The 72,089-nt window shown below is 44.1% G+C and overlaps 2 long non-coding RNA genes across 3 annotated transcripts; one reads left to right on the top strand and one right to left on the bottom strand.

Moving 5' to 3' along the window:
- The first annotated feature begins 23,351 nt into the window (after positions 1-23,351).
- On the top strand, positions 23,352-57,283 carry LOC103161905. Its single transcript, XR_003481234.2, has 5 exons — positions 23,352-23,560; positions 24,638-24,846; positions 25,936-27,083; positions 50,850-51,067; positions 55,934-57,283. It is a non-coding gene; the product is annotated as an uncharacterized LOC103161905 (long non-coding RNA).
- LOC103161904 lies at positions 47,912-58,741 on the bottom strand. Of its 2 annotated transcripts, XR_003481238.2 has the most exons (4): positions 58,523-58,741; positions 54,299-54,518; positions 48,148-48,336; positions 47,912-48,038 (listed from the first exon to the last, which is right to left on the bottom strand). It is a non-coding gene; the product is annotated as an uncharacterized LOC103161904 (long non-coding RNA). The 2 variants fall into 2 exon arrangements; XR_003481237.2 differs by lacking the exon at positions 58,523-58,741 and having other exon boundaries at positions 54,299-55,000.
- Between the last annotated feature and the right edge of the window lie 13,348 nt (positions 58,742-72,089).

The raw sequence follows: 72,089 nt of genomic DNA, 5'->3' as shown, positions 1-72,089 counted from the left end.
GTTCTATTAAGCACGGAGAATGTAACGACTGGAATGAATGCTTATTGGCACTATTTAGTGGCAGCGTGGACTAAGGGGCAGATGAGGCATAGATGAAGATGAGTGAGTGATTGGAGGAGCCTCAGTATTTTCATAATCGCATTTCTTGGCTCATACATCTGAATGTATGAATGACCTGATGAAATTTCCTACTTTTATTCACCAAGTTTTTACACTTGCCTCTTAGATGTCTCCTACTCAAGTTTTTGATGGTACACACTAATCTTGAGAAACAGTTTTCTTTTTCCTAAGTGTATACTGAGAGTTCTAATGGAAGCTTGAGGAAGTCTTGAGAGCAATTCTTTGTGGTTCCTGGGACCTGGTCCTGAGGGGCGTTAGACCTGGAGATGCTGCTGGGGAAAACACCCCGTGGGAGACATGTTTTGGCATATTTAATACAGTAAATTATCAACACTGCAAAGTGCTACTGCAGGACATGTTCAGTGTACTTTTTTTTTTTTTTTTTGAGACAGGGTTTCTCTGTAGCTTTGGAGCCTGGCCTGGAATTTGATCTGTAGACCAGGCTAATCTCGAACTCACAGAGATCTGCCTTCCTCTGCCTTAAAGGTGTGCACCACCACCGCCCGGCTTCAGCATACTTTTTCTTAGGAAATATGCCAAGTGTTGGAGTGGCAGAAATAAATTCCAAGGCACTTGAAACCCCTGCTTCCCTGTAGCTTCCCCATTGATGAACCTTATCTATAACCTCCTAAATAGACAAAACAATAAACCTTTGGGGCCATATTGAAGGAAAACTTAAAATACAAATGACCCTGAAAAAGGACTCAAGACTAATAATGCCATCATGTTTACTACCGGATTCTGTTCGAATCAAAGGCCTTGGTGGAGAGGAAGAGCCCAGGCAGGGTGTGTGAAGATGGAGAAGTGGTAGAGAGGGCAGGACTGAACCCTACCAGTCAAATGTCAGCGTCTTGTCCACCTCAGGCCAGAACTTTCACTGTCCAGTTGGATAAATGTCCTGGCTGGCAGAGTCCATTTGTTTACTCTGAAAGTGAGACTTCATTTACACTTGATGTTCATTATTGAAAATCACGGATACCATCTGCTTTTGCTTCTTACCAAATATCTCATATAAATCTCAGTAATCCCAATTAATATACGAAGATCTAGAAAAACAGCTTACTTTTTAAAAAAAGGTTTTTTGAGACAGGGTTTCTCTGTGGCTTTGGAGACTGTCCTGGAACTAGCTCTTGTAAACCAGGCTGGTCTCGAACTCACAGAGATCCGCCTGCCTCTGCCTCCCGAATGCTGGGATTAAAGACGTGTCCTGCCACTGCCTGGTTTAACAGCTTACATTTTAGTTCCTAAAGTTTTGTTGCATTTTGTTATTTTTCAGTGAGCTTTTCATGCTGTGATAAATACCCACACAAACATCAACTTAATGTAGGACAGATTTATTTTGGCTTATGGTTTTAGAGGTGTCAATCCCTCAAGGCTGGAGGGTTTATTAGCAGAAGAGTCCTCTATGATGGCCAGAAAACAAAGAGGAAGAACCAGGGCTCTGTCTTCTCCCTGCTTTGTTCCATCTGAGCCCCCAGGCTTTGGTTGGGACGTCCACATTCAAAGTGGGTTCTCTCCTCATTAATCCTTTTCGGAAGCACCCTCCAAGACACACCCAGAGGTGTGCTTTCCACACTACACCATGAAGAGGTTAACTGTCACAGGTTACCTGTGCCCCCATTCTCCTCTTCTGCCCAGCAGCTAGCCTGTCCATTTGGAGGGAATGTGTGGAGTTGCTGAGTCAGGAAAAACACTAACCACCCCCCGCAACTTGGCTCTGATTTAAAAATTCTTATACAGAGATTTTCTCAAGAGACATTTGTTGAATTATCTTGAAGTTTGCAATCCAGCAACATTTTTCTGTTCTTTGTGAAGTGAAGCCAAAAAGAAAGCCAAGAGGAAGGCAGAGGATTTGTTGGTGTGCTCAGAGAAAGTAGCCAGTTGTCATGGATATGAAAACCTAGGTGCCAGTTGGAGGGCATGAGGCTGGGTTCCCTTCTCTCTGGGCCTCTTGTGAAATGATCCAGGCTCTTCATTTTCCCCATCTCTGAAAACCTAAAATTTAAAAACATATGGTATTTGTGTGAAAACTAAATGCTCAAAGTAAACGAACAAGAAACAAGTAGGGGAGACATGATCAATTAAAACTAATGTTTGTTCTTTGAAGGAAAAAACAATAAATAAATAAAAGAGACAGGACTCTGGTAAGGTCAACAGGACAGGGATAAACCATGCACAATGTCTTATGGTCGCTAAGATTTAGGCAGATTCTAACCACTGCCACAGCAGTAGCATTTTTTACTCAGTTTTGTCTTCTATGATGCTATCTTCTTCTAGTTCTATAATGCTCACCCTTCTTAGTCCATATCTATGTTTTTCATGAGCCATATTATATTGTGAGTCAGATTTTTTTTTTCATAGAATGGCACCCACCATTCTCCAAGAGCCTTGAAAAACCCTCAGTGAGGGCTAATGTAATTACCACTTGCTAACAGCAGATGGCACTGTAAGTCAGTGTCTGTGTTGTTAAAAAAGTAAAAAAGAGATCATGTCAATTTTTTTCATGGACTCTGAGCTAGGTATCTTTTCTTATCTATATTTCTGTTATTTACATATAAAATATTAATATTTCAAAAATGAGGCTGCTTTTATACTTCAATGTTGTATGCTCTCCCAAAAGCTGTTAACCATATATAACTTCTTATACATTCTTTAAGTCGTCTAGTGTATTTACTATATTATGAAGCTCAACACTATTTGGGATTAGGTAAGTTATGCCTTACCTCATTGTAAAGAGGATATGAATTTAGACAAATCAGCCTTGAGGCTAGATTCCCACACATGCCAGTAGTGTGAGTTGGGCCAAATTTAACATATCCTTTAACAACTGAAGCTTCAGTTTCCCTGTCCCTGAAATGGCCGAGTTAGATGAGTCTTGTTCTACACCCACTATATAAATGGGCCACAAGCAAGAAGCAACTTCCAGCGGGTATTAAATACTTTTTGAAAGATTTGGTTAACTAAGATATAAAGCAGACACCTTTAGTAAATGGGACAGTTTGTCTATGCTACTTAGTGAATTAGCTTGTTGACTCATGGGAGCTATGTTCATATGAGTCTTTTGAGGGGCACACAGACCCCAAGGGGCTTGCACGTCATCCTTCATGCTGTGGCTTCAGAGCAGACCTTTCTGAGATGACATTAAATAGGCGTATTCCAGGGCTACCCAGACCTATCAATGTGAAAACGCTGGTCTAAGATGTAGTTTCCTATAAACTGCTGTTGCGGTTGCATTAAGTGGCTCAATCCTGCAGTGCTTGCAATATGGTGATTTTACCTGTTGGGTAGTGGAAAAATAAATGTAGAGAGGCATTCCTCTGTCCTTTGCTTCCCAGCCTCTTATATATCTTCCATTTGTAGTAGCTTGCACCTTCATTGCCAGGGAGGAAGTGCTGTCTGCACTGTGTGAAACGGTGAGAGTTCCAGGCAGAAGCTAGAAGTGCAGGTCACGCTCCCACTGCCTGATCAGACAGACAGAATATCCCATCAGTTGACATCGCTGGCTTTAGGGAAGCTGTAGGAACATTTTGCATGGCGTTTTGATACCGAACTGCTTGCTCTAGCTTGCAGATTGCCTGCAAATGCAAAGGCAACGCAGAGAAGCAAGGAGAGAGCAGGTCTGTGAGGCCAAGCTGAGTGCTCCAGGTTCTGAGATGGAAGTCTTGCGGGAGGAGTCCCTTCCCTGGCTTCACACTCAGCACTAGGAGGCCCAGATTAGTCAGGAAAGACAGCTGGCAAGCCTGGAACCCTGACCCCAGGCACCTGATTTCACTCACTGAAGTTCCAGCCCCTGCTCTTCGGGCTTTTACCCAGGCCATCCTCCAAATACTTAACAATTTAACCCAGGAGATGGAGCCAGATAACTTTAAGCAGAACTGGGGGTGGGCCTCCCTGGTATTCTCAGTAGTTATTTACCAGATGAAGTGATCGGTTAGTGAACTCTACCCTGCAAGCCAGAGCCCTGGCCTCCTGGGGAAAGCTGCTGCTGATTGTTGGATTAATGAGAGCTGAGCCACGATTTCTCGGAAACACTAAATAAAAGTCATCTTGTGTTATGTTTGAGTGTGTTTTCTCTAGGAAAACGGGACCCAAAGTGAAACCACAGTGGAAGCAAAAGAAGAGAGAACCGATGTGTTAGAAATGAAATTCCAGGTTGTAACGAGCTATGGGAAAAGAAGCCACCACTGGGCCTGGAAAGATGAGCCTTGTCAAGGTGTGACTTCTTTCAAATTTAATTTACCGGCTTCACACTAAATCTGATGATGCATTCTTAGGGTAGAAGCCTTGGCCAAAGCATCTTAAGTTGCTTCTAAGTGTGTGTTTAGGCAAAACCTGATTGTTTTTCTTCTTTTGGTCTTGAGGATTGAGCCCACGGCTTCATGCACCCTAAGTATTTGTTCAGCCCCTGCGCTCAACCTGTTGCATAAATAATCAAACTCAAAAGGGAATATTATGTTAGTAAATCAGGGGCCTCAAGATACTCTATACAGCACACACAAGAATTCAGAATGTGTTGTAAAGTGAAAAAATAAGTAAATAATAAATAAAATTAGTTGTTGCTACCGCAAGTTTTCACATAAAGACATAAGTAGATTAAATTAATAGCAAACTGTAAATGAAATAAATTGTAAACAATAACTATAATCAAATAGAGTCACTACATATTTCTAGTTTAAATCATACTCCCCGTAGTATTACTTATTCATAGAAAAACTTCAGGGATATAAATAGTAATGTCTGTCAAGTTCCTAGAAGATGATGGCTGAACTTCCCAAAGATACAAAGACTGACAGGAAACATGTGACTACATAAATTCACAGGGACGTAAGTACATCTGACTTCAAACTTAAGTAAGATATCTTTGTATTTTCTGTAAATATTTCCAATATTCTTTATTCAAAAAGCAGTGGGGGGAAAAGACAGAAAAATGGGCAATTGATGTTAACTGTCTACTTCACAAAAGACAGGTGAATGTGTAGAGGCTGTAAGCATTGAAGTGCCCAGCCCCAGGTTTGTTTGTTTAATTTTGGAGATGGGATCTTGCTGAGTTGCTCAGGCTGGCCCCAATGTGAGATCTCCCAGCCTCTGAGGGCAAGAAGCTGGGACCACAACCGTTCTCCACGGCACCCTGGCTTCAACTCCAGACTTTAAATGAAGTTAACAGGGATATCACATTCACTGACACAAACATTTTAACCTTGATATTTCAAACTAAGGTGATCTGAATGTTGGCGACAGTGTGAGGAATAGGTGTGCTGAAATCAGGAGGGGCCTGGATTGTGTTTCTCTTATGAACAATGAGCATCTCCGCACCTTCCTCTCTCTCTTCATCAACCAGTATGAAGAAGTTTACCTCTAGGGAATGGGATATCTGCTCTCTTCTTTACTGCTTTCATGAAATCAGACCATTGACTATCTCTCCAGGCCTCAGTTTTCTTATCTATACATTGGTATAATAGTACCTAACACTTGGCTGAGGGAATTAAATGAAATTATCTGTGGTGGGCTTGCTGTTGATACACACCAAGTGTCCAGTAGCTACTAGCTGCTGTTTTTCTTACTTTCCCATTCTAACCTAATTTTTCTAATTATGATTGTTTAAGGTGTAATTAATTTATAATTTAACATACTTTTATATGTAAAATTATAAGATACAAATATAAATATGAAAACATGTATTATTTATGTTATATATAGGGTTATAAATAGATATAAAATATAATTTAGCTTATAATTTTTATAGACTGCTTTCCATCACTTTGGAATGTGACTCTAGATAAACGAGTACATTCTGTGAGTTGGCATGAAGTCCACCCCTGGCTGAGGAGCTATTGGCATTGGATAGCTTAGGGGAGAGGAAGGCAGGGTCAGTCCTCTTTAAGGGTGTGACCCTTGATAAGGTGACTGTACCACAGGACAGCCAAAGAGTATTTGGGTAACACAGACTGGACCCGTTGGGTTTAGAGAGAGACAGAGTGAGAGACAGAATATGAAGTCAAGTGGTTGGGGAGGCAGGCGTGGATCTGGGAGGGACTGGGGGAGGGAGGAAAATGCCATCAAAATTCTCAAAGAATTAATAAAAATATTATTTTTAAAATATCACATTAATTTATGATGCCCCTGTGGAGATAAGTAACTAGAAAATGGAGTCAGAATTACATACATATCCACAACCATCTCATCACTAAAGGGACTTGTCAGGTTGTATTACACACACACACACACACACACACACACACACACACCCCAATAATAATTAAAGAGGAAGAGGTCATAAACTTGAGAGAGAGGGAATTGGTTGGGTTCGCAAGGGGAAATGGTTGAGTGGAAATGATCTAAATTTATTACTCATGTATAAAAACCTAAAAATAGAACAAAATAAATGTAAAAACACCCGCATTCATTTCATGATTTTGAACACATTTCACTGTTGTTTTAATTCTACACATGAAAAAGCTGAAGTAACTTTATATGCACAAACATTTTGGGCTGAGGAGATTGCTCAATCAGTAAAGTTGCCTTTCGAGCATCAAGACCCGAGTTTGGTTTACAGACCATGTGGGAAAGCAGGCCCAGAGCATGGGCTTGTAATCACAGCATTGGGAAGGGGAGGCAGGGGGTCTCTGGGTGTGTTAGCCAGTCCGCCCGGCCCCCTTAGACAGCCAGAGGCTCACCCCGTCCTCAACAGGCATGCACACACTTATCCGCTTGTGTGCACAGCAACCCCTCCACACACACTGTTAACTTTTTGCTTAAATTAGAAATAAAAGAGGTGGGTGAGACATAAGACTAAGAGATATATTAGACATATTAACTAGTTTATTATAAGCCCAGAAGAATAGGGAGACTAAGAGAGAAGAGGAACATAGTTAATGGCTGACCGCCATGGCCGGTGGCCATAGAGAGGCAGAGAGTGTAGGTGGGAGAAAAGAAGAGCAGAGCAGGGGGCAGAGAGACGAGTAGAGAGAGTAGAGAGAAAGAGACACACAGAGAGAGACAGAGACAGAGAGAGAGAGGGAGAGAGAGAGAGAGAGAGAGAGAGAGAGAGAGAGAGAGAGAGAGAGAGAGAGAGAGAGAGGAGAGAGAGAGAGAGAGAGAGAGAGAGAGAGAGAGAGAGAGAGAGAGAGAGAGAGAGAGAGAGAGAGTAAATGGGCAGGGATCTGTCTTTTAAAGGGGTCCTCTGCACCTGAGTGCAGACTTAGTTCCCATGGAACCCTGGGCTGACCAGGGTACTGCCTGTTCCGCCAGGTAACAGGGGCAGGCCAGCATAATGCCTGAACCTTTCACACACCTAACAAAAATTTATGCATAAAATGTTTAGAATTATGAATGTCCATTCTTGATAGTTAAACCTTGAAAACACCATGGAATTACTCACAAAGACATTACTTAGTTACTTACATATTTTTGAAAATATGATAGTGTGATGCACGTTTATGATCCGGTAACCAGTGAAAAAGTGATTTGCTCACTTGTGTCTATAACATGACTACCACCACCTAAAATAACACTGTAAGAAAAAACCTGGAAGGAAACTTACTAACATGTTAATAATGGATTCTGAATGGAGAAACAATAGATCTAAAAATCCTTTTCCATTCATTTCTGTAATTCCCCACTGTCTTTAGTAATGACTGTCCCCACCCACACACAATGCCATCTAAGGTCCCTGCTTATAAGGCATGGATAAATAGAACAGCTCAGTCTGAATTGTGGGTTTTTTTTTTTTTTTTTTTTTGGATAGAATGTCATTATCAGTTCAGCAGACCCACGGTTGTGAAGTCTCATACAAGGATGCGGAGTGCTCTAAGCCTACCCAAGAGCACAGTGTGAGGCAGATGGGCCTCGGTGCTCGGGTGCTGGCGTAGATGAGCAAGTGAGAAGAAGGGGAAGCTGGGTCTTGGTAGGAGTTGCAAATATTACAGAAATTCCAAAATCATAGCAATGGAATCCAGAGCAGAGGTCACTATTTATGTGGGCAGAAATCCCATAAACCTTATCTCTTTAAAGAAGTGAATGAAATCTGGCTAGAATAGGGTGTCACTGTTATTCTTGATTTTGTATTACTTGTCTTAATGATTTAATGGTTGAATTAAACCAATGTTAGAACCCTAGAATAGAATAATATACTTTGAAATTTTATGCTGATTTTATTGTTGTTGTTATCATACTGTAAAAAGAGGACATGAAATTTATGGGGTACCCCATCCTGCCCTTTGTGATAGGAGTCCTCCCAACTCTTTCTGGTGTTGCCGGAGCTGGGATTTCCTGAGATGAAGATTTTACACATGCTAAGTTGGCTTGTTTCAGGAAAGTCATTTTCTGGTGAACTTAAGTTTCTTGACCAAGCTGGAAAGTGGCAAAGTCAGGGCATGAGAGCCCAGGGCGCAGGGTTTAACCTCCTTTTTCCACAATGTCAAACTATTCACAACTATTGTTCCACGGAGGTGAAATTACCTTGCACTGCTGTCTACTCCTGGCTTCTTCTCTTCAACTGAGCCAAATGTCATTCCAAGGCAATAGCTACAAACCTGGCTCACTTTTTAAATGGCTGCATTGCATTTTGTTACATGGGGGTTTCACTTACTTTGTTCTTTCCATTTTTTTTTATGGCATGTCTGTTTTGCCTGTGTGCAGTATGTAGGTGCACCTCATGTGTGCTGAGTGCACGAAGAGGCCAGGAGAGGGTATCAGATCCCTGGGGTTATATTTTCAGGCAGTTGAGAGCAGCCGTGTGGGTGCTGAGAACTGAATCCAGATCCTCTGCTAGATGAACAAGTGCTCTTAACTGATGAACCACTTCTCCAGCCCCCTTCCCACTTTTATATTTTATGTTTTTTGAAAGTTTCATTCTTTCTCTCCTCCATGCCCTTTCTTTCGAGACAGGATCTCACTGTGTGTAGCTCCAGCTGCCCAGGTACTCACTATGTAGACTAGACTCATCTTGAACTCAAAGATCAGTCTGCCTCTTCCTCCTGAGTGCTTGGGATCAAAGGTGTATGCATCATTACTCCTGGATTACACCCCACTTTTTAAAGACAACATCTTACAACAAAGCTCAGGTTGGCTTTGAACTCACTATGTAGCTCAGGTTAAATCCATGCTATCTCTTGCCTCATTATCTGAAAGTTCTTGGGTTACAATCATGAGTCACATGCATGGACAAAGTTGAGAAAAAACATTCTAGATGGTTATTATGAATTAGAGAGTCATGTAATGCTTACATTACAAGAGACATTTGGTTAATATGTTTTTCAAATTTGATGTTTATTTATTTTATTTGTTTTTGTATTTTTAAGACAGGGTTTCTCTGTAGTTTTGGAGCCTGTCCTGGAGACCACTCTGGTAGACCAGGCTGGTAGACCAGGCTGGCCTTGAACTCACAGATATCCCCCTGTCTCTGCCTCCCAAGTGCTAGGATTAAAGGCATGAGCCATCCCTGCCCAGCTTGATGTTTATTTTTAAATTTACTTGAAAAGCATATAAATAAACAAAGGAAGTGAATGTTCTGTACATTTTTGTACAATTGTCAGAGTTATGACTATTAAGCTTGTTGTAATTTAAAAAGCAGCCGAGAAAGAAAGATGCCATGCAACAAAACTCATGTGGAGGGTTTTCTTATTAGGGGAAAGTGAATGGGAAAAAGAGGGAGGGGAGGGGGAAAGACAGGCCTCTAGGGACAGGAGCAGTGGAAGAGAAAAGAGAGGTGCATGGGGGACAGAGAGACAGGAAAGAAGCAGAAAGAGAGAGAAAAAGCAACAGAGAGAAAGAGAGATGGGAGGTGGGCAGGGCTCATCTCAGAAGATGCAGCAGATAAGCTATGAGGGCATTGGCCTGTCATCGCTGCCACCTTATACACTGTAAAGTGCTCACTCGGCAGAGGACAGATCTGCTGTTAGGCTCCACCAATCAAAGGGAAGGGCACCACCACTCACTTAAGGAAGAATGGAAGTCTAGCCATCACAGAGGCTTCTGGGCTCAGGTCACTGAATTTTTCCTCTTGTCATCTGTGTTCACCAGACAGACATCAATGATCAAGTCATCACTCTCAGACATCAGTCTGTCAGAGCAGAAAACAAGGGAGTTTTATATCCTGTTGGGTCACATCCTGTTCATAGTGGCAGGAAGTGGGGGCCATAGCCCAGGACAGTTGGAAAAACATGACATCTGGAAGAGTTTGCACAATATGTATAATGAGTTTTAGTGTACAGTTCTGAACAATGTTGTGAATAAAAGCCCATAAGGGAAGCCCTAAACCAAGCTCATTTGTTGACAAGTGAGCCGGGCATTGGTGGCGCATGCCTTTAATCCCAGCACTGGGGAGGCAGAGGCAGGTGGATCTCTGTGAGTTTGAGACCTGCCTGGTCTACAAGAGCTAGTTCCAGGACAGCCTCCAAAGCCACAGAGAAACCCTGTCTCAGAAAAACAAAACAAAAAAATTGTTGACAAATGAAACTCGAAAAAAGTTATTTGCCAGTGTTAGACGTAACATTATGCAAATCTTGGAAAAAGCCTTATTGGTCATTAAAAAAATACATCACATAAGCCATGAGTGTTGTCTCTAAGAATAGATGCAATGTTGGGAATTTCTTAGGAACAGTCCATGGAACCGTGGGATCATAGACCTCGTTCAGAGCTGGTGTGTTGTCATTCTTCTTGATGGGAAGGGATGTGTGTCAGGAGTCATGACACAGACCAAAGAATACTGCCTGGGAGGCAGCAGGCTTGTGCAGAGTTGGGGGCACACCACACTCCCCACTCGTGGCACAGCTTATCTTTCCTTTGTTTGGTGGTTGTCTCATCTGACAGAAGAGCTGCTTCAAAAACAGCAGACATCTCTCTGGTCCTTTGCTTCACCTTCATCACTTTTACCTGCCTCCTCTCCTCTCCTCTCGTCTCTTCTCCTCTCCCCTCCTCTCCTCTCCCCTCCCCTCCCCTCCCCTCCCTTCCTCTCCTCTCCTCCCCTCTCCTCCCCTCTCCTCTTTTGTTCTTCATTCTCCTGTGTCTGGGGGAAGATGATGGCTCTGGGAGGCTCCTATGCTGCTTCTCAAGGTGGGACTAAAGGGGAAATTGACCCCTATCTCTTGGGATTAGGTGGATAAATAGCATTCATGGGGAGTTGCCCAAGTGGCCCCTCTAGTTCCGGGCCTTCTAGTAACTCAGAACTGCTGTGCTTCTGAGTCTGGCTAGTGGGACTCAGAGTTTTGGTTGCTGGTCCCAAGAATCACGCTTTAAAGTTGAAGAACTATGAGCTCAGAAAATTTCACTTAATGGTCCTTTTGACTTTTTCCTCCAGCTTCTTTACATCTATGTGACGTTTCTGTGCTGGAAGTGGACCACACTTGGTGGGGTGTCTCTCTTCGGCTCATCCACATGTTCTGAGTGTGAAGGAAGCTCCTAAGTAGATAGGCTAAAGGCTTCATCTGTCACCCGGGGATTTCAGCTGGCAACCATGAGAAAAAGAGATAGCAAGAAAAGATCGAGGATTGACACAGAAACAGGTTTTAAATTATAAGAGCTTTACTATTACAACACCGTGGCATTTCAGCTTGTACTCTGAAAAAAATAAAGCTTGTGGACAGCTGCCTAATGAGTACTTTGGGTAGAAAATGAATTGATGCATGAGTTCAGAATCACTCAGATGGTTTCTCAAACGCTGCACATGTCTAAAAGGTCCTGCTATCTGGCCGGGTCAGCAGGCAAAACTATGTTTCTGTTGTTTACACATGGCCACTTCAGTCTTTTCTGTTTTCATTCTTTGGGAAGTGTGGGAGCAAAGATCCCCCCTCACTGATCTCTGTAGTGCTTGCTGTGGGACAGACAATGCATTAATGAGAGCTCGCACCTCGTTTAATCCTGCTATCTGGAAGCAGGGGATATCACTGCTCTACGATGCAGGAGAAGGGCTGGAGCAGCTAAGGGGTGCCTTGTTACTCTCCAGGTCACACTTCCAGGAAGTGATAGGGCAGAGGGCTAGGGCTTCCTGGGGTCTTCTTGGATCCTTCTCTTGCTGCACTTCACTGCCTTCCAGCGCATATCCTTGGACAAATAGGAGTGCAAAAAGACAATGTGTTCTAAAGTGGACCATGTATCAGTTGGGCGATGTGATCTCTGGCTTCTTTTGTTGTCTGGTTTGGAGCTTCAGTTGATGGCTGCTAGTTTCCACAACCTGGGACACTCATTTACTGGACATACTTGGTTACAGAATATAGTTTTATGTAATAGGAAAAGGTCTTTCAGAAATATAATACAGAGGAAGGGAAAGAAACGTCACCAGTTTCCGGATGTTTGAGTTCCCCTTTTCCCCCCCATGAACGATTTGGTTTCACGTGGTACTAAAAAAAAACTGCTTAAAAAAAAAAAACTTCCTAGAGGACAAAAATAATTTCCTTTGTAGCTTTACCTCATAAAGCAACAACACATTGTGCTGTTTCATGGAAAGGTCTATTTCTAGAAAGAATGCGGGCACCGTCAGACTCATGAGTAATGACTATTTGGCAAGTTGATGCTTCCCACAGACAATTTGGAAGGTTTAGGTTTTTGTTTTGTTTTGGTCTCATAATTTGTACATGCTAGTCTGAGGTACACAAACCCCAATTTATTTCCAAGATAATAATAATTCAGCAAGTTAGATGCACTGAGTGGTATAGAGAACATCACACCTGGCTTTACAAAAACCAAAAGCTCAAGAAACTACAGAGCTTCGCATGCTCACCCATCTTCCCCCAGGAAGATGATGAATGCTGTGGATTGTGTGTGCAGTCTGAGAAGTGAGATGGTTGGGGCTAATCAATGGGCTGGTCATGGGAAGAAAAGGTGCACTGTTTTATTTTCTGGGGACTTCAGTTCCCACTTGGTTACATTTTAGATGCAAAGTTTCCTCTGGATGCCAAAGCTAAATCAGCTCACTGTAAATGCAGCTGGAATTGATCCCTACTCCCTTTCTGGAATATTCAAATTGTTAACCAATATGCAAAGACTGACTAAGACACAGAATCCTAGGCCCACAGAATCATGGTTTCCATGAGAGTTACACAGATGAACAGTAACACTAGAGAAATGACGACTCCCGAGTCAGGCGGATGACCCTCTATTCTGCTTTTATATCATTCTACTCTTGGGTCTTGTAAATTCCTCCTGGAAGAAAATGTTTCAAACACCCAAAATGTCTGTTGTTCTCTCTCTCTCTCTCTCTCTCTCTCTCTCTCTCTCTCTCTCTCTCTGTTTTTTGAGATAGGTTTTCACTGCATAGCCCTGGCCGTCCTGGAACTCACTCTGTAGACCAGGCTAGCCTTGAACTCACAGAGATATGTCTGCCTCTGTCCCCTGAGTGCTGGGATTAAATAAAGGCATGTGTCACCACCGTCAGGCCTCAGAGACATTTTGACCAATAATTTGGAACTTGGTGTCAGACACTCTCCTTACTGGGGAAGAACTGGTGGCCCTTAAATTGGAAAAACAAAAATAAACAAATGAAAGTGAAAAAAACCAGCCTGAAATATATCAACAATTATCATTACTGCTATTGGGGAAATAACAAGTACCTCGACACAAAAGTTCTATCTCAGTTGTCACCCTCATGATTTGGCACCCGGTGCTTTTTGAAGGTGTGTGTGTATGTCCTGCTCCAAGTTTCCTTGTGCAGACAAAAGACTTAGTTTGGCTCAGATTTCCTCCAGCATATTTGAAGTAGTAATTTAATTGACAGCTCAAGTAAGTTGAAATTTACAGATGTGGAAAGCAATCTTGATCATGCCTTGATTTGGGCTACATATTTTATGAAAATAAACGAAAACTCTTTTGAACTACGTGTAACTTTCTCATAGGAAGAAAGAAAAATGTGTGGGGTGTCTGAATGGGCCATACATATGTGTACCTGAGATTCCATAGCTCTATCCTGGATATGGGAGGATTACAGAATGGGCTCCAGGTGAGGCTCATGTAATTCAGGGGAACAAGACTCAAGTAGAAATGAGAAGACTTGCCATGCAAACTCCAGTCTTCGGAGTGCAGTGATCTTGGGTTCCTGTAATCATTGCTACTGGTCTAGAAGGAAGATAACATGCCAGATAGAACACTTTCTGTCCAGAGATTCATATGGATTCTTACACTCTGAATAATGAAATAATCACAAACCAGCAATGCCTTAAAGGTGAGGGAATCAGAGGCGCAGCACAGAGGCCTCTGTGCCTGCTCAAAGTTGCCTTGGTCCCAATTCTTGAAATAGAAGGGACGACTTATGCATTGAAAAGTTCAGGCTGATAGAAGAGGTCTGCATATAACACTAAAACACAAGTCCCAAAGGATGATCTCAGCTTTGTTTTCATTTTTAAACAAACACACACACACACACACACACACACACACACACACACACACACACACACACACGTGCGCGCACGCACACACTCATTATTAAATCTTGGGTATGTCACATCATGTATTTTTTTAAGAACTGGCATAATTTGTTTTTCTCATTTTCTTATTAGTTTTTTGAGAATTTCATGCAAATGTATTTTGATCAAATTCGTCCCCTTAATTTTATTTTTTAAATTGAATTTAATTTTAAAAGATTTATATGTATGAGCATTTTCTTACGTGTATGTATGTGCAGCAATACATGCAGTGCCCACAGAGGCCAAAAGAGGGCACAAGTTTCCCTGGAACTGGAGTTTCAGACATTTGCAAAACACATGGGGTCATGGGTGCTGGGAACAGAACCCGGGATCTATGCCAAATCAGTTAATGCTCTGCTCTGCTTTATTTATTTATTTATTTATTTATTTATTTATTTATTCTAAGACAGGGTTTCTTTTTTTTTCATTTTTTAAAATTTAAATTGGAAACAAGATTGTTTTACATGTCAATCCCAGTTCCCTCTCCCTCCCCTCCTCCCCTGCCCCCCACTAACACCCTACCTATCCCATCCCCTTTCTGCTCCCCAGAGAGGGTGAGGCCTTCCATGGGGGATCTTCAGAGTAAGACAGGGTTTCTATCCTGGCACTCACTCTCTAGACCAGGCTGGCCTTGAACTCACAGAGATCCACCTGCCTTTGCCTCCCGAGTGCTGAGATTAAAGGTGTGAGTGTCAGTAAATGCTCTTAACTGCTTAGTCATCTCTCTAGGCCCTGTTTTTTCTTTCTGATGGGTTTTTCTTACTATGTTGTAAAACTTCTGATGAGTCCTTTGTTAAATACATGATTTATAAACACCTGCCCTTAGGTTGTGGCTTGTCTTTTACTTTTCTTTCTCAAAGTTTATTTTAAGCGGCATATCTAACATAAAAGTTAATACACGGGGCTGGAGAGATGGCTCAGTGCTTAAGAGCACTGACTATTCTTCCAGAGGACCGAGGTTCAATTCCCAGCACCCACATGGCAGCTCACAACTGTCCGTAACTCCAGTTTCAGGAGATTTGACACTCATACAGACATACATGAAGGCAAAACACCAATGCACATAAAATAAAAAAAATAAAAAAAATGTAATACACATCAGTGGGGGGGCTTAAATGTTTTTTGATACGTATATAGCATATATGTAATACAATATATAATATACATATAATAAATTATATATGTATATCTATTATGATGTTTAAATCTGGTTAACCATATTCATCCCCTCAAACATTTACCATTTCTTTTTTCTTTTTTCTTTTTTTTTGGTTTTTCGAGACAGGGTTTCTTTGTGTAGGTTTGGAGCCTATCCTGGCACTCGCACTGTAGACCAGGCTGGCCTCAAACTCACAAAGATCCACCTGTGTCTGCCTCCCGAGTGCTGGGATTAAAGGCATGCACCACTAATGCCCGGCCATTTACCATTTCTTTAAAGTGACCTTTTTTTGAAATATGTATTACATCTTTTAATTTTCTTGATGGTTCCTTGGAAGAATAAAACTTGATTTCGATATAGCCCAATGTAACTCTTAGGAATTTATAGATCATGTCTGTGGCGTCATATCTAACAAATGTTTACATAACCCAAAGTGATAGAGTCTGTTTTTTTTCTAGAAGTTTTATAGTTTTGGTTATGAGCCATCTCGAATTGTATGTGTTGTGGGGTGAAGGCTTCCTCCTCTTTCTCTCTCTCTCATGTGAATGTATAATTATTCCATTCATTGAATGGCTGAGACAGACACTGTTGCGGGATCGAGAGTCACATGACACAGTGGTACCTGGCATGTGCTGACTTGAAATGAAACCGCATCGTCACCATCAGCTACAGCGGGACTCACAACCTGGCTCAACTTACACAATCCATTGCCATCCTCTAAGAGCCACCTGCTCTGCATCAGCTAAATAGGCAGGCTGAAGGTGTGGCAGGATTCACTGCCCTGTGCCGTTCTCATCTTCCCCAGCCGCGCTACTCTCTGCAGTATCGGCTCCTCCTGCAGGGAAATTTCAAGGTCAAGGCTTTCCTGGGCTACAGAGTGTATTCAGGCCATCCCAGATAACTTAAGGAGACTGTTGTTTCCAAATAAAAGATTTAAAAAGGGCTAGAGTGTAGCTCAGGGATACAAAGCTTGCCTAGCGTATGGGAGGCCAGAGGTACAATCCCCGGTAATGAAACAAAAAAGAAAGAAAAAGGTAAAGAAAAACAGTTCTGACATCAAAGCTACCTTTTCTGTCTCACCAAGCCCCAGCACTAAATCCAAAATCTAGGTTTAGCAGACCATGGCAGCAAACTGGGCCTCATCTAACTTCATCCTGTATTCTTTATTTATTTATTTATTTATTTATTTATTATGTATACAACATTCTGCTTCCGAGTATATCTGCACACCAGAAGAGGGCACCAGATCTAATAACAGATGGTTTTGAGCCACCATGTGGTTGCTGGGAATTGAACTCAGGACCTCTGGAAGAGCAGTCGGTGCTCTTAACCTCTGAGCCATCTCTCCAGCCCCCATCCTGTATTCTTAATATCCATTTCCAAATACAGTTCCTAGAATCCTGTCTGATTAGGTTGGAAAAGTCATGCACTGCTCTTGGAGTGTAAGTGTACCTTCATACAGGTTATGCTTTGTGTCTCAGAAACAATGAGGGCACCAAGGTGGATCTTGAAGAGAATCAGAAGTATCTAAGCCAGGTAACACTTTCAGGGGATGCCATTACGATTTCCTCAGGCAACATAGGCCCGAGCTCTCCATGTGGGAGTGAGAGGAAGGGCTGCTCTTACTGGCACAGAACACTCATTTCGTCCCTATTTTGTCTAGGAGGAAATTCCAGTTCCGCCATTTGAAGGACTGTCTTGACCGGGAGTTCTGTGCCCTAAATCACTGATAGTCTTGTTGAGTGCCGAGTTGTCTATTAGTACCCCCTAGGCACCTTTGGCCTTGGCAGCTCTCTGTATTCCCTTCATGTCTCAGTTCTGGCCTCAGGGCTCCTTGGTGAGCATGGAGCAAGTTTCTAGAAGTCCCATTTCCTATCTCACTGCCCCTGGTGTCCTGGACAAAATAAGGGGCTGGAGAAAATTCAGGGAGCACTAGTACAGTTAAAAGTTTCCGTCCCCTATTACACTTTGCTGACAATGAGATGATTACATCACTGGAATGCCCTTTCTCCAAATGTACAAACATACAAGGCATCTAGAATTTGCCCAGAACCGGGGCAATATTCCTCCCTCTGCATGCTTGCCAGCCATGGAGGCGAAGGCTGGTGTTTGGATGTTCATGTAAATGTTACAGTCTGTGTGACTCTGCTTCTGGCGCTAACTCTCGTGTATGACTTGTGGAGATGGCTGGCCTCCAAAGGAAACAGGGATTTGTGGTGAAAAGCTGTATGGGCGGCTTGCTGGCTCTGCTTCAGCTGCTGGGCCACCTCCTCAGCCAAGCTTCCAGGCAACTCTGGGTTTCCCTGAGGCTTTTGGGAAGGCTGGCCCAGGTTTCCAAAGAGAGATCTCTCTCACCATTTTCCTTGCTGAGTGATTAGCAATTTTGCCCTTCTCATGTGGGATCATAGGCGTTGGATGACAGAGGGGTGCACTCCAGTCTGTGGGGAGAGAGAGAGAGAGAGAGAGAGAGAGAGAGAGAGAGAGAGAGAGAGAGAGAGAGAGGGAGGGGGAGAGAGAGAGAGAGGAGAGAGAGGAGAGAGACAGGAGAGCGAGACAGAGACAGAGACAGAGACACAGAGAGAGACAGACAGACAGACAGACAGACAGACAGACAGAGAGAGAGAGAGAAAGAGAGAGAGAGAGCGAGAGAGCGAGAGAGCACAGCAGTGAGTCTGTGAGGGTCCCACACACTCCATCCTTGGGAAGGATCTTCCTATCAGCCCAGAATCCCATGCTGTGTTTGCTGAGCCCAGAAGGAAGAAGAAAGCATCGATTCTCTGCAAACTACTAGACAAAGAAGCCCAGGATGCCTTGAAGTCTCACCCAGCTCTGCACTCCTGTCTTTCCTTGGACATTCCCTCTGCCTGGAATGTCTGGCCTCATTTGGCCCCTCCTGATGAAATCCTTCTTATTCGCAGAAGCTCAGTGAAGACATCACATCTTTTAGGAATCGATTCGCCTTTTGTCCCCAAACCCTTGTTCCTACAGCTTTGTGGTCCTATCTTATCAAGACAGTATCTTAGGCAGGAGTGCTTTATTCTTTGCTGTGGTGCTATTTTGTTTATGATCTAACAAATAAAGGTTGTCTGAAGATCAGAGAGCAAAGCTAGCCACACTACTTAGCCATAGAGGTCAGGCAGTGGTGGCACACATCTTTAATCCCAGCAGCCACACTAGTTAGCTATAGAGGTCAGGCAGTGCTGGTACACAACTTTAATCCCAGCGCTTGGGAGTTGGAGGAATACAGGTCTCTGTGAGTTCAAGGCCACCCTGGGCTACATGGGAGTGAATCAGTCTAAAAGAGAAACAGAGCTCACACAAAGGTGATCTCAGCACTTGGAATTCCACGCCTTTAATCCCAGCACTAGAGAGGAATATAAGCCAAGAAGAAACAGGAGCTCAGTGCAGTCTGAGTGAGTCTGAGGTGCAGTGCAGTCGGAAGCAGTCTGATGTTTGGTGGATCACCCCTTTGGTCTGAGCACTGGTAGAGGTGAGAACACTCTAGTGGCTGGCCGATTTGCTTCTTTGATCTTCAGCTTTAACCCCAATATCCATCTCCGGGTTTTTATTAACCTTGGAACACTTTGACACTGGATAGTATGAAGGTGACTTTGGCCAGCTTCCTCTCTTGTTCCTGATATCTTGATATCTTCCCTTCTATTTTGGAAAGCAGGGTGGATCAAAAGGTCTTCATGATATGCTTAGAAAAACACCCTTCTCAACATCAGGTCAGCATCCTGTCATGGCTACAGACATGGCTTACTATTCACCCGAGGGCTGGAGGTGTGAAATGGCTGAGCACACTGGTTTTCATTTGTCTTGAATCATTAGAGGACCATGAGGATCTTTGCCCTGCCTTCCTTGTGGGTCCATATAGGCTGCATGCAGAAGGATTGGGGATAGGGAATATACGATGAACTCTGTCTCCATCTCATTTCCCTATTAGAGAGAAGAGAGGACACCTGGCCTTCTTCATTGATGTCATTGAAAACAGAATCAAATATCAAAGGATATGTCTGAAAGCATGAAGGAAGTTGACACTATTAATGACATTTCCTTTTTTTTTCCCCACTAGCTTTCATACCTGGCAGAGCCCCTGTTAATACCTGATGTTCAACTAATATTTCCTTGTTGAAATAAATTTATACTCTAACACCTGACATCTCTGTGGACTTTTCACAGGTATTTTTATAGCTGTTGCTTCTATTGATCCCTCCATTCATTTTAAGGCAGATAATATTAAGTATCAGAAGAGTGCATTGACTTACCCAAGTTACCAGTAATAGTTTTTATTTTTTTATTTTTTATTTTTTCCCCCTGATAATAAGTTTCCCCACCAGTGCAATAAGCCAAGTCAAGTGGAATTGAAAAAGTGTAACAACAGGTATATTGTGCAAAGCAACTCCCAGGCAGGTTTAGCAGTCCCAGAGGTTAAGGCCAGGTCTTGAACCAGAGCCAGGGCAGGAAAGTTTTATAGACTGTCGAGGAAGGGTGATGTCGAGTCCACCACATGCTGGATTTGTGCCCAAGTAAGGTCAAAGGTTGAGCGCTTAGGCGGGAACTTGGGCAGCTGACAACTTCAGGCTAGGAAGCTGCAAAAGCCTTCAAAAAGGCAGAACTGGGCCTTTCTTTGCTCAGAGACTCTCTGAGAAGGCAGGACTTGAAGAGAGAAAGAGACAGGGATGGGGCTTTCCCAACAATGTAGGGGTGAGCTGGAGGCTCCAACTGAACAATCATAGCTCCTCAGAAGCAAAATCAAGGATAGAATCAAGGCCCTGTGACATTTAATCTGGTTATGGCCCTGTTCACTCCATTGTGAGGACTGCCTTTTGTTATTTTGTGTTAAAAAACCATCCTAACTGAGCCAGAAGTTGGTGGTGCATACCTTTAATCCAAGCACTTGGGAGGTAGAGGCAGGCAGATCTCTGTGAGTTCAAGGCCAGCCTGGTCTACAGAGCAAGTTCCAGGACAGCCTCCAAAACAATCCAGAGAAACCCTGTCTTGAGAAACCAAACCAAACCAAACCAAACCAAAACAAAAAAACCCATCTTAACCTTGGTAATTGTGTTGCCCTTGGAAATTTGCGCTGGTCTTGCTAGGGACCTTCATGTGCAAGTAAAGTTAGAACTTTTATTTCCCAAATCATTTTTTATTAGTATATACTGATGGAAAAAGCAATGGGTTTTGTTCTGGCTTGTTTTTGTGTGTCAACTTGACACAAGTTAGAGTCATCAGAGGAAGGAGCTTCAGCTGAGAAAATGTCTTCATGAGATACAGCTGTAAGGCATTTTCTCAATTAGTGGTCAGTGGGGAGGCCCAGCCCATGGTGCGTGGTTCCATCCATGGGCTGCTGGTCCTGGGTTCTATAAGAAAGCAGGCTGAGCCAGCCATGGAAAGCAAGCCAGTAAGCAGCTCTCCTCCCTGACCTCTGCATCAGTTCCTGCCTCTGGGATCCTGCCCTATCCTGTCCTGACTTCCTTCAGTGATGGACAGCAATGCTGACATGTAAGCCAAATAAACCCAACTTGCTTTTTGGTTATGGTGTTTTGCCACAGCAATAGAAACCCTAACGAAGACAGGTGTCATAATATTATTATACATGCATATACACCTTTTCCTATTCACTAGCCAGTACCTTCTCCAGTCACCACCATGCCTTCCTCTTTCCAAATAGTCTCCCTTCTGTTTTCATTGTATGTATGTATGTGTGTATGTGAGTGTAAAATCTAAGTTCCACATGAAAGAAAACGTGATGTTTGTCTCTCCCAGTCTTTCTTAGTTTGCTTAACATGGTGATTTCTAATTCTATCAGTATTCCTACAAATGGCATACTTTTTCTTTTTTATGGCCAAATAAGATGCCATCATGTGTATCCATACACATGGATTCTTCATCTCTTCATCTGTTGATGGACTCTGAGCCTGACTTTACAATGAGGCTGTTGTGAACTGGGCCACAGTAAGCAGAGATGAACAGACAATCTTGTGGCATGCTGGCTTGGATTTTGTGTGTGTGTGTGTGTGTGTGTGTGTATCCAGAAATGGTGAGGGCCCATGACAGTTGTACTTTCAGGCTTCTTAGGAACCTCTATACTGATTTCCATAGTGGCTGCACTAGTTCACACTGCAGTGGCCGTGAACGTGTCTCCTTCCCCACCCCCAGACCTCACCGATGGTGTTCTGCTTTTTTGTTCTTTTGTTTTTGTTTTTCCCCTAACCATTCTTCGACGTGGTTTTCACAAGCATTTCCATCATGTTGAGAGCACTTTTCATTCATCTGTTTCCTAAAGTACTCCAATCAACACGCCCTTATCAAGTAGCTTCCATGGTAAGATACAGAGGCTAGGAGAGCATGACTCATGTCACATGAAAATTAATCCTCACATAAAAGCAGAAAGAGACTCACAGCCCTGGGGCTGTGAGAGCTAAGAGGTTCAAAACTTCCACAGAAGCCTCAGAGAGAAGGGATTTCGATGGGCACATCTCAACAGTAGTGGCTTTTGAGCTAATGTATGAACGAGGTGTAGTTATTTTTAGAAATCCCCTGGGTGGGGAGCTGTGGGGTGTATGCAGGCGTCATACAGGGACGTGAACCCTGTGAAGAGATGAGAATGAAAACCCAGCATAGACTGACTTCGTCAGCCTGGATCAGACCGTGGGCATGGGGGGGGGGTAGGGAGGCAAGAGGGGGTGGGCATCTAATGCCAGGTGGTTCATTGTCAGCATATTTAAAACACAGTACACTTTGGGAAAAGGGTTCCAGGCAACATTAATCCAATTCCAGGTACCCAATAACACTTAAATCAGTACATGTGACCATGAGGAGGGTGGGTTCGATAGCTAAAGGGCCTAGAATCAAGTGTGGTCTCTGACCAATAGCATAGAAGTTGGCAGGCCATGGAGCACATGTGACATCTCCCCTAAAGGATGGGTACCGCTCTAGAGAGTCTGGGATAATTATTCTGGGGAATTAGGTAAGTGAGGTCTGCCTTTGCAGAGAGCAAAAAGGTCACCAGGTCAAAATCCACTCTCAGCCTTCTGGATAGAATGCAGGTACCTGAATTTTATCTCCTCCATCGAGGAGACACCCCACCCTACACGATTAACATTCCTGGTTCTCTTAGGGCTTCTCGACGAGCACAAGGACCTCTGTGCCCCCAACAGGAAGCATGATCTGTTCAGGGCTGGATGCATAGTTGGGGAGGAACGGGACACATGTGTGAATGGATGATCTATCTGAACAAATGAGCTGGATCCACACTCCACACTGTAGAAGCTCCTGGATAAACTAAAGCGTGGTGTAGTTTAGTTGGTGGGCTGAAGGGAGTCAGGCAGAGGTTGGGGAGGAATGAGTTGAATGAAAGCCCTTGGGAAGCTATGGGACTGACCCACATGAGGTGCCTCAGGCTACACATGCCTTCTGACTTTTTGCTTGAAATGTGACACCCTGCTAGAGGCTGGGGTCAGAGCTAAAGGCCCAGTCAGGGCCAGGCCTGTGGGTACTGCAATCATGCAAGCAGGCAATACCGAGGTGGCTCCATTGTGTACACGCCTCGCTCAGCAGGTGCACAAAGAAAGGGAGGGGTTGCAGGGCCCCAGGGACATCAGGGAAACTTGTTTCAGAGTTGAGGCTTGAGCTGAGAGCTATTATTGGCTGGCAGACAAAGAGGTGGGGGTGGAAAAGTTGCTAGGAGAAACAAGGCCCTGAGGCAACATTAGATGAACTTTCAGCAGGACTGGCTCTGTTCCGTTTGCTTTGTTTTTGTATAATCGGGTTGCTGTAAGTAATACTTTTCATTTTCAGAAAATGGATAGTGAAGTACAGAAGAACAAAAGGGAAAAGGATCGACAATCCATTACCTTGACATAATAATTTTGAAAATCAGGTGGGTGTTTTCCATGGTTGATCTTCCTCGTCAACTTGACTGGGTATAGAGTGTCTGTGAGGATGCTTCTGGAAGGCATTAACTGAAGGGAGCCCCTGCCCACCCCATAACAAGGGTGGCACCATCATGGGCTGGGGACCCAGGCTGTGTAAAAAGGAAAGCTAGGAAGCCAGCTGAGTTGGCATTCACTGTCCTCCGCTGTCTATTCCACCAAAATGTGAGGAGGGAAGGAGGGCCAGCCTCATGTCACACCACTCAGGACCTGCTGCCACAGGGCCTTCCGTGGCAGAAGAGCTGCATCCCATAACCCCCCAGCCAGGACAAATCTTTTCTCCCTTAAGTCCCTGCTTGTCAGACATTCTGTCATAGCAATGAGATAAGTGACATACAGTATCTTTCCACCTTTATGTGACTGTGTGCATGTGCTGGACTAATAAATGAGTGTGTTTATGTGCATAGTACACCATATGTATATACATATATATGTGTATATATACATATGTATATATGTATACACACATATAGCATATAGCATAAGCAGTCTGCTGGTACATGCCTGTTTTATCTCTTCTTTCTGGATGGGATAGCCTGCTCCCCTAGCTTTAGGGATGAAATAAGTTACATCTCTCTCTTTCTCTTTCTTTTCTTCTTTTTTTTTGGTTACATTTCTTTAATGTCTAAACAGTGCTAACCTAGAACATGTCCAGCCCAGTCCAATAGGACAGTTTAACCTTCCCTTGGGGATCTCCAGTAATTTCAAGAGGTATACAAGAAATCCCTACATATTCTTGGATCTGAGCTAACATTGACTATTTCCCATCTGCTCACTGACAATGTATGCATTTAATTAGAGAAGGAAAATATGAGTAGAAGATTTATTCCAGAATGAGTGTAAATACATCTTGGGCTAGTAGCCTTGTCTCTCAACCATTGCTCTGTCCCCAGTCCTCCAGATAACACTCACCACACAGTAGGTGTTCAAAACTACGCTAAATGAATGAATGAAAAATACAATTTCTACTTCTTCGGACAAAGAAAGCTTTTTGAACATTTGTTTTTTTTTTATGTGCTCAACAGGAATGCACGTATAACAAAAGGAAACCTTCATCTGTGGCAGATTTAAAGATAAGAAGAGCCCTGAAAAAACCCAACACGATTTCCTTGGAATTCAGTGAGCTCCCAGCATCAGTTCAGGCAGAAACCAGAAGCCTACTGGCCGAGGCTTGCAAGGGATTCCTTGTTTGGGAGGGATGTTAGACCAAGTGATCACTCACAACTCTTCCAGGGTAAAATTCTGCTATTGAATACTTTTTATTTATCTGTTCTAATTTATTACCCATAACAACCAAGCAGACGGCAAAAGACTCCAGAGGAGATGTAGTTATAAATGAAAGCCATATTCTGATGGGATCCAAATATCTGTGGATAAGAAATGAGATTTCTTGAGAAGCCTGGAGGATGTTATTTGATAAAAGGCAGATAACTTTTAAACAATGGAATTTTGAGAAATATGAAATGTCAGAATGTGTTTAAACATTTATTTTTTAATTTAATCTACTTATACCCAAAGTTCATATCAACAAACGAAATAGCCAAGAATTGAGTAAGACAAATAAAATGGACTCATTTTTCTTCTCTTTTTTTCCTTTTTCTTTTCTTTCTTTCTTTCTTTTTTAACCGAGTCTCATTGTGTAACCCAAGTTGACCTTTAAAACTCAGCCCTCATAGGTATATGCCACATATCTGGCTAATAGATCTTTTTGTCAGACACTCCAAACAGAGGTGGAGAGCTGGCTCAGTGGTTGAGAGCACTTGGCTGCTCTTCCAGAGGACCCTGGTTTGATTTCCAGCACCCACATTATGGCTCACAACCACCTGTAACTTCAGTTTCAGATCTGATGCCCTTTTCTGGCCTCTGTGGGCACCAAGCATGCGTGTGGTACACAGACACACATGCAGTCCAAATACCCAGATTTATAAAATAAACCAATAAAAAATCTTTTAAAATTAAAAATATTAAACAAAGAAAACCCAAGTTTTTTATTTTGACATTTCGTTGGGAAATCCTGGCTTAACATAAACATTTCATTAGTTTGTCTTGCTCTGGTTCTAAGTGTTTGTCTACTCCTTCATTCAGGAAATATATATAGGAAGAGAAAAAGGAGGCCACAGTGAACACCCACAAAGAATAAGACTGTAGGCCTGAATAATACCCCAAAGAAAACAAGATTGTTGCATATTTGAACAGATGTTTTAAAAATTTATTACAAAAAAAGGCATCTATTAAATAAAATTTTAAATATGGAAGTTGTAAAAACATCAGCTTTAATTATCATGTAAATAACTAGTTATGTTTTTATGTTTGTTTCTTCTAGAGTTCTTATGCATCTACATTTAAATTTTAAAATTTGTGAGTACACTGCTGCCCAAATGAGGTCCTTATAGGACAGCTTGTGGAAGTAGATTATTCCCTTCTACTATGTGGATTCCAGGAATTGAACTCAGGTCACCAGGCTTGGCAGCAAGCACCCCTATCCACTTAGCCATCTCACCAGTGCCATGTAAATGTGGTGTCATTGTGATATTTCTGTAGGAGCTGTTTTGAACCTGCAATCATTCATTGCTAGATAGATTGGAGTATCTAACTTGTTGGGCCAGAAACTTCGTTCCCTAGAGCTTTGATACCTGTGTCTTAGCTTTTTTTTTTTTTTATGTTAAATGTAACTCCTGAAATTAAAATAAGTTTGAACGTATAGGTTGTGGTTAAAAACAACAATAAAGTCTATTTTTACAATTTAAATCTGGTCAGCATAATGTCCAGATTATAAAATTAGACTAAGGCTTGCTAGTTGGTTCCCAAGATGGCTCCAGACAGCCTACAGCTGACCATTGGCAGTAATACCACTACTAATCTTAACGTGACTAAGTACTTGCCTACTGTTTCTTTGATAACCCGTTACCCTGTTAGTCTCTGTTTAGGTCACAGTGGTATCTCCAGGGCCTAGCTTATTGTCATCTGGTACAGCCTTAGTTCTTGTGGCTTCGAGTTAAATAAGTCACTTATTTACTGGGAGACTTTGTTAGTGGGGTTGCTGGGATCAGAGCCTGGGCCTTGACAGCCCTAAGAACCTGGGCTCAGCCACCCATCCTCAGTATGCTAATCAAATAGACAGTGTGATATGAAAAACAGAAAAAGATTCAATGTAACCATATTAGGAACAAAGCATGACTAATTTCACTCAGTAGTTTGAAAAAGGCAAGCTATATGAAAGCCGCTCTTCAAGTTAAGTTGGGAAGCCTCTGGTAAAGGAAAAGGAACACTCCGAGTGACCATCTTGTATCTCTAGGTTCTTTGTGTCTCAAACAAAGAACCGAGTGAGACATGAGATACAAGTTGTGAAAGCAAAGATCATTTTAAATTGAGTGAAGGCATAGAATCCACTCTGCAGGACGGAGCAGGCTCCAGCAAGCATGCAGCAAAGAGAATCCCATTTTCCACTCCAAATGGAAAGGACCTTTCTTGGTAAGTGACTGAGCTGGGGGAGGTTTGTACAGTCCTTGGGGGCAGTCCAAATGGCAGCCTTTCTTGGTTGCTGGGTCCAGAACTGACTTCCCTGTGATTCAGTCCTGGGCATCTCATCATCTCTCTCCTCCTCATGGCATTTCTGACAATGGGAAGAGGAGGGTTTTGGGAAGGTCCAGGCCTTCTTTCTGTGGGGCCATCACAACCCTCCACCCTGAGGGCTGTGGAAAACAAAAATAGAAACAAGAGCCAGGTCTGAGCCTGTGCGGGTTTCCAGCACTAGTTAGTAAATGCTGTCACTGGGCTTCTCCTGGTCGAGCCAATCCTCTGTGGTATTGTTTGCTTTCTCAGTCTCTCATGTCTGTTCTTCCCACACCCACTTCATGACCACAGGAACCAAATCTGTTTTTGTTCACCTCTCTGTGTGGCTCACAAAGTACTGTCATCCCTGGAGGCACTTCCCCAGTAAGTTTAAGGTTAGTGACTGACAAGCTGGCCTTACTGCAGCAGCACGGCACACTAGTAACACCGGTGTCTCGCTGATCAAATGGAAACAAAACACTTTTTATCAAGGATGGTTACTGTCTCGGAGTGGGGAAATGCTCTCGAGTGGGAAAAGCTCCCTTTCCCAAGGGTGTGGAGTACTCTTCCAGCTGCTCCCTTAGCCCCAGGCGGTCCAGGCTCTTTCCTCACGTGTGAGTTAATGGGAAGAAGATGCTACCTTTCCAACTCTGAGCCAAGTTATCCTTTACTCACTCATCATCTGCCCTAAAATCCTCTGCCAGCCAGAGGATTTGCCACATTTTCCTTTGCCATATTGGCACTTGGGACAGAGGCCAATTGGATGTGAACACGGCACACATGAGTAAGGAGGACACAGTGTGTGTCTACACAGGAAGGAGGTCAGGTTCCCAGAGAGATGTTTTGATCCCGAGAAGATCTCAAGGACAGCAGACTAAAGCACTGTAGGTGGGAGGACTATGACAACGAGGGCCATGGACACCTGAGAACTGCTGTCAGGTTCAGAGCCCACATTGGTGTGTTTGCTTAGGGTGTGGGCCTGGTTTCCAGGTTACAGCTTGTTCTTAATCTTGGGCCAGAGTGGGTGATGACATTTGTTCCAGATAAACCTACCCTTTCTCTGCTCCGTTGTGAGTGTTCTCACCTTGGAGTGGCTGCAAAAGCAGCCACTCAGAACGTCCATGGGAAACCCCACTCCTGCCCAGCTGATGCCAGGGAGGTGACGAGAAGTTATTCAAGACATTCAGCCACTTCCTGGAAGGTGACCTGTGCGGACTGGGGGTGGCTGGGGACAGGAGTTTGAGGGATCAGGTTAGGAGGTGGATGGATGAGGAGAGTATTGAAAGAGATGACTGGAAAAGGGTGGGCGTTTCAGGATCAGGTAGAAACCTGATGCAAGGAAACTCCCATGAATCTACAAGGTTGACCTTTGCTAAGACTCCTAGCAATAGTGGACACATAGTCTGAACTGCTCCTCTTCTGTGATCAGATTAGTGACTACCCCAATTGTCATTAGAGAGACTTCATCCAGTAACTGATGGAAACAGATGCAGAGCCCCATAGGGGAATTCTGCTGAAGAGAGAGAGGAAGGATTGTACAAGCCAAAGGGGTCAAGGGCAGTACAAGAAAACCCACAGAAACAACTAGCTTGGTTCATAGGAACTCACAGAGTCTGAAACAACAACTGAAAAATGCCTGCATGGGCCAGACCTAGGCCCTCTACATATATGTGGCAGTTGTGTAGCTTGGTCTACTTGTGTGACTCCTAACAATGGGAGCAGGGACTATCCCTAATGCTTTGTCTGGTTCTTGGGAACCTATTTCTCATACTGGTTGCCTTGCCCAGCCTCAATACAAGGGCAGTTGCCTAGTCTCACTGCAACTTGATAATGCCATGGTTTGTTGATACCCGTGGGAGGCCTGCCTCTTTTTGAACAGAAACAGAGGAATAAATTGATGGGGGGAGCAGAGGAGAGGTGGGGTAAGGAATAGGAGGAGAGGAAGGGGAAACTGTGGCTGGGATGTAAAAGGAAGGAAGGGAAAAAAGCAAGCAAGAAAGGAAGGAAGGAAGAAGGAAAGGAAAGGAAAGGAAGGAAAGAAGGAAGGAAGGAAGGAAGGAAAAAAGGAAGGAAGGAAGGAAGGAAAGAAGGAAAGAAAGACTTAGTGGGGCTGCAACCTTTTCTCTCCAGCTGTTTGTGGAAGAATGAGGTCTTTACTAGCTTAGGCTGGTTTTTCTTTAGGGTGGACTTCTGGGCAGCAGGCCTGAGACAGGCACACCCAAGTCCAGCCTGTTCCTCAGCACATGAGGGTGCCTTGTTCCCCTCAGGGCTTCTCAGTCTGTGTAGACACTGACTCTTCTTGCAAAACAAAGCTTGGGCTTGGTTTCATTCACAGGTGCAAAACAATGAGGCCTGCATTCTGTAACAAGACCATTAGTCAACTAGGGCACAGCCAGCGCGTCCCTCCCCCACACCTCAAGTTTCCTCCTCAGCGCACTAATGTTCTCATTGCTATTTCTGTCCCAGTAGAGAGTTCAAAGATTTAAAACATTTAGGGGCTGGGGCCATAGCAAGTTTGAGACCTGAATTCAAACCCCAGCTTCCATGTAAAAAGCTAGGTGTGATAGCACATGTTACAATCCCATTGCTGGCTAGATGGAAATGGGTGGCTCCATCGGGCTCAGTGGCCAGCCTGCCTATGTTAATCAGTGAACCCCAGGTTCCAGTGAGAGACTCTCTCAAAAAACAAAGCAGACAGCTCCTGAGGATAGCACATCAAAGAGTTTGGCACCTAGCTTCTACAGTGCCCTGATATGTGCACATGCACATACATGAACAATCATATTCACCCACATACATATACACAAATGATTTAAAACATTTAAAGAAACAATAGGCAAAGTGGCTATTTCAGCCTTCTGTCTGATGACCCTTTCTTGACCTCGTCTTGAGAGCTCAGGATCCAGGATGCAGAGAAAATTGCTTTATTATTTCTTCCCCAGCTTTCAACTTCTTAAATGTACTGAAGGAATTTTCAGATTAACTTGGCTGAACGCCCCCTCCTGGCATTACCCATTGGCGCATAAGGGCCCAGAAATGCTGTCTCCTGCTTGAGAACCCATAGCCAGCAAGAATAGGAGATGTACCCAGGACCCTGGGGCCCTTCTGAGGTTCAGCTAGCTCTCAGTCTGCTACCCCCAGTTGCCTCCTTCCTCACATCTAACTGTGGGTATTTTGTTACATTCTGTACCTCATGCCTTCATGGATTTGTCACCAGTGCACAGTGTTCTTTGAGTAAACAATACTTGCCCAACCTTTGTTTGCTTGGAGGTGTGGTGTCTGCTTCTGGCAATGTCTTGGAAACACTTGGAGGACTCTGCAAGGCACCCTCTATGTCCTTTCTAGTTTTCAGGGACTGGGGTGGTGATGTCATTCATGCTTGAACAGAAAGAACGAGCAAAGCTTCTTTCCAGGGTACAGCAGTGCATGCAGGGGCCATCGTGTGGTGACCGGTAAAGGGCCAGGACTCTAGAACTCTTGGGAAAACCATCTTCTCCAACCTGGGGGAAGGGGAATGTATAAGGTTTATGGGGCTAGAGAGATGGCTCAGCAGTTAAGAGCACTGGCTGCCCTTCCAGAGGACCCAGGTTCAGTTCCCAGGACCCATGTGGTAGCTCACAACTGTCTGTAACTCTAGCACCAGAGGATCTGATACCTTTACATACCCATACATGGAGGCAAAACCACCAATGCACATAAAAAATAAGTAAATAATTAAAAAGGAAGTATAAGGCTTGTAGCTCATATGAGGAAAGTGTCTTAGTTACTTTTCTATTTCTGCAACAAAACACAATGACCAAGACAATTTACAGAAGAAAGAGTTTATTGGGGCCTAGAGTCTCAGGGTATGTCCATGACCATTGTGGCAGGAACCACGACAGCAGGCAGGCATGAACTAGAGCAGCAGCTGAGAGCTTACATCTGATCTACAAACAGGAGGCACAGAGAGTTAACTGAGAATGGCATGTGCTTTTGAAATGTCATAGCCCACCCCCAGTAGCACACTTCCTCTAACAAGGCCCCACCTCCTAATCCTTCCCAAACAGTACCACTAACTGGGGACCAAACATTCAAACATATGGGTCTATGGGGGCCATTCTTATTCAGACCACCAAGTTATAACCCTAGAACACCAGCCCCCACACTGTGCCATGCTGACTTCGCTCTGCACTCTAGGTGGTGCCCCTGTGTGCAAATATCTACCCATCTCATCCTCTACCCAAAGTGGTAGCATCAATTATTATCTTAAAGAGACGAGTAAGGCCTAGCTCCTCATCCAAAGTCACATAGGCAGAAAGTAGCCAAGTCTGGAGTTAAGCTGGCTTACCCTACACTTCATTTTCCCCCAAAGGTGATACTTGCTTTTGAAGACATGGCCATAGGGCTCCCCAGAGTTGAGACCACTTACAGTTGAGTTGCTACCTCCAGCAGGTGTTTGGCTTCTGTTCTGTTCTTCAGGTTCAGACTCCGGAAGGGGACTGAGGATATTTGTTTACTTCTCCCCTGTGATGGTTGCTCTTGACAGTCAGTGTGATGGAGTTCAGAGTCATTAAAGTGATGTATATGACTAAAGAGGGAAGACCTTCCCTGAAAATCAGTGGTACCACCCCATGGGATGAATAAAAAGAAAAAAGGAGGAAGAAAGCTGAGCATTAGCATCCGTCTCTCTCTGCTTCCTTATTGTCTACCTCGGTTTTCTGTTACCACACCTTCCCTCCATGGAAGGCTGTCTCCTCTTGAATCTGGCTCCTTCCTTCTTTAAATTACCTTTCCAGGTATTTTGTAATAGTGATGAAAATAGTATCTGATAGATCCCATTTCTGGTCCCATTTCCATGTCATGGGGAGGAAGGAGAAGGCAAGCAGGTCCAGCCACCTCCATTCACTCCTCTCGATGTCTGTGCCAGGGACCACCGTGATGGAAGGGACTGGACTACTGCTGGGTTCCGGCACAGAACCAGAGTGTGCTTACTCCAGAGAACAAAGAGGGATGTTCCTTACAATGAACGTTGAGTTCATTTCAGCAGGGGAGCTTAGTCTCCACATGAATAAAAGTAACTGGGGATTTCAAAGGTCCTTTATACCTATCTAGCTCACGAGTAATGTATTGTTGCCAAACACAACCTATCGTTATCCTCTTCCAAGATGTTAAACAAATATATTCCAGAAAAATTTTTTTTATCTATGTCTTGAAAGATTGTTTTTGTTTCCCCTGGAAAATGTGACAACCCTGTAAAGAAAGCCAAAGTTTGAATGATATTGACATGAGGCTTTTAACAAGATTTTATTCATTTTATTTTATGTGTGTGAGTGCTTTGCTTGCCTGTGTGCCTGTACATCACACATGTACCTGATGCCTGTGGTCAGAAGAAGGCATCTGATCCCCTGGAACTAGGATTACAGATGGTTGTGGACCACCATGCTAGTGTTAGAAACTGAACCTGGGTCCTCTGCAAGAGAAGCCAGTGTTTCTAGCTGTTGGACCATCTCTCCAGCGCATGTTAATTTTTTCACCATATCATTAGGGATTAAAAATACTACCTGTCATAATGAAAGCTCATCATGAAAGATGTGGTAAAGAAGCCACCAGTCCTTATTGTGAACACCTTTTAAAGGTAACAGCAAGGACAAATGAGAACATCTAAGTTTTACACTTGCTTCCCCCTCCTCCTCTTTTTTTTTTTTTTTTTTTTTTTTTTTTTTTTTTTTTTTTTTTTTTAGTGGCCTCCTTCTCAGACAAGTGTGTAACTGCACCCAATGGCCACACTGTTTTATTTACACTCACCCAAAGGGTTTATGAAAGGGGATGATTTAAAAAAGAACCTTGGGAACTTGTGTGCACACCCATGGTGTATGCATTCCCCTACTGTCATGCACAAGCTCACACATTTAGACATTGCACACAAACACACCATGTGCACTAAATAAACATTTATGGAAATGAAAGACTGCTTGGTAAAATAGGAGAGTTCTCTCATACTACCCTGGCAAATATGGGGACTTACAAGTGTGTTGACAGAGCCTGGAGTTAGACATTGACATCCAGCCTGAGCTTTCCTGAGGGGGTCAGGGCTTGAACTCAAGTTGTCAGATTTGTATGACAAGCGCTCTGACTTTCTAGGCCTTGTCACCATTGTGGGGCATGTCACTATTGTGGGCCATGTCACCACTGTAGGCCATGTTACCACTGTGGGCCATGTCGACAGCCTAGGACATCTAAGCAGCCTAGGCCATGTAATCAGCCTGGGCCATGTCACCATCCTGGATCATCTCATCATCTTGAGCCATCTCACTAGTGTGGGCCATGTCACCAGGCTGGGATAATTGTTTTTGTATATCAAACTATAATTATAGAGTTAACAAATAGATATTTTTGTTTGTGTATTTTTTGTACTGCATTTTCTAATCAAGATAATTTTATTAATTCAAGGTCATTTAATTTGAAAGTTTTGTCATTTGGGCAAGATCTTACTGAAAAGTAATTCTCAGGTTCTTTTAAGACCAGGAAAGAATCTACAAAAGAGCCTTTTAAAAGTCACAAAAACTCCTCCTAAGACTTACAGGGAACAAAAATTTTATTTGTATCTCAACAATATGTGGACAGGTGAGCTTAGACTGTTATCGTGTCATAAATTCTATGAATATAATTTACATTAAATTCTTCCACTGAGTTGGTAGATGTATTTGCTATGTTACTTTGTCTCACAATTCTTAAAAAAGTATTAAAAATAGCCAGTGAGTAGAAGAGAACAATAAAAAGCACGAAAGTAAGAAAGATCCTTTGATATGAAAATATTTTTGTAAACCAAAGTAAGATTTTGGCCTAAGGTAAATTGACTAAATTTTTCCAAAACAAAACAAAAAATGTCTTAACACAAAAACATAAGCATCACAAGGCCACAGGAGTTTTGTGAAAGATAAAACCCAAAGATAGTGTGCACATATGCTTAAAGCTCATTAACTTCCTAAGGTTAAAACTCTGTTTATGACAGTGAGATTTGCTTAAGGTTTTCATCTGATCTTGGTAACATTTATACAAACTACCATAAAAAAACAGAGTTTGTGTTTTATCAAGATAATTATGTTTTCTGCCATGCTTGCCAACTTTTAACTACTTAAAAAGCTGAGTCATAACAGAATTGGGACTTATTTTTAAACCTGTCTTTGTCTAAGCTTTGTCTAAATACGTACTCAAAAGTTCAAACTGAAATCCATCATTTCTTTTTTCTTAAAGGTTTTTTAAAATGTATTTTTATTTTATGTGCACTGGTGTTTTGCCTGCATATATGTCTGTGTGAGGGTGTTGGATCCACTGAAATTTGACTTAGAGAAACTCGTGAGCTGCCATGTGGGTGCTGGGAATTGAATTCAGGTCCTCTGGAAGAGCAGACAGTGCTCTAAACTGCTGAGCCATTTCTCCAGCTCCCATTTGAATGTGGCCACTGTTACAGGTCCATAAACCTGGGTGTTCAGCAACTAAACCTGGAAGTCTAACCCAAGAGGATGAAAAAGAACAAAAACAACAAATGACTTTTACTATTTTGGTCATTGTTTTCCAAAGTTATCAGGGAATTAGAGGATTTGGTTAAAAGGGCCCAGCATCTCTGGTAAGTCACATATCTTCTTGATCAGAGAGGCCATGGTGATCCCAAAAGCTGAACTCCAACCACAGACATATTTTGCAAAGAGGAGAGTCACCAGAGGAAAATATGTCCCCTAAGTGTTCAGGAATGGTCACACGGTCAACAAGATCCTGATCCAACATAGTAAATGATAGAAGAGCAAGTAAAGCCTGGGATTCTCCTTATATGTGCATTCCTATGAGTAACCTGAACAGAGTCTCACTGACCTTCACAGTACAAAGGAAAGAGTTCGTTTTTGTCTAACTACCTAGTCTTGAGTCCAGGGGGAAGCATAGCTAAATTATAACAAGTAATTCTAAAAACAAAGTTTGAGTCAGATTCCCTTCCTGACCCAGTTCAGACATGGGACTCGGTACTACTAAGAAAATACAGAAACAGTTATTAGAATGACCAATTTCAGTCATTTATAGGAGACCTCTCTCATCACATTAAGCAACCCAACAGCCGTCAAACTCCATGAAGTTGCTACCTGAGCTCACGTCTCCAGAAACAAAGGCTGTTTTCCAGCCAGTGCTCAAAGAGAAAACATGAGAGCCCGTTAGAGCAGTGTCTTAGTTAGGGTTTCCATTGCTGTGAAGAGACACCCTGAGCATGGCAACTCCTATAAAGGTAAAAACTCGATTACAGTTCCAAGGTTCAGTCCATTATCACCATGGTGGGACATGGCGGCGTGCAGGCAGATGAGCTGGAGAGTAGCTGAGAGTCCTACATCTTGCTGGCATCAGGAACTGGTCTCAGACACTGGGCAGTATTTTGAGCATAGGAAACCTCAAGGCCCCACAGTGGCACACTTTTATCAACAAGGCTACATCTCCTCAGAGTGCCATGCCATGCCCAGCTTCACTGAGGTTAGTAATTCCAGTTTCATGAAACACAGTTCCCGACTTGGGGACTGTTCAAATGGGAGGTGTCTTCCCAACATCTAAGCTCACCCATACTTTGTTCTACCAGACAAATCCTTTCTTGAATGACAGAAGTCCCTTCAAGACATTTATGCCCTTCTCTCAGAACTAATTTGTCTGGCTCCGAGTAAATAAAATCCCACTCTGATCAGTGCCTCATGCTGGAGAAGAGCTCTGTCACCCCCCACTACAGCTGGGCTTCTCACTGCCATCATCAGGCATCACTTGCACTTTACACCAGTCCACAAAACATGTCTTAAGTCCTCCTTCGGGTCTCAGACCTCAGAGGACCCCCTCCCCACTAGTGCCCTGGCCTATCAGGGCAACAAGCAGCAAAACTGCTTCCTGGTTTGAGGTTTAAGTCTCTCCTATCTTACAAAGGTTTTTGAAGGAAAACCAGAACCCAAATTCTCTGTCCTCACAATACAACAGGCTTTTATCTTCCTGCCGATTTCCCTAGTGGGTAAAGGTGTCCCCTTGCGCCAGGCCTTTGACCCTCTTCTTTCTTCTCACTGCCAATGTCTCTCTAACTGGATTTCTTATCGTGCTCCACATTTTCAGTCCCTGCTTCCTTCAACATCTGTATCTTCCAGAATTTAATAGACCTGGCCAGGACAACTCCTGAGTAACTTCTCCCGATGGCTTTAGACTGTCTTAGTTCCTGAAACACCTTTCTTTTTAATTCTGCTTTGTGTTTTTGGCTCTTGCTTTGGCTATTTTGGTACTATTGATGTCCTCCAGACTGCAAGCCGTTGAGTTCCAGATGGTATCGCCTCAAGGATAATATCCATCAAGACCTGTCTCCTACCACTGAGGGACTCTATGTCTCCAAAGGGGTCACAGTGTGGCCTTTGGCAGCTTGTGATGCAAACCTGTCCCATTCCCAAAATTCCTTTTGAGCCTTCTATGCACTACGGTTCTGAAACCACTGTGATGAATCAGCAATGCCTCTTCCTTCCCCTACTCAGCCCTGAAGCAGCTCCAGAAGTGGGATTTTTGTCCTTGTCAATGATTTGACCTTGTTTTTCTACCAGGTGCTAGCTAGCTTGGGGAGGGGGGTATGTACAGACAAAAGGCCAAAAATAAAAGTTCCACACTTTAACCATCAGACCATGACCTTTTGGAGCTTAACCTCTAATGACCATGACATCTTACAAAAATGTGAGTCTCAAGAAAAACAACATGTACTGTAAAATCAACTATTTTTCACCCCTGGCCCCCCCCCCCCAGGGTTTCTCTATGTAGCCCTGAATGTTCTGGAACTTGTTCTGTGGATCAGGCTGGCTTCAAAGCCACAAAGATTCACCTGCCTCTGCTTCCCAAATGTTGGAATTAAAGGCATGGGCATCATCTCCTGGTTTAAAATCCACCAAGAAATCGAGAGTTCTGCCTGATGCCACAGATACAGGCTTAAGTGAATCCCAAGATGATAAGACCAAGTACTTTCCTTCAACTGCCACAGAGAACTCTCACCCCCTCCCTGAAGCGATACTGTCTTCTGGGAAGTTGCCACCTATTCTCTTGCAATATGGTCCAGCAAATTCTCTGTGACTGTACTTTTCTAGGTTCATTCACTGCCAGCATCCAGCATCACTGGCCTTCCATGTGCTGTTTTACACAGTAAACAGTTATGTTCCCTGTTAGGAGCTTTTCTGACAGTGCCCAAATGCAGTGGCACTAGTGGCCCCTGTGTGGAGGGGTGGGGTTGGGTGGGTGAGGGGTGTAAAGCCATGGACAGCTCTAACCAGCCTGAGTGGAAACTTCAACTGTTGTAGTGGTCCCTACTGAAGTGAGAGCAAAGAGGAGGGCTTTGACCCCAAGCTCAACTCTTCTCAGATTTGTTAGCAGAGAATGGAAGAAAGGCTCCCAGGCTGTTACCCAGCAGTCAAACATGGATCTTTACCACGACCTTGACCAGCCAGGCCTGAGGACTGGGAATGACACTGATAGGAAAGTGCCCCCTGCCTACCCAAAAGGAGTAAATTCCTAGTCTACAGAAGAGCGCATGGGTACTGAGCAATGAAGCGTCACTTTTCCACACTTCCTGCCCCCAACCTATGAGAATGGGTGTGAGTCAAAGCTGGACCAATCATCTGAGGCCTTTACGTAGAGGCTAATATCCCTAGAAAGAGAGGGGACTTTCCTGGATCTGTTCTAGAACATTAAGTAAAATACACTCAAGCACGTGATTTACCAATATATGAATGAAAAAATTGGGGAAGGCAGGCAGGATGCTGAGAGGGAAGTGGGGTCCAGCATCAACAAATATAAATGGCATCACTTAGCATAAAAGAGGAAATGAGGCAAGAATCAAAATGAAGAAGTAGATATTTCTGAGGGTATAGGTGTTGAGAAGCAACAGTGATGTATCCTTAGTGTTAACGTAACGTAATTACCTAAACCACAGGTTATTTCCTTTATTGTGATATTAGATGACAGTGATGTTTTAATTTTTTTTATCCATCCCCTTCTAAGCATTGAGTTAATCTAAATCTATGACTCTTTTCCATCAAGTCAAGTCTCTTCCACTCTTCATGGGTGCCTCTTTGAAGAACTGTCCAGATTCATGAAGGGAGCTCCTTTGTGTCCCTCTTAGCCTCTCACGGCCTTCTGAACCTATCACCACAGAAACCCTTGGCTTTGTGCTTTTTCATCTGTTCAAGGGGTTCTTTCTGGTAAAAGCTGTGGGATTTGAGATGTATCTCTCAGCTTCTCCCCATGGGAAACCGACAATTATTTCCCAGAAGGTGCTGGAGGAATGAAATGCAATGAGCAGATGCATAAAAAGGGTTGAGTAGGAGGCCTGCACATAGTGAGCATTCAGAACCTATAGGCACCTAACATTCTAGCATTATTCTCATTAAAATGTAGCTGGTCTAAGAGCCACTGGCTACCTACGGCTCAGCTGGAGGCAGTATCGGAAAGGAAGCCCATCTCTCTGTTAGAACGGGTAAAGCTCCTCAGAAGTGAAAGTTCATAGTGAGGCTTGGTGGAGCTTGGAAGAGGAAATGAGCGTGATGTAAGAGAGGTAGCTAGGGTGTTACAACATCTGTAATTCACCCTTCATCCAGGGGGAGTGACCTCATATGCATTCTGCCAATTGCATTGTATCCCAGGCACAGTCATGGTTCTTCAGTAGGAACTGACACCCTTGGGAAGAAAGCCAGTGTTCTAGGAAGCTCATACTCCAGAAATGCCTCTTCTAGACCCTTCCATGAGCCTTGTGTCTGTGAGCAGCAGAGCCTTTGCTGGTTGACATACTTAATGTTAGAAGTGGGTTGGCACTGACGAAATCAGTGCCTTTGAAATCAGCAGAAGGGCTGCGGCAGTGGGCTTCCCTCAGTGAGCTAGATGGTGCTAAAGATACACAGCTCATCTAGGAGCCTTAGCGTGGGTCCTGCCCTTGCTCGAGGAGAGTATGTGAATGTAACCAGTACGGAGGCCCTGAGCTATGTAACCCCCACATTTGGATATGGATTCAGAAGAGTCTAGTATATTGATACCTATTACAATACCAGTTGCAGTGTGCCCTGATACGATATGTTGTTTACCTAAATGATGATACTTAGACACTGGAGTAGCCACTCCTTAACCACAAAGGGAGAGACGCAAGGACCACAGGCTGCCCAACAAGTTAATCTAAAACCTAGTGGCTTAAAAAAACACTAGTTGCTTATTATCTTCCCTGGTTTCTGTGAGTCAGGACTCTGAGAGCAGTTTTTGGCTGGAAGATCTCCCATGGGGTTACAATCACATGTTGGCTGGAGCTGTAAACTATCAAGTGTCTGGCATAGGGCTGATGGACCCCACTTCCAAGACAGGTCTCTGAGATGGTGGCAAGCTGGTACTGCCTGGTGGAGGGGGCCTTTAGTTTTCAGCAAGGTAGCATCTCATGGCTTAAATACAACGTGGTGGCTGATCTCCAAAGGAGAGCATCCTGACAGAGAAAGCCAAGGCAGCGTGGAACACCCAAGCAAGGAGACCATTGCCCTTCACAACACTGCTGTGGGCTTTCTGTGAAAGAAAACAGCCTAGGTTGGGTTTTGGCTTTTTGGAGGGAAAGATTTTTGACCTTTCTGTCTTAATAAATAGTCTCTATCCAAATAGTTATTTGAAATTTAAGCAGAAAAAGAACAACAGATGAACAGAAACATGAGCCCCAATGCCCTCTAAAAACATCTTACTGATTCTTCATGGAACTTCTTAAGTCAAGAAAAGCAAGTTAGTCATAAACGCCCCCCTCCCAGGCTGCTTTGAACTATCTAGTTTGTAATTCCTAAAGGACTCTTCTAACTCAGTGAAGAGTGGTTCTACCAAATACCCACTGCCTGGCTTGGAACTGGGGGAGCCCTCTGGGGGTGGGGGGTGGGGTCCAGGAGAATAAATCCGAAGATGTCAGGAGAAAGAGCAGCCCTGTTGCTTTGTGATCGGCTTTCAATCAGTGAGATCAGCTTTCCTCTGTGGCTTCCTTTCCCCTAAAGCACTGAGTCTTCCTGCCAAGAGATTGGCCAGGCTTGTACAGATGCAAGATAGATGCAAGGCAGAAAGAGTTTTTTGGTTTTTGGGGTGGGGTGGGGGGGTGCACCTTGAACTCCCACTTAATATTTTACAGAAACATCCTCCTTCAAACCCAGTGGCTGCCATCCCCGGGACCAGACTGCCTCTCACCTGACCTCCCTGGCCTCAGAAATTTTCAGGGGGAGGGTCGGGGGGCAAGCCAGTCACCAGGCCTACACACTCTTCTCAGGCCAGAAAACCAGGCACATTTAGGAGGGGTTGTGAGGACTGGGTGGTACAGCCTCAGATACTAGTTGAACAAAAGCATGAGATCTGACTGAAATAAACTGGAAATGTGATGGTAGGTCTCGAGAGCTCAGGTCTCCACGAGCTCAGGTCTCTCTGAGGTGTCCTCTTTTGTGGTGTCTTCTCTAGTAAATATCGAGGCAATACTGCCAAAGCTTACCCCCTCACTCCCAGCCATGCATCCACACTGATTGTGGGGGCACATTTCCCTCGGTTGGCACCAAATAATACATGGGATGGTTTCTTTTAGCTTTTCTAATATAAACCATGCGTTCTTTAACATGCCTTACCATACACACATGGTTCAGAAAATGTTCAGTAAACCTACGTAGCCATGCTTTTGTTTTGGATATAAAGAACTCAATTTTAAAAGATACATATTTTAGAAGATGTATCTTTATTTTATGTGTCTGGCTTGCGTGAATATATGTGCACCATGCACTTTCTGGGTAGCCATGGGGGCCAGAAGAGGATAGGGGAGGCCCTGGGACCGGAGTTAAGTAGTTGTGAGCTGCTGTGTGGATGCTGGGAATAAAACCTCTGCGGTCTCTGGCTGAGCCACCTCTCCAGCCCCTAAAAGACATTTTTAAAATTTTGGAAATTAGGTCTCATTGTGTAACACAGGTTAATTTGGAAATGGCTATGTGTCTTTGAACTCATGATCCTCTGGTCAACATTTCCCAAGTGCTGTGGTTAGAGGCACGGGACACCATGTCCTGCTAGACTTCATTTTTATTCACAGAAGTTTCTCAAACTTATTAATGTTGAACAAAATGGCTTAAAGGGTCCCGTGTCTGTCCTGAGCCTGCAGAGGGAGGCCTTGACTCATCAGCTTGACTTGTTTGGGTCATAGGTTCTTTTCCTTAGCAGCTAGGAAAGGTCTTGGCAGAGGAATGTTGTGGGTTACCTTAATACCTAAGAACAGGTCCTAGCAGAGGACTGTTGTGGGATATTTGTACACTGTGTGAAGGTGTATTTCTATGATTGATGTAATAAAAAGCTGAACAGCCAATAGCTAGGCAGGAGGTGGGACTTCAGGCATGGATCTAGGCACATGACAGAGATGGGAAGAGAGACCAGGAACACAGAGAAAACAGCATGGGTGTTACAAAGTAAAGGTAACCAAGTCTCATAAAAGAATGTAGTTTAAAAGATATGGGCTCATTTAAGTTATAAGAGCTAGTTAGAAATAAGCCTAAGCTATCAGCCAAGCTTTCACAATTAATAAGTCTCAGTATCATTATTTGGGAGCCAACAGTCCTGGTGAAAAAGACAGACTACAGGGGAAAATGGGGCCTATAGAAGCCAGGTGTCTGGCAGAATGCTCTCTAGCTTTCAGAATGTGATGGCCAACCATCTTCGCCTGAGGCATTTCCTAGCAGGAAACTCAGGAAAGCCCTGGGTCCAGTTGCTTGCTGTCTCAGGACAGCTTAGACCAGACTCTGAGGTGTAGGCTTTGGGGCCCAATAACCTTTTTAAGCTCAATGTCCATTATTTTATTCTCTTTGCACCACTATATGAGTTAATGGCCCTGCCCCCCAGTTTCCACACATGGAAATCGGGATAGATAAGTTACATTTGTTTCTCAGCATGTAGTAGTGTGGAGAGAGCCTTGGGTGTGTTGGGCATATAGAAAGTTCTCATACATGTTACCATTATTATCATCGAAATTATTATTTAAATATCCTGGCTTCATATCTCCTTAGCTGCAGGACAGGCAGTTTTATAGAAGAAACAATCAGTATACCTGACATGTGGCCAGATCTATCAAGAAGTCACATGGTCTTAATGACAGTTTAAGAAACTGGAAGTACTTGTGTCATCCCTTTTGGAAAATTAGATCAAAGTAAGATGTTAGGGGCTGGGTATGAGCTCACTTAGTAACGTGTTTACCCAGCAAGCACAAAGGTCCAGGTTCAACTCCCAGCATCTAATAAAACAGGGCATGCTTGTGCAGGACGATAATCCTAGCATTGAGGAGGTGGAAGCAGGAGCACTAGATGTTCAAGCTTATGGTCCACTGCACAGTGAGCTTGAAGCTTGCTTCAGGTATGTGAGACCTTGAATGTCAAAAATAAAATTAAACAAAAAAAAAAAAAAGAAAAGGAAGAAGGAAGGGAGGGAGGAAGATCACCAGCTCTAACTTTTTCTAACTTGGTTGCTGTTGTGCCCAGATTTCAGAACCCCAAAAGAACCCAGCAACAAGGAGACTACTCACTGAATGCAAGGACAAAGGTTTCTTTTTTTTTTTTTTTTAAGTATGTTGTTTTTTTTTTTTTTTTGTAATTAAATTTTAGTTCAAATTAGGAACAAGCTTGCTTCACATGTCAATCCTTCTCCCTCCCATTTCTCCAACCCTCCCTTCCCCAACTCCCCACCAGGCCCCCACCCCATCCGCCCTCCACTCCCCAGGCAGGGTAGGGGCCTCGATGGGGGCTCCCCAAATTCCACCAGGGTCTAGGCCCGTCCCCATGTGTCCAGGTCACGAGTGCATCCCTTCACGTGGGCTCTCAAAATCCCTTCTTACACCAGGGAAAAATACTAATCCACTATCAGAGGCCACCAAGAGTGCAGAGGCCTCCTCATTGACATCCATGTTCAGGGGTCTGATTCAGTCCTGTGCTGGCCTCCCAGACAGCAGTCTGGGGTCCATGTGCTCCCCCTTGTTCAGGCCAGCTGTTTCTGTGGGTTTCACCAGCCTGGTACCCACCCCTTTGATCTTCATTCCTCCCTCTCTGCAACTAGGTTCCAGAGTTCAGTTCAGTGTATATCTGTGGATGTCTGCCTCTGCTTCTATCAGCCACTGGATGAGGGCTCTAGGATGGTATAAAAAGTAGTCATCAGTCTCATTATAGGGGAAGGGAATTTAAATTATTCTCTCCACCATTGCCTCGATTGTCAGTTCCTGTCATCCTTGTAGATCTCTGGAAATCTCCCTAGTGCCAGATCTCTCCTCGGACCTATAATGGCTTCCTCTGATATGGTATCTCTCATCCTACTCTCCTCTATTCTTCCCCCAATTCAACCTTTCTGCTCCTCCATTTCCTCCTCTCTCCTCCTTTTCTCCTCCTCTCATTCTGGCAGCTCCCTCTCCCCTACCCTCATGCTCCCAATTAGCTCAGGAGATCCTGCCCCTTCCCATTCTCTGGGGTCCATGCATTTTTCTCTTAGAGTCCTTCTTGTTTCCTAGTTTCTTTGGTGAAGAGGATTGTAGGTTGGTAATCCTTTGCTCTATGTCTAAAATTCATATATAAGTGAGTACATACCATGTTTGTCTTTTTGTGAGTAGGTTACCTCACTCAGGATGGTTTCTTCTAGTTCCATCCATTTGCCTGCGAATTTCAAGATTCCATTGCTTTTTTCTGCTGAGTAGTACTCCATTGTATAAATGTGCCACATTTTCTCTATCCATTCTTCAGTTGAGGGGCATCTAGGTTGCTTCCAGGTTCTGGCTGTTACAAACAATGCTGCTATGAACATGGTTGAACATATGTCCTTGTTGTATGGATGTGCATTATTTGTGTACATGCCCAAGAGAGGAATGGCTGGATCTTGAGGTAGACTGATTCCCATTTTTCTGAGCAACTGCCATACTGATTTCCAAAGTGGTCTTACAAGTTTGCATTCCCACCAGCAATGGAGGAGTGTTCCTTTTTCTCCACATCCTCTCCAACACAGATTGTCATTGGTGTTTTTGATTTTAGCCATTCTGGCCGGTGTAAGATGGTATCTCAGAGTTGTGACAAAGGCTCCTTTATTGACTAGAGGATACGAGCTGCAGCAAGGACCCCATTTGTTCAGGAACAAATGGAGTCCCCACTTTCAACTGAGGGGTGTTTTATAAGGGAAAATTGTAGGGCTGGAAGCCCCAAGATTACAAAACGTCTTTGGTTACACAGGACAGGACAAAGACTGTATGCTTCAGGCACAGTGCAATTAAGCAGGTTGCTGGAGAGGAAATGAGTTTGTTAATTGCCTCCTGGGCTGGGAACTTCTACAACTGATAACTATCTGATCCTCTTTGGACCAGAAGAATGTGGACACCATTTTAGGGTGTGAAACCTGGTCTAAAGGCTTGAGTCCTGTGAACCTTTGTTTAACCTTGTTTGCTGGGCTGGCTGCCTTTTGGAAACTCAGAGTTTTCTATTTGGGCTTTGGAGTCTGGGTTTTAGACTTTTATTAATTTTCCCCTTTCAGGTGCCTAGACGATCAAGTGTTTTTTTTTTTTTTTTTGGAGCCTATACTGGCACTCACTCTGGAGACCAGGCTGGCCTCGAACTCAGAGAGATCTGCCTGCCTCTGCCTCCCGAGTGCTGGGATTAAAGGCGTGCACCACCAACGCCGGGCTAGATGATGAAGTTTTAATTGTTAGGAAAATCCTGAAATGGAATTCTTTAATGAGGGAGGCACAAAGCTGTGCAGGCCTTATAGGAATCAGGCTGGAGTGCCAGGCTGCAGCCTCTTGCTGTGAGCTGCTAGGAATCTTCCCCAGCTTCTACCCTGGGGCTCCAGGCACATGTGTTTTCCATCAGTGTTAATAACCGCTGCTTTTCAAGTTCTCATTTCCTATCGTTTGGCCTGAAAATATTTGCTGAGTCACTTGACCTCATGAATCTTCTGAGAAAGCAGTCACATGACCAGAAACTGCTGTAGGCTTATAACATAGCTTCAGGCAAGTCCTTTTCTTCCAAGATTCTTTCAAGCAGTAGTTACAGATTTAGACTCAAGGCATGCCCTGCAGCAAAGAGAGACCTGCAGCTCCCTCTGAGGTGTGGGACCTGGCTTCATTCATAAAGAGTTTGTTTTCTAGTAAGGAGGGCAGGTCCTTATCCAAGGCCTACACTGCTTGCCTTGCGCCTGGCCTTTCGAGGTCTCTAACAAACAAAAGCTGTACCATGTGACCAGAGAGCAGAGGAGCCCATTGTGACTGAGAATCGTAAAGGATGATTCAGCAGGCCAGGAACAAATGACTGAAGATCTGACAAGCTGAGTGAGGAGGGACGGAAGCTTGAGCCCAGAGTGTTTGGAACCCCGGCATGTGCACATTGACCGAGTTAAGTCTGGCAGTCAGCAAGCCAGATGGAGTCACAGGCAGTGAAGCAGAAAGCGGGCTGTTGTAGATTGAATCTGCAGGCATGTGTTCTGATGGCTGTGCTCCCCAGCCTGCAGCAGTATTGTGAAGGCTGTAGAGGCTTTAGGAGACATGGTTGGGGTAGTGAAAGCCGGTCACTGGGGTAGGTCTTTAAAGGTTGTGCGTTCCCCTGGCTCTGGTCCAGATCTCTCTGCTTTCTGGTCTATAATCACGAGATGCTAGCTCATGGCTCTTGCCATCACAGAATGAAGACCGGCCACCATGCCTTCCCTATCACAACTGGCTTGAAGCCCCTCTGAACTATGAGCCAGAGTAAATCTTATCTCTTCCAAGTTGTTCTTGTCACATATGTGGTCACAGCAATGCAAAAGTAACATTACAGGGACCTTCGTGAGGACAAGCGACACTTAACAGAGGCTCCAGTCTTTACTCCGTGAATCCTGCTGCCCACCAAGGGTTTCTCCCCACCCTGTGGACAAGGAACAGAATGTACTTGTGCCTGACCCGTTTACTTTATCACACGAGAAAACCATATCACCAGGTGCAGAAATGATGCCCAGCCATCTCAAAGGAAAACGGTGAAGAAGTTTTTATTTTTTTATTTTTGAAAATGCTATTGTCTGAACTCACAAACTTTTCCACACTTTAGAGCACACTAAAAAACCTAATAAAACATTGTTTAGCCGGCTAGAGAGATGGGTCATTTCTCAAAGAGCAGTTGCTCTTGTAGAGGACCCAGGTCACAACCACCTGTCACTCCAGTCCCAGACTATTCAATGCCTCATGTGACCTCCTGGGGCTCCTGCATGCCCATGATGCATGTACACACACACACACACACACACACACACACACACACACACAGACACACACACACACACACACACAGAGAGAGAGAGAGAGAGAGAGAGAGAGAGAGAATAAATAAGAAGCAAATATTTATAATGCTTGTTTATTTTCCTGTGTTGGTGGGCAGCCTAGCTCTCTGCAATCAACTTCCTTTCCCTTCCAACTTGACTTTTATCTGAGACATCTAGACTGTTTTTATTTTATACTCACCGGGGTGAAGGGTCCCTCAAATCCCATATCAGAAGAACCAAAGTGACTGGGGGTGGTGGAGTGGAGGGAATGTGTAGAATGAGTGAGTGACCACAGAGCTGAAGCTGTGTTTCACATACAAGGAAGGTTTTCTGGCCATAGTTTGACCTCAGGAAGATACACTAGTGAAGGAGGGAGCCTTCGCCAGCCATTGTATGTGGGATTCAGGAAAACAGCAGAGCAGCGGGGAGGGTTACAAAACAGAGGTGGGAGTTGAGAATGGAAAGAAAAGAGACTAACAGAGGTTCAAGGATGTAGAGAAGCAAGATTTAGCTACCTCTCTCTGAAGTGGGAATTGACCAGCATGGGGACAGCAAAGCTGGGTTGTAATCCAGATAGAACTGACACCATGATTATGGTGAAGATGGGAGCAGTGGGGGTCATACAGCCCAGAAGAGAAAGAAGGTTGAACAATACCTTAATGTTTGTGTGTATAGGGAAGAGACTAACAATTGTTTCCTCATCTCCAAAAGAAAGGCCAACACGATGAGCAATTTAGATGTGAGAAACAAGAATTTCCAAATGGGGAAGTTGGGAACATTTTACTTTCAGGTGGAGCTTGTTTCCAAGTTGAAGGATTTGTGTCACTCCCTTGCTATGGGAAGCAATATCTGCTGTCTTCCTGCCCCCATTCTGGGAAACCAGGTCATCCATCATTGGCCAGTGGTTTCCTCTTTGACCAGCATTGTCACTTTCAGGAAAAGCAGAGACAGTTGCTGTCATTTGCCTTGGAAATGGCTGTACTAACTATGTTTGTGAGTATCAAGTATGAATGCAGTTGGTGTGGTATAACTATCAAAACCAAATCTCTTGGGATGGCTTGGGACAGAATGCCATTTCAAAACAGCCTTGGTAGAAAAAGGTGCAGAATTGCTTGTCACTGGATGACAGGAACACATCTGAGAAGTGCATTGTTTGGCAATCCCATTGTTCTGCAAAACTGGAGAGTATACGGACAGAAACCAGTGGGCAATGTAACGTCATGGGACCATTCCTGTATGTACAGGCCATCTGCTACAATGTCACCATTACGCACACAGAGGCATCTCAAGCTACTCAGGACCAATCGTGACTGAGATGCACCTGGAGACCTGAGAGCATCAAATTCTCCCCACTTCTGCTTCTCTCAGGATTGACTACTATATTGGTTGCTTTTCTTGGTGCTGTGACCAAATGATTGACAGGAAAACAAACAAACAAACAAAAACACTTCAGGCAAGAAGGATTTTATTTGGGCTAATGGTTTCAAGGGATGCAGTCAATCATCGTGAGGATGACATGGCAGCCGTGCTGCTCAGTCTGTAGAGTCAGGAGCTTGTGGCATGGCGTCTTATATCCTAGTGGATAAGGAAACATTGAGAGAGGACTGTAGGCGGATATAGGCTATAACCCTCAAGGCTGCCCTCAGTCTGCCAGCCAGTCCAATGTCCCCCAAATTCTACCTACCATGCAGCACATTTAGCTAGGGACCAAGTGTTCAAACACAGGGCGGGTGCAAACATTCCATATCCAGACAGCTCTGCAGCCTGTTCTTCCATAGTGATGCTTGACAGTGCCTCCGTGTCCTATGCTCAGGTCACAGCAACAGCTGGATCAGGTCTCTGTATCCCAACTCCACATCCCTGACAAAAATATCTGAGAGCAGTTCAGAGAAAGCGATCACAAGGCTAAAGGACAAAGCACTGGAAGGGAGACAAATGTTTCTATTGCACCTGCCAGCTCCCCCCAAATCATGAAAGCTCGTCGATAGCTTAGACTTGTTTACAACTAGTTCTTATAACGTAAATTAACCCATTTTTATTAATCTGAATGCTGCCTTGAGGCTATGTACTTCCCATCCTGCTGGCTCTGCATCTCATGGTGTCTACCCAGATTCTACTCATCCCAACATCCTCTCTGCCCTGGAAATCCTTCCTAGCTATTGGCTGTTTAGCTTTTTATTAAACCAAGCCTAGTGGCAAATCTTCACAGTGTACAAAAAGATTATTCCACAACATTGGAAGGTGTGCTCTGCTGTGCCAAGGCAGGCAGTTCTAGGGAAAGGTGTCATAGGCCAGGAAGTCACAACCTAAAACAATTTAAAAAATGATGACAGGCTGAAAACCTGAGTCTTCTCTGATAATGTAGCATTTATTAGAATTGGAGAGACAAGAAGTACTTCAGTAGACCTAAAGAATTTCTAGTCCAAAATCACTTAGAAAAGTCAACATTTAGAATTACAGACTCATATGATGCAACTAAATTTCTGATCATGGCAGCCAGCAAAGCAAACATTGGCCAGCCCTTGGTATTCTAGAAGTGTAATGATCCTTACTTCTGATAACACAGGCACCACCACTTCCGAACCTCCCCGAGCATAGTTTTACGTGGGCTTTAACATCATATTTGTCCATTGCTTCTTGGCCTTTTGGGTAAAGTTAAGTGTTTTGTCAAAATATTTGTCCAGCTAACAGAAATTTTCAGTTATTGACATAATATTTTTTGTAGTAGTCTCTCTCTCTTTTTTTTAGTATTTTAAATTATATATATATAGTGTGTGTGTGTGTGTGTGTGTGTGTGTGTGTGTGTGTGTGTGTGGTCACAGCATGCATGTGGAGGTCAAGGGATGACTTGTGGAAGTCCCTTCTTTCTAACATGTTTCTGGGATTGAATTCAGGTCATCAGACTTAGTGACAGATGCCTTTAACCACTGAGGTTAAAACCAACCATCTTGCTGACCCTAGCTGTAGAATCTCTAGTGATGCGACGTTCTCATATGTGACAACTGTACTTGTGTCGTCTCTGTATCTCTTTACTCTTAGACTAGAAGTTTCTCTGTCTTATTGGGCTTTTCAGTGAACCTGCTTTCATTTTCATTTTCTTTCCACTTGCTCTTTTTTCCACCATTAATAAAAAGAAATGTTTACTGAAATCCATACTTTATTCAGATTTCCTGAGTTTTTGCCTAATGTCCCCAAAGCCTTTCGAGCCTTGCCTGTTTGGATGCCTGAGACAGTTTTGAGGAGAATGGACCAGGTATTTTATCGACTGCTTCTCAACTGGGATTTGCCTAATGCTTTTCCTCATGGTTAAGCTGGGATTATAGGTTTTGGGAAGAATACAGAGGGAAGGTCACACATAGAGCATCAAGATCTGTCACTGGTGCAGTGAATCTTGGTCACATGGCCACAGTTCTTCACTGTTAACTCTGTCTCTAATGAGTCAGGAGTTCCGGTTCACCTCTACGAGAGCAGAGTATCTGTACAAACTATTAGTTTGTCTATGATTTTCTTTTCTTCACTTAACTTACTTACTTAGTCATTTAATTGGTAAGGACTTTTACATATCTATCTTAGTTTGATGCAAATAATGTATTTTAATTTTTACTAATTTCAAAATGCATTTTAATTCTCCTTGTGGTTTCCTTTATGATCTCTGGGTTATTTGAAAGTATGAAATTTAAGTATTTGTCGATTTTCTAGTAAATTTGTTATTAATTTTTTTATTTGACTTCATTTTGTCCAGGGAATGTACTTGAGATACATTAAATGTATTGACACTTGCCTCTCACAATGTATTCGATTTTTTAAAGAGTCTTACATGCGAGACAGAGGCAGGAAGGTCTCTGTGAGTTTGAAGCCAGCCTGGTCTACAGAGTGAGTTCCAGGACAGCCAGGGACACACAGGGTTTGTCTTGAAAAACCAAAACCAAAACCAAAAAAACGAGTCAGTCTCACATGGATTTGCAAAGAATTCTGCTATTTTTGCCTCTTCATTAGGGAATATTCTATAAATGTCCGCTAGGTCCGGCTGGATGGTTATCCTCCAACACAATATCTAGTGACTTTCTTTCCGATAAGATTTTTCTTTTTAACCACTGTGAGGAGATGGTGAATTGTCTAGTTTTAAATTTTTACTTTTTAATATCTCCTTTCAATTCTGCACATATTGGCTTTCCTTTTATGTTGAAGGACTGTCACTAGCAATATAATGGTTACAATTCCTTAAGTCTTTTTGTTAATTCAACCTTCTTGTTATTGTTATCAACTCTCCTTGTCTCTGGTGATATTTATGTTCTGCAACCTGTCTTTTGTGATAGTAATACAGACACCTTTAGTTACTATTTACTTTCTTTACCTTTTCACTCACTTACATCTTTTTACTTAAAGTGAGTTTCTTACGGACCACACTGAATGGCTCATCATTTCTGAGCTTCAGTCTAAGGCTGGATCCATTGCTCTGGGCCGGAGGCAAGGAAGAATGACATGGCAGCAGACATTTGGGACAAAGATGCTCATCTCCCAGCAGCAAGAAAGCAGAAATGGAGGAGGGAAGCAGGGACCGGGCACAACTGTCAAAGACCCATTCCAGCCATCGTCTTCTTCCGGTAAGCCTGGTCTCCTAAAGTTCCCATGACCTCCTACAACAGAATCACCTGATGGGGTGGGGACATCAACACCCAAGTTTGTCAGAGTCAAACTATAACAACGCTATTGTATTATCTGAAGATAAAAACCAGGTCTGTGATATCCCCCAGATATCACAGGTAAGTTTTAAACAAAGCAGTAGAAGCTTTTAGTTTTGGAAACAAGCTTAGATCAGGTCAAAGCACTGTAAGCATTATTCAGTATTAAAAGGAGGAAAGATTGTATATATGGATATTTATGTTTGAAAAGATAAGGTTTGGACAGTCAAGATAAAAGTGTGTGTGTGTGTGTGTGTGTGTGTGTGTGTGTGTGTGTGTGTAGGCCTGCCTGTCCCTCTTTCATCCATATATTCAGAAAATACTTGAGAGTATGAAGTATTTTTAGTACTCTGTTCATTTAGCACTCTCCTGGCACTTTGGTGGGAGTTAATACAATAATAAGCTTTCTTGGGGGATCTTCTTGGAGTAATCTCCAATGTGATCAAAACCTAACACATCTCTCTAAGTAGAGACCCACAGCATAGTTCCAGCAGCCTCTTCTCAGAGCTAACACTAGGTTAAGGGAGTGGGTGGAACAATCTTGGCGAAGGAAATCTTTAAATCTGATAAATCCATTTGGAGTGCCCACACTAATGCCATTTATGCTCTCCGAAGGGATAAACGTTAAACCTTTAGGCTTGCCCATTCGTTCATCTATTAGGACGTATTTAATGTGTGTCTCTAGTGTCAGTCCACAGGCAGAAGGTTAAGATGCTGAGTTAATTACTTTTGTCATTACTGTGTAAAATACCCAGCTTAAGCAGTTTAAGGGAAGAAAGGGTTATTTTGGCTCATGGTTTAAGGAATATAGTTCATAGAGGTGGGAAGGCATAGCTGTTACAATAAATCTTTCCGCCAAAAGCCAAGAGCCCCATCGACACGTGTGCAGCTTTCGCCAGCCGCCTGCCCAAGTTAGGGCCCAAATTAATGCACAGAGAGACTTGTATCAGGTACAATGCTGTTTGGCCAATGACTAGGATTTCTCATCTGTTAGCTCAGTCTTAATTATCATAAATCTATATATTTTACAAGACCTACAGAGTCACTTTACTAATTGACCTACATCTCCAGCCCTTGGTCCTTAATTTCTTCAAAGAGTTTATAAAGGTCTGGAAAGAACGCTGTTTCACATGTATAGATCAGAGGACAAACATGGGTATGGATCCTCAAACGTCTTCCTCCTGTTTGAGACAGGTCTCTTATTGGCTTGCAACCATACCGAGTAGGCTAGGCTATCTGGCCAGTGAGAGCAAGGGCCTGCTTGTCTCTACCTGCCACATATCCACTGCAGGGACTAGACACTAGTGCCACCATGCCTATCTTTATATATGAGTTCTAGGGATCTGAATGCAAGTCTCCCCACTTTTGAGGCAAGCATTTTACCAACTGAGCTATCTCTCTAGTTCCAAGAACTGCATGCTCTGGCTGTCCCCTCAAATGAAAAAGGCTTTTAGGGACAATGGATTATGTGTCTTAGTTAGGGTTTCTATTGCTGTAAAGAGACACCATGACCACAGCAACTCTTCAGTCCGTTATCATCATGGCAGGGAGCATGGCGGTGTGCTGGCGGACATGGTGCTAGAGAGATTCCTACATCTTGCAGGCAATAGGAAGTTGGCTGAGACACTGGGTGGTATCCTGAAACCATGGGAAGGCATGGGAAACCTCAAAGCCTGCTCCCATAGTGACACACTTCCTTCAACAAAGCCATACCCACTTGAAGAAAGCCACACCTCCTCACAGTGCCACTCTTTGGTATTATGGGGACCAATGACATTCAAACTACCCCAGTATGTAGGGCCCTTGGTTTAACCACAGTATAAATACACAGACACACACACACAGACACACACACAGATACACACACACACAGACACACACACAGACACACACACACAGACACACAGACACACACACACAGCACACACACACAGACACACACACAGACACACACACACAGACACACACACAGATACACACACACACACACACACACAGACACACACACACAGACACACAGACACACACACACAGACACACACACACACACAGACACACACACACAGACACACAGACACACACACACAGACACACACACACACACAGACACACACACACACAGACACACACACACACACACAGACACACACACACACACACACACACACACACACACAGACACACACACACACACACAGACACACACACACACACACACAGACACACACACACACAGACACACACACACACACACAGACACACACACACACACACACACACACACACACACACAGACACACAGACATACACACAGACACACAGACACAGACACACACACACACACACACACACACTCACACGAGGTGGGTGGCAGGTGGGACGAGTAAGGGACACAGCTTGAAACAATGAAGGTGAGAAGAGACAAAGGTGGTGAGAAGATGAGTTAGTGCACCCTTCATGAGGCAAGAGTCAGGAAGTACTGTCAAAAGGTCACAGATGAAAGAGGCAAGCCATGTTACTTAGTAGTTTGCTGCTACCAGCAGAAGAACTGAGATAGGAACTGGTTAAAGTTGGATGTAATAGGGACAGGGGTGGAGTGAGGAGAGGGCTTTCATAGTACTCTACTACTTGGATGAAATCTTCATCACATGCAGAGATTATTTTATAATAAACAATATCACCAGTGCTGGTGTTAGTGAAAAAAGCCCCTCTTGCTTTATTCCTCCCCAATCTCCTTCCCTTCCTTCTGTCCCCTCCCCTCCCTTCCTTCTCCTCTCCCTTTTCCTCCCTTCCGTTCTCTTTCCTCCTTTCCACCTCTCTCCTCTCCCCTCCCCTCCCCTCCCCTTCCCTTTGAGGCAGCAGAACACATGGCCCAGTTTAAAAAATGACCTTGAACTTATGATTCTCTTGTCTCCACGTCCTGAGCACTGAGATGACAAACATGTGCTAACATGCTAGGTTTATGAAGTGCTGGGGACTTAACCCAGAGCTTCCTGCATGCTAGGCAAGTCTCAGCTGATCCACATTACTAGCCCAAGTCTAAACTTAGATGTTTCTGTCATATTAAGCAGAACCAGGCTAACCCTGTAATAACACCATTGTATACATTTCTAGTCTCCTTGGATGATATTAAACAGTGGCTGGTAAACTCACCAAGGGGGAGGCAGAAGCATACATGAGGCAATCCTTCATTGCATGTGAGCATGGACATGCACATGCTTGGCTCATCTTGCAAGTGACTCATTGGAGTGGAAACAGAGGCCACCCGGGTACTTACATCCCCACATCTTCAGCATTGGGTCTTCATCAGGATCCTCAGATGGACATCAGGCACTGGTGGTTTCTCCATTCCCACATGACTCACTTTGGTTTACTTTTGAGGGAGCAACTAAATTAGGCACTGGGACTTTTCCCTCTTGCCAGAGTTTGAGGCAAACCACAAGATTCCAAAGTCCCTGGGCATGGGCCAGGCCTTTGGAGATGTGCCTCAGTGTCTGAGTGTCCTCTCCCTGGGGTATTAGAAGTGGCCCCCATTGTCCAACATGCTCAGTTTCCCTGTGTCATCACTGATGTTATGGGAAAGAGAATGTTGCCTTTGCAGGGCCTCAGTGGTAGCTGCCCTATTGACTTGAGGAGGGAGCCAGGTTCTTCCCGTGATTTGATGATGAAACACTTGGGAAATGTCTGAACTACATTTTTTAGAACTTATCAGTTCACATATGATTAGTCACAATAGCTCCATAACCTCTATTTTATATTGCTCATGATAAATCCTGATCATTCAGCTAGGAGGTGGCCAAGACCTTAATCAAAATGGATGTTGATTTTATAATTTTGTAATCTTGTGTGTTTTTCTTTTTTCATATTTGTCCATCAGTCTCTCTCTCTCTCTCTCTCTCTCTCTCTCTCTCTCTCTCTCTCTCTCTGTTTCTTTCTTTTCAAGACAGGGTTTCTCCATGTAGCCCTAGAACTGGCTCTGTAGACCAGGCTAGCCTCAAACTAAGAGGTCTGCCTGCATCTGCCTCCCAAGTGCTGAGATAAAAGGTGTGTACCACTGCCACCCATCAAGGGGGCCTTTTCTTAATCTAGTAGTTGTGGGGATTAGGCAAGAAGCTCTCTACTGTCTTTAGGGTTTCAAGCTTCAGAGTTTCTGTTTTAGAAGCTGGAATCTAGTACCTGCTCCACTGAGCTTGGAACCAAATTTCAGGTTTGCTACTTAACAACCATGTGCTTTTGATTGGCACATTTGGGTTTCTGTTCACTCATCTGTAAGGTGGAAGGAAGATGTTTATTCCCCGTAACTCTTAATCAGGGCATGGTGAGGAGTAGATGAGTGGCCTGGATCAAGCCCCAAGTAGGGGCTCAGGTGGTGGTGGCTCTAGTTGCTATGTGAAGGGGCCCTCTGGACACCCATTTGAGATACCCATCTAAAATTGCTTCTCAGGTAAAGCCCACTTAACTACTCCTGAGTATTTATAGAATATTTACTTTAAAAAGTAGCTGACAACCCTGTTATCTCAGCTCCCTCAGGAGGCTGAGGAGGAGGACTAAGAATTTGAGGCAACTCTGGACCACATAGTGAGACCCTGTCTCAAAAACAAGAAAAAGATGAGTTGGGCTCAAAATGAGTTGAAAACTTAGATGTGAAATCCGGAGCTGTCAGAAGGAAACATAGGGGAAGCTTTTACAGAAAGGGCAACGTTCTCAGAAGACTCCTCAAAGCACCTGAAGTAAGAGCAGCACCAATCAGACTATGCTGACCTGAAAAACTCTTTCTCAACAAAGCAGATGGTGATCTGAGTGAGGACACAATAGATGGAATGGAAGACATTTTCAAACTACGCATGTGACAAGAGGTCATCATTCAGAAGACACAAGGAACTCCAAAGACTCAGTAAAGTGAACCGAATCACCCAGCTGAAAGGTGGGCAGTAGACCTACATAGGCATTAATTGTCCCAAAGAAGACTACAAATGACTAATGGGCCATTTTAAAAAATATTCATCATCACCAAACCTCAGGAGAATGTAAATCAAAGCCACAAGGAGATATTGCCCTTCAAATAAGAAAGACAATCACATCCCAAAGACCCAACATAGTAAGTGACGACAGGAGTTGGAGAAATGGGGATCCGTGCAAACTGTGCTCACAGCATGCTTGTGCATGTGTGCATGCGTGTATGTGTGTGAGTTCGTACAGAGATGAAATGCTATTCCAGACCCCCAAGAAATAAATGAATAAGAATAAAATTACTATATGATCCAGAAACCCCACTGTTCTCTTTATGCATATGAAGAAACTAGACCAGTATGTTGAAGAATCATCTTCCATGTTTACGACATTATTCATAACTAGAGAGAAAAAGAAACAGCCAAAGTGTCCACTAACTAGTGAATGAATAGCAAAAACATGGTGCACATATACCACGGAACACCTGCAGCCCTAAGAAGAATGGAGTTGTGGTATTTGTAATAACACAGATGGAATTGGAGAAGGTTGAGGTAAATAAGTCAGTTACATAAAGACAAATTCCACATCATATGTGGAATTTCAGAAAAAAACAAACCAAATCAAACCAGACTCTCACATACATGCAGAATCATCTTACAGAAGTTGAGAGCAGAATAGTGGTGACCCGAGGTCTAGGACAGGAGGGAGGAAGGGTGAGGAAAGCTAATTAAGGGGATCAAGAAATTCTGCTGTGTTATTTATGACAATCATTAGAAAAGGGTAACCATAGTTAAGAATGAACCATCCATTTCAAAAAACTAGAGGAGAGGATTTTGAAAGTTTTTTTAAACCACAAATAATTAAATATTTAAGAAGATAGACTAGACTGAAATACTATGAACACATACATGCAGAACACCCCCACAACGCCCCATTACAATTTTGCTGCAGCTAAAATCAACTCATGGGCCAAGGATGCAGGTCAGCAGTAGGGCAGTCACTCAATATGTACTTCAAACCTAAATCAGCAAAAACATCTCCGGGCAGGACTGAGTGCAGTGTTTAGGGGACACAGGCACATACATTTAAAACATCAAGAATATCTGTAACAAAGATGCAAGAGAAAAAAGTATGTCAAACATTCCAACTGTTACTTCCCAGGGGAGGATGCTATTAGGAGCTGATGGATGGAGGGCAAGAGCCACTGCTGGACATTCTATTATTGCCCCCCCCAACAAACACTTATCTGGCTTCCAACATGGATGCCTCTGGGTGTTCTTGCCTGCTATCATGTCAGCAGTGTAGAAGTTGAACAGCCCTGATTTGTTGGCTATATCCCTACAACAAACCTAAAACAACGAGAAAAAGCACCTCCAGTGAGGGAGCAGGGTAGGTGTGATGATTAATGAAACCCTGCCAATGAGAAAGTGTAGTTCCCCTGCAAACCCTTTACCCTAAACCCTCCAGTTTAACAGAACCATGTATTTCTAAAAAGGCACAAAACTGTAATAACATGATTTCGACTTTGAACCATGTGCTTTTCCTCTTCATAGTTTACAAATCACATGAAATGCCTTAGTTGGTATTTACAATTTGGTATTATTGTTCTAATTTCAGAGACTGTGAGATGTTAAATTTTAATATGGGGGCATTGGCTAAGCGTCTAGGTAGATAAAAGCTTAGTTTAGGACGTGGTGGGCAGAACTGATTGATGGGCACACTAGGCCGTGCAGGCATGGTCAGAGACAGGAAAGAGAAGGAAGAGAAACCAGAAGAAAACCCTGTATTTTACTTGAGGTTACAAGGGTAGAGGTTGGCAGAGCTAAGCCTTGAGGGCTTCTGAGTCTCAAGTCAGTCCTGTCTTAGCGTGACAATTAACCTTCTTAGCTCTTTGAGGCAAACACATCCAGAAATTACAGGGTGGGTGAAGGACAGAACTCTGCAGAAACCATGGGCTAGGGTGGGTTATTCAAAGGAAAGATAAGGAGATAAAACTTGGCAAGAGAGAGGAATAAAGCTTCCCCCACCCCCATGTCCTTGTGGTTAGAAGTTATGTTAAGCCCCACAGTCTGGGAGGAGTGTGACTTGGAGGAGCAGGGAAACAAATCTTTTGTGGCCAGACTAAGTTCCTTCTATTGCAAGCAAACACAATGGGTGAAGAAATGTCCATTTAGGGAGATGGTCTTGTGGGAGGGGGAGCGCCCGTCTAACAATGGCAAGGTAAATAGGAGGGAAGGCACACACATGGCCATGCCTCCAAGGCACACACATGGCCACTTCTCCAAGGCACACACATGGCCATGCCTCCAAGGCACACACATGGCCACTTCCCCAGCGTTGGCATTTTGCTAGTCAGCTCTTTCCCACCTCCCTTCTTCCCCCGCATTTGGATGGAAACATGGCCACAGTCCGCCTCCAGTTACTCACTCTGATGACAAACAAGCCTCCCTCCAGTGCACTGTCCTTCAGCTGCTGTCAGCCCCTCCCGGGAACGGTGCTTTTCTAACATCTGGATTTGCTCAACTGCCTCTGGAGCCGAGGCCCATTTGGGCAGTGCTAGCTCAGTGGAGGAGGGAAGCCAAGGGGAGTGGGCCTGGGGCCTGAAACCATGTGACCAAGTCACTCCCTGTGCCCTTTCAGACAGGGACAGGAGTAAAAGGACCTGTGACCTTGCTGTAAAGAATTATCTCCACTCAGACTAGGGCTTTGATTCTAGAGAAGGAAGCATGAGGCATGAAAGCTGTGAACCCGGAACCACAAAATCACAACACTGTCAAGGTGACTGGTCCAGTTAGCTCCACTTTGGGAGGAGACTGTAGCCATCATTTTCAGCAGCTCCCTAAAGCTGCCTTGATTGGACCAGCGTGAGACCCAGGGTGGGCCAATCATATCCTCTGTTTTAGGAACTTCAAATTTGTGCCTCTGAGAAGTAAGTGTTTGCTCAGCGGAGCCGCCAGTGCCGCTCCATTATTTACCTAAAACGTTTACTTGCCCTTTGTTGTTTGTTTGTTTTGGAACTGGATCTTGCTCTGTAATTGAAGCTGACCTCAATTCCATAAGTAGCCTCAGGTGGCCTTGAACTCGGTATCTTCCTGCCTCATCCTTCCAAGCGCTGGGATTCCAGGCATGTGTGACTGTACCGGCTCTGCTCTCTATCCATCGGGGACCCAGATGGAATTATGTTTCCTCTGGGACGCCCTCTACAGCTGCACCTCCCCTAACTCATTTCAGAGGTGTTCTGTGCCAGCCGCCCCACGCCCAGCAACTGCACTACTAGAACCCCAGATTGTGTGTTATAGCTGAAGTAATCACACGAGTGGTTTCCCCACCTGGAGGAGGGCTTTCTGAAACCGAGGCCTGAGGCTGCCTCTTCTCTGTCTCTTCTGCATTAGTCCTGGACTGATAGAGTCACAGCACGTCTCAACCGGCTGAAGAAAAGAATGGATGGACAGGCAATACAGCACAGCCTTCCCTGCTCTGTCTGTTAAATCCTACCAGCTCCAGCTCATCACGCCCTGTTGTTTCAGAGCTGGTCTTCCGTAGGGTTTTTACTAGCTCGCAGGCTGTTACCAGGATGTGACAGTTTTAAGAGTATCTGTATTGTTTTACATGTTTGGGAGTTTTGCCTGTGCACCATATGTGTCTGGTGTCCATAGAGGCCAGAAGAGGGTGTCAGAGCTTCTGAAATTGGAGTCACTGATGCTTGTAAGTTACGACACCTGTGCTGTGAATTGAACCTGGATCTTCTGGAAGAGCAGCAAATGCCTTTAACTACTGAGCCATCTCTCTGGCTTCTGAGTGCCAATTGTTGATGTGACATTTTACAATCAAGATTATCGAAAATGTGTTGCTAGTAGTGACTGTAAGAAAGTACTAAGGCTCACAATAGCCTTAAATCTTAAAACATGTCTGAGTGGGTGTGATGATTAATCATCATTGTCAACTTGACAGGATTTAGAAAGCTGTGGAAAGACAGCCTCTAGATGTGTCTCTGAGGGTGTTTCCAAAAGGATTTACTTTGGAGGTACACGCGCCCTGAATTCGAGACACACCATCCCACGAGCTAGGGTTGGGGGGTCACAGGCTGAATAAAAAGATGTGAGCAGCAGTGCTCATCTCGCTTCTGTTTTCTGGCTGCAGATGCAATATGAGCAGCCAGTCACCTCACATCCCTTCTGTTGTGACATCACCGCCTCATACTCCTGCCGCTGTGACATCACTGACACGATGGACTGTACCCCCAAACTGCAAGCCGAAATAAATCCTCCTTCACTTCTTCATTTCCCCTGGCTCTATAAAGAGCACTCTTTAACTGCACAGCCTCTTTCCCCCTCAGAAGAGTTTGGAAAAGGATGCTGAGTGAGATGCCAAGTCACATTATATAGTGAGGTCTTGAGGGGCATTGGAGAAAAGGTCACTACGGAGGCCAGCGCTAGGAGAGCTTTCCCCGGGGATATAAAGACTGATCAGAGAGGAGATAGGGAAGAAAGTGGAAAGTTTCTATTTTTAGTGTGAAGTAAATGTTTAAGCATTCCTATCCATTTTATTCTCTGTAATGACATGCATAGAGTTAAGGATGGAATTCCTTTCAAATCACGTTTTTGTTATTGCCCTGAGGCCAATGCACGTGAGTCTAAATTTTAAAAAAATTATACCTAAAAATAGACAAAATGGGATGTTTCAGCAATATGCTGTTCACCCAGGACTCTGCTTGATCTGTGACTGCCAGACAGAACAGAATGTTCACAACTGATCAGTTTGTGGCGAGATGGACAGCCAGGATAATGAGTCACTAAGTTCAAGGGATAAAGGTGAAGTGCCCCAAACAAGGCACCATCCTCACGATTTTCTGGGACTTTTAGGCCAAGGTTGCCCAGTACTCACAGGGGTAGGAAGGAGTGTGGATATACATAAAAATCAGTTTATAGACTTGATAGCAGGGCATCCACCTAGGCCATGCTCACCCACAGAGTTAAAACCAACTGGGCCATGGAGACCATGGTAGGTGGTAGCTCTGGGACAATCATGATTCCTTATATCACAATTGGGGTTTATTCAAAGAAGTCACTGAAATACACCTAGAACCCCTAAAAGTAACTGCAGATTTTCTTTTCTTTTTCAAGTCAGGGTTTCTCTATGCAGTAGTGTTGGTTGTCCTGGAACTCGCTTTGTAGACCAGGCTGGCCTCAAGCTCACAGAGATCTGCCTGCCTCTGCCTCCCAAGTTCTGGGATTAAAGGTGTGTGTCACCACTGCCCAGCTTGTGGCTGCAGATCTTAAGATCAGAAAGGGAAGTCACCTTGACAAAGAAAGACAGCACAAACAGCTCATTAACTGTGGAGAGGGACCATGGCAGTCCCTGGAGGTCTAGACATTGCTGGACGGTTGAACTTGGACAAAAGAACAAAAAGGTAGAACAAGATGGCTCAATAAAGGACAGCATTGTTTTGGGTGGACCACAAAAGTCTAAACTTAAAGCCGTGCTCACCATCCACATTTAAAATTATCTGTCATCTATCTGTCCGTCTGTCTACCTCTATTATTGTGTGTGTGAGTGAGTGCATGTTCTGTGGCATGCATGCAGGGGCCAGAAGACAATTTCACAGATTTGGTTCTCTCTTTCTACCTCTACATGGGTCCAGAGATCAAACTCAAGTTATCATGTGTCTTAGCTACTTTTCTTTTTTTTTGTGATAAAACACCACGATCAGTGCAACTTATAAAAGAGAGTGTTTAATTTGGTGCTCTGGTTTCAGAGGATTGGAGTCCAGGACCATTATAGTGGGGAGCATGGCGGCAGGCAGGCACAGCAGTGGAGCCACACAAGATGGAGCTGACCGCTCACATCTTGAGAGACAACCACTAGGCAGAGAGAGACACTGGGAATGATGTAAATCTTTTGAGACCTCAGTAATACACCTCCTCCAATAAGACCACTCCTCTTAATTCTTCCCAAACAGTTCTACCAATTGGGGACCAAGCATTTAAGATAGATGAGTGTATGGAGACCATTCTCATTCAAGTCACCACACCAAGATTGCATGGTGAGTGCATTTACCCGCTGAGCCCTGTCACTGGCCCCATCACTAACATTTAAAACAATATTGGGCTTTTGTTTTATCATCTGAAGAGCAAAATCACTACATGGTTTCACTCATTCAAGTCTACAACATATTGTGCACCTGCTATGTGTCAGGGACTAAGCTAGGCTCCATGGACACAGGGTGAGCAGATAAGTGTTGTTCCTGCCCACACGGGGCTCTCATTAGCCTGGAGGAATCAAAACATGACTTGACTCTTTATAGCTAAAACTATTGTCAACTTGTTTGAGAATCATACAGGAGACAAACCTCCGAGATGCCTTCGAGGGAATTTCTAAATTGTGTTAGCTCAGGTGGGAAAAATCCATTCTTTTTCTGTTTTATTTTAATTTCTAATTTGGCTTTTTTACCGATTCATTGTGGATTTCACATTATTCGTCTTAACCCCACTCATGTCCCTTCCCATCAGCTCTCTGCCCTTGCAACCCCTTCATAGAACAATAAAATTTAAAAGAAAAGAAAAAAATAATTTAAAGAACAGAAAAATCTTGTCCTGGAAGCGGTAGTGTGACATAATGAGTCACACAGTATATACCTTTTGGTCCATACATCTTTACTTGCAAGTTTTTATTCCAATGTGTCATTGGAATGGTTTAAGGCCTCTGGTTCCTGCTACACTATCAATTCGGGGCGCTCACTGGGACTTCCTTGCTGCTCTGTGTCATGGAGATCCTTCAACTTCCGGTCTGCAGGACTGGCCCCTTCACATGTTCCAGAAGATCATAGATGGGGTGGGCCAACTCATGGCTCTGGTGTGGGCCTGCGTGGTTGCAGGGTTCGTCAGCCCCTCAGCTCTCCCCAGTCCTCACCACCAGGGTGAGCTCTCCAGCATTGCCCTGGCTAGTTCGCCCTGTGCAGCAAGGAGCAAGGTGCTGGGCTGGCTCTCCTGCTCTCACACCCTCAGGGCCGGCTCACCCACGCCTACAGCCTACACCGCTAGGGCAGCTTTACTGCATTGCCAGGCAACGTTCAGAGGCCACTCTCCTGAGTTCTGCAGCTGGTGAGAGGCAGGGCCTGCTCTCCCAACTGCTGCAGCCAGTGAAGTGCTCGGCCAGCTCACTTTTTCTCATGATCTCAGGGTCAGAGCTCCCACCTGCCACAGGGCGTGACGGGCATCTCGCCCTCACTCATGCCACCAATGGTAGGTGAGGGGCAGGGCCAGCTCTCCCACACTCATCTTCTTGGGGCCAGCTCACCCACGCCCCTGTCAATAGGGCCAGCTCCACTGTGCTGCCCGGCCTAGGTACAGAGCCCACTCTCTTTGGTGTTGCAGTTGGTGAGGGGCTGGGGGAAGACCCGTTCTTAATGTGGGCTGCACCATCCTGTGGGCTGCACCATCCTGTGGGCTGCACCATTCCGTGGGCTGAAGTCCTGGACTGAATAAAAAAGGAGAAAGCGAACAGAGCACCAGTGCTCATTTCTCTCTGCCTCCTGCCTGTGGGTACAGCATAACCAGCTCCCCCACATTCCTCTCACCATGCTTTCCCTGCCACGACAGGCTGTGCCCTCTAACCGTAAGCCAAAACAAACACTTCTAGTTGCTCTTGTCAAGATATTTAATTATGCAAGGAGGACAGTAATATAAATTCAGATCCTTGGGTGCTCGCCACCTTCCTCCTCCACCTTGTTCCTGTGGACTGGGCTTTGGCTCACATTTTAGGAACTACTAGCAGGCACGAAGAAAGGTTTAGACCAGCAGCTTTAAGAGTAACTAGAGCGTGCAATAGTCAGCCTTTCCACCTGTGAGCGACTTGTGGAGAAGCTAGATGAAGCAGGAGAAGCTGATAGGTTCCAGAGCAAAGTCAGGAAATGATTACAGCCTCCTTCTAAGAAAGCTAGAAATCTTCCAGGCCTGCTTCAGATAGATACTCAAATCAGGATTTTAGCAATACTTAGGAAAGCAACAGAACATCTGACAGGCACTTTTAGGGACAGAGAGAGTGATCGTTGGTGAACATGGAAAGCAATGTGCTGATCACTCATAAAGGTAAAATATACGGCAGTTGTGATTTTATCGCATTCATGAGCCAGTTCTTTTCTGTTCTATAGAAAAATGATTACGATGTAATTTATTTCTGCTGTAGTGGGAATCATTTACATGAGACACAGGGAAAGCCTTCCTACCTGTAGGAATAGTTGCATGTCAATGAAGTAGAAGGCTGTAGCAGAAAATTGGCATGGTAGATAAGGTGCTTGTCATCTGATTCTGTTTTGCAAAGCCGTTGAACCCAAAGAAACACTGCCTGCTTTCTGTGATGCTCATCTTTGGTGTAAGCAAAGCTGGATGCCTGTAGGCCAGGAAATGTTCACTCCCTCTTGAAGAGGGATGTCTCCATTTCCAGGTCATTCTCCACTTTTATCCTTCTTGCTGTCCATGGAGCTGACCTGAGTACTGTACAAGGACTCTGTCTCAGAGATCTTGAAGCACTCTCTATGTCCCCAGGAACTGAAGGAACTGGGGTGCCGTTAACCAGCCCAAGATGGATACCCAGAACCTGATGACGTTTTCTGTGGCTGCACTGCAGTCTCCCTTGGGTCCAGGTAGATGCTCCTGCCCTTTGCACCTTCACCACCTACTGTTGGCAACCTGGTGCTCCCTAGCCACACACAGACATTAGCAAATAGTTCTTCAGCGAGCTCTCCTCAGCCTTTTTTTTTTTTTCCCACTTTGAATGCTGTGCCATCTGACTCCAGCTGGAATTCTGACTCCCAGACTCTCTGAACCTGATTGGAGGTATTTCCAAAATTTCACTCAGCTTGTGTTCTAGTGAAAAGGTTTTGAGCAAGCATTTTGTAATGCTTAAACAATCAATACTATTTCCTAAACTTTCTGAATGCCTGGTATGTGCCAGGGGCTAGACCAAACTGTCGGTGTGATGTAATAATGATAATATCCCTTTGTAACTATTTTAAAATCCTTGCTTGTCTGGAAACCAGTGTCCTTATGGGAAGCACATCGCCTGAGATCACAGCATGGGTAATTAAAGAAAGAAGACGTGTTCCTAGACAGATTTCATGCTTTACTTGTTCATTCCTTTGTGTTTATTTGTTATTTTGTTTTGAGACAGTATTTTGCTGTGCAATTTAAGATGGCCTCCCACTCACAATCCTCCTGCCTCAGCCTCCCCACTGCGGGATTACAGGTATGCACCACCACACTTGACTCTCTGCTTTATGATGTCTTATGAACAACCATTATCCCAAGGGTATTGAAGAGAATAAAGAGCTGCTATACTGAGGCTTGAGAAAAACAAGGTCCAGGCATCAGGGAGAAGAGCAGCAGCTCTAGGCAAAAGATTAGGGTGGCTGGGTGAGGAGGGTAGCAGTGGGGGTGGTAGCAAAGATCGATTTGCATTTGCCTTTAAGATGGAGTCAACAGCGGACCCTGTGTGGAATGGACAGGATGGCAATGGTAAGCCTGAGAGTCAATCCCTACAGTGTGGCCACAAGCTCCTCACCCAAGGAAGACACAAACCACATCCATGTATATATAACTCAGTGCTCACTTCCCCAACCCATCAACATCCGCCTTGCATAAGAGACAAACACAGTTTCATGAATAGTTATGAAGCTCTAGCCTCCCCCGTATCCTTTTCTGACTCAAACCCAGTCTCTTTGAAGGGCTTTGGGGAAGTCCATTTTTTCACTGATGTCCCACCCCCACCACAGTGTTGTGTATAGTAGTGAAGGAAGTAGATTACAGCTGCTGGATCCTGGAGACAGGGGGACAGGGACAATGAGGTACAGACACACAGAGGGGACACACAGAAGAAGATGGCGGCTTCAATAGTAGAAGGCAATTAAGATCACAGCTTGGATCCAAGGGACTTATGGGACAGGAAGACTCAAGTGTTAGACAGTCAAAGAGCCTTAGACAACAGAAGAACAGGCCTGCTCAAGGCCAAGAGAATGGCTTTGGAACTTTCCCCAGGGGCAGCTGGAGCCTCTTCCCTTGTTTCTGTCTCAGCAAAGCAAAGCAGAAGATAAAACATATATCATGTGGATAGCACACAGAATCACTCATCTGAAACAATGCACTTGGAATATATATTTTGATGGAACTGTGAAATATACAAGGTAAGAAAATACTCTGTTCATAGCCCTTCTCAGTCACACGCACTGCATAGACAGATACATTTCTTTCCAGCCTATGTGCAAACGCAAGGCTGAAATCAATTTTATTTTTCTACATCAGTATTGCACATGGCTCAGTTAGCCAAGTGCTTGGGGACCTGAGTTTGGTCCCCCAGAACTCACAGGAAAAGCTGAGTACGGTGGTGTGCCTACACTCCCAGCAGTGGGAAGACGGAGACAGGGGATTCCTGAAGCTTGCTGGCCAGGTGGACTAGTCAAACTCCTGAGCTCCACATTCAGTGAGTGACTTTATTTTTAAAATAAGTTGGAGAGCGATACCTGACATCAATTTTCTCTTCTACACATACATGCGTGTGCATCTGCACACACTACACACAGACATAGAATTCAAAACCAATAACATTCACATCATGCTTAATGCACACTGGGCTCTGTTTTATAGCCATGGTTGCTTTTAATTCACACAATTCATGAAGTCTAGCCTAAATAACCGTTATTGTCTTCGTTTTGCAGGTGAGGGCTGGCAATCACCTAACCGTGGAAGAGTGAAGATAAGCACACTGGTCGTATAGCTAAGGATGTTTAGTTACTGACAACACCAGTCAGATACTATGAGTTTACAGTAGCCAATAAACAGTAGCCAAGAAGAGGTTGAGATTACTACATCTCATTCAAATGACTCCGAGAATAAGGGAATCCATGCTATCGTGACTGTCGCTCCACCTTCGTAGACTATGGACCAATTTGGTCACCCTCAGATTTCACGATGTCACCTAAGCAGAACAGTTCAGTTCAAGGGTGCTGGGAACACTGCACTGAGAGTGTCTGTTTTAGTGCAGCCTCCTACAGGGTGTTCAAAACCCACATGAGTCTCACTTGTAAATGATGTTCTATGTTTAGGGAACCAAAACCCACAACCTCTTACTCACTGCATCCAGGATGGAGTTCAGACTATATGGCGAATTCGTATTAGATTATTAGAGGCGGCAAACTCATCAATGTTTTGGTACAATGCTTTCTTTTTTTCTAGTATTTGTGAGCCCTTATTCTGACCCAGGATGCCTCATGGAGCATCTGTTTCATAGACACAGAAGTAGAGGCGTGGAGACGTGCCCAAGGCCACAGGGCTGGTCCCTGAAGGAGGTGGGAAGAGGGTAGTGCTCTTGACCATTCCCTTCACTTCTTATGCAACTTGCCTGCCCTGTCACCAGTGGGCTGTGTGACCGCACACACTGCTGAGCCTCTGTGGGTTTCCCTTTTCCTGTTCTTCAGAGGCTGGATTAGAAGTTCCGCCCTCTGCACTCCATGATCCACTTTATCTCATCAGGAGGCTCTCAGGGATGCACCCCATTCCTGGTCACACAGGGGATCTGTAGGTACCATGGTTTCTAATTCTGCAGGAGGCTTACAGTCTAGTAGGGGACATGATTGGTGGCACAAGAAAGTGAATAATTAATTCCCCAAGTGTGATTCAGGGCCAGAGTGAGAAATGGGTTTTGCTTATTGGAAAATGGATCATCATCCTCTTAAAATGTTTGCTGAAAACCACTTCTCTGTTAGGCGAGGGCTAGACGTGCTTGTTGGTGGACGTGTCATCTCCATATGACTCCAAGTTCGGTTACAGTTTGCCCAACGCTAAGCTAGGGAGCTGTGGGCAGCTGGCGGATATGTAACATCTCAACAAAAGCATGAACACTTAGAGGGTGTGTTAGCTTTTCCTCCACACAATCTGTATGTTGCAACATCTGTCCTACACAGATATGCATGAGGAGGCCAGTGGTAAGGAAGCAGCACTCAGGGGGGCAATGGCGAGTTGGATTGTGTAGACTTGCTGAGGGAACCCGGTCATGGAGAGACTGTGCTGGGGTTTTCGATGGCAGAGGACTAGCTGTGAGCAGAAACTGTTTGATCTTGACATCGAGAGCTGAGCTTGAACCACCCCAAGAAGCAGTGCACAGGAGCAAGCCCTTTAAAGTGTTGGGCTTTGCTTCACTAAGCAAGCAGAAGAATGAGTCTTTGATTGGTTTTGACTCACCACTGTGATATCTCAGAGCCTATGGCAGGTGAGGTGGCATCTGTCCCAGGATGTCTCATTTTTCATTCTGCCTTTTCTACTGCTGGGAAAACTCTCTGGCTTTGTGCCTGCATCGTTCATTCTAACATTGCAAGGGCAATAGCATCCACTTCCAAGGTTTCAATGTTTCATAGGTGGCGATGGATCCTCAGCTCCCGAGGCCCAGCTAAGAGCTCTGGAGCCATGTGTGTGGCTGCCCTTGGGGTGCCTGTGTTCACAATTCCACCAGTTCCTGCTTCTCATCTAAAGTCCCTCAACTTGCCTCCTATACCTCTTATTCAGTGAATTCCAAACAGCATTTCTCTTCTCTGTCTTTCCAATGCATTGGGTCACCTTGGGACTGTGGAGCTTGGCATTGTCTACCTATGACAAAACTTATATGGGCTCCTTGCCTTTTGTCTTTGAACCCATTTGAACAGTAGCCAAGAGGCACAAATGAAATGTGACTTCCCTCACTCTCTGTAGGCTGTCAGCTGCTTCAGTGACTTAGCCTAAACACCCAGTTCCCGCTTGGGCTCTGCTTATCTCTTCACTGGTCACTGCTATCGTAGTCCTCTAACGTAGGACTCTGACCTTAGAATTCAAGAGATCAGAAAAGGAAGAGCTGAATTTGTTAAAATGAAAATCACCACCATGTCTACTCTTTCCTAGTCCTGATACACGTGATTCTGATATTAAGTAATCTGAGCAATCTGCTCAAAATCAGTGACAACAAACAAACAAAGGGACCCAAGATAAACCCAGAAGATAAGCAATGAAAGAAAGATGATCTTTTCTGTTTTCCCTGGTTAGGTCCAGGCACTCTTCTATTGTTCCCTCACTGGACCTTGCTTGTAACTCCCCTTTGCAGTCTGCCGTTATCTGTTTATTTCTTCGGTGTATTTTTTCCTTTGCACACTGATGTCCTGGGTTTCTGGAAGACGCGTCTGCCTGTATCTTCTATGCGGGACACAGCTTCTATGCAATGCATCCGGCTGAGGAGAGTCTCATGAGAATGCAATTGTGATTCTTAAATCACAATATCATGTCTCCGATTTTCATCACAAGCATCTGTTTCATTAAGATGGCCTGTCGTCAAAGTATTCCTCTATGTTACAAAGGATTAGCGTTCATAGATACAACTATGGAGAATATCAATTCCCAAGAGAAAACTTGACCAGAGGCAAGGTCATACAACCTAGCAAAGAAGCAATACAAACGTCCATTAGGTGTGCGGCAGAGGCTCAATTTCCTGTGTAAATGCAAAGACAACTGTTGGCAGGATGTGAGGAATGGTGCTCAAATACCCCTTGTGGGGATGTCAACCTGTTAGAACCTTTCTAGGAGGAAATTAAGTAATTCAAAAGGTAGAGTTTTCTACTCTTAAACCAGCCTTTCTGCGGCCTGTGCTCCAGAAACAATCAGATAAGGATACCAAGTTTATAAGAAAGCATGGTAAGTGAAACACTGTCAACAATCATTCAAATGCAGATACATCAAACTCTCATCAGTGGTGGTTTGGCTAAACCCCTCCTAGTGGAATACGATGCAGTGTAGAGGCAGAGAAGCATATGTCTAGAGTACGGCACTTTTACAAGGAGAGATGTCCATAATATATTAAGTGAACAGGCAGGTTGTGAAACATTTTACCCACCTATCCCCCTTCTTTCCTTTCATTGTCTATCAAGGACAAAGTAAAAGAATATGTATCAAATCACGAATTTCAATTACCACAGAATAAAGTTAACTTACTACTGATTGCATATTTTATTTTGAATCAGATCTTGAAGATTCGGTAAGGAACACGTATTGCACTTGGAACAATAGGCAAGACAACAAATATTGCCTTTTGGGGTAAAGGTTTTCTTCTTAAAGGGGAGTTTGAGAGACAACTCTGCTAACATGTGGGAACCTTGTTGTCACAACAATAACTTTTTTTTGTGAGGGACCTCAGATTGGTGGCTTATTTCTTGTCTGAAAGGTTTTATATAATATGTGATTTGTACTGCTTTTTTGATTCTATCTTTTACTAATTCTAAGAAAGTACAGCATAAAAAATTTAGTCTGTTCCTACTCCAGTATAAGAGAAAATCACACTGTTTTCAATAACATTGTGTGGATAATAGACATTTCGTGCAGTTCCTCTTCCGTCTCCGCCGTGGTCCTCTCAACTGTCCTTTTAAACATCTCTGATTGCAGAACAAATTCTTATAATGACTGGATCAAAGTTGTGCAAATTTGAAATTTTGAGTCACTGTTGCTTTCTCTAATGCAAATGTGCTACCAAGACAAAGCAAGCTGGTCTCCAATTTCCTCTGTGTTCTTCCCTTACTTGTGTATGCTTGGCTTGACTTATTGTTAGAGAGCCCCCAAGTTTATATTTTTTTCCTTGGCATCAATGATGTGTTCTCTCCTAGTATTTTCTCCAAGTCCCTTCTTGGGAAACAGGAAGTATTTTACCTTGGGTTCATTGTATCACGTTGTGCTGTCTATATGTGAAAACTGAAAGCCTGAAAACACTGTACTCGCCCATGAAGGCATGTCCTCCAGAGTCTCAGAACACTTCACAGGGGACCATTCATGACACCTCAATAATCAAGCCACCCAGGCCGCAGAAGTGCTGGCTGAGAGGCAGTGAAAGTTACAGCCACAGAGGAGAGAGATGGAGAGCACCACTTATCACCCAGAGACCAAGAGCAATGGAGAGGTTATGGAGAAAGATGTTATCTTACCTCATCAATTCTTCTCTCATAAATCTCCACCACCTAACCCAAGACACAAATGGTGAGTATTTTGGATGATGTGAAGGGCTCTAGGTAGGGTGAGGGGTGGTCCAACCTGGGCAGTTACTACTCTCTGCAAAAGTCCCCGGGATCTGTGCTGCTATTTCTATGACTTCTACTGTACTTTCTGATGCTTTTTTTTTTTTTTAAATCTTTCTTCTGGCCTCTTACTCACACCTCTCTTTGGAAGACAGCCTTCTGATTAACAGACTGCTTCCCTTACAGTACAGGGCCCAGAGATGCCTCTCCTTGCCTATAGGGTCACCATATAGTCATTTTCAAGGGGGCACTCCCCAATACTTACATTTTCTTTATTTCAGCAGACCCCTCTAGAGAGTACACCCTGACTACTGAAGTAACAACTTACAAGTTCCTATCTTTCCTAATTAAAATATCTTTTCCCATTTTCCTAAATGCAAAGGTGAATGAGATAATGAATCCATGGGATCAAGTAACAGGGAGGGAAGTGAGAAAACTCACTTGCGGCCATGGGGCTTCTGAGGACGCTTTACTCCTCACCCCCCCATCCTCCCACCCCACCCCCAAAGCCTTGACTCACTGAGGAGGGCACTAGGAGGCCTCTCAGTTCTGGGATGACACACCTGGCAGGCCTAGCCAATGTCCTTATAAGGCAACTGCCATGCCTGACACTGACTGCTTCCCTGGCCCATTTTGTCAGCACACGATGAAGCAATGTCCCTGGCTTGGGAAGGGCGGGGAACAGCACGCTGCTGACTGTAGTCTGTAGTCTGGCTCAGACAGTCCTACTTCCTTTTCTGTTGGATTTGAAATGGAAAACCTAATTCTGGGAGAACCTTAGGACCGAGGCCACATAATTCCATGTCTACATTACATGTTAAGCTTCATTGAACAGTTGCCATGGTTCCACATCTGACCCGGGCATTGAATTTATGTTACATCTCTACCAGTGAGCTGCCTCCTAGCCCTGTGCTGGCAGTTTAA

This window comes from Cricetulus griseus, assembly GCF_003668045.3.
Source record: "Cricetulus griseus strain 17A/GY chromosome 1 unlocalized genomic scaffold, alternate assembly CriGri-PICRH-1.0 chr1_0, whole genome shotgun sequence".
Taxonomy (NCBI): domain Eukaryota; kingdom Metazoa; phylum Chordata; class Mammalia; order Rodentia; family Cricetidae; genus Cricetulus; species Cricetulus griseus.
Note: the sequence above shows the minus strand (reverse complement) of the source record. Positions and strands in the feature narration are given on the sequence as shown.